This window comes from Pseudophryne corroboree, chromosome 2 (assembly GCF_028390025.1).
Source record: "Pseudophryne corroboree isolate aPseCor3 chromosome 2, aPseCor3.hap2, whole genome shotgun sequence".
In the NCBI taxonomy this organism is placed as follows: domain Eukaryota; kingdom Metazoa; phylum Chordata; class Amphibia; order Anura; family Myobatrachidae; genus Pseudophryne; species Pseudophryne corroboree.
In genome coordinates this window covers 31545112-31617200 of record NC_086445.1, presented here as the reverse complement: position 1 = coordinate 31617200, position 72089 = coordinate 31545112, and the positions used below count along the sequence as shown (strand labels likewise).

Sequence of the window (72089 nt, the reverse complement as noted above, 5' to 3'; positions counted from 1 at the left end):
ACTACATTCACATAATTTTAGCAATGTTTTTTACATCCATTGGGTCAAAGCTGGTCCATAAAGACAGGTGGCTTACGTTCACCGGCTTGGAACCTTGGTACTCATTTGATGGCATGGGAGAAGTTCTATTTTGAAGGGTTGTGACTGAAAACCAAATGGGGTGGAGGTCTGACTATGTAACTACTGTAGGTAGGTCAGAGACTTCTTATTCAAGCTGGAAGACAAGATCAAGAGTGTAACCACTTTTATGTGTGGCACAAGGAATAACTTGTGTGAGGCCCAGAACATTCATTGTGCACATGAGGTTTTGGCCAAGGCGTGAGAGCTTATCATCAACCCATGCATTGAAATCCATATGGAGCAGCCGTCTTTGATGCTCCAGCACTAGGCCAAAAACAATGTGTACAATTTATTTTATAAATACTGTTTGATCTCCAGGGGGGCAGTAAATGAGAGGTATTTTGAAACCTAGTCCTGTAGAAAGCAGATGACTACTCCGACTCCCATGTGGTTCAGTCTTGATTTTGGGATGACAGAGTACTTTGTTGGGACTGTGCTTCCTAGATAACCCCTGCATTTTCATCTATTCAAGTCTCTCTATTACAGGCTCAATCTGATGATTTAATAAGGCCAGCTATTGGAGCAGACTTGTTTCTTAGAGATCTGGCTTTAAAAAAGACAAACCTGATTGGGCACACCAAAGTTGCAACATAGTTGCAACATTAAAGAATGAAAGACAGTCAGCTGGAGTGTTCCATAAACAGAAAACCAATCTGAATCTGTTGCCTAGCGCTGTAGGTGTCATCATCATTGTATATCTCTACACACAGGTATAAAAGGCTGTCAGATGAAAAATTGACAGTGCTTAAGGCTGACAATTTCAAGAGGTCAACTAGACAATGGTCGACAAATATTTTGGGGGGTTTTCACGTTTTCTCAACATTTGCTTGATTTACTATCCACGTGGACATCTATTGGGAATAGTAACCTGTGTGAAGCGGAGCGAGCCACCCCGCCTAAAGCGTGGAGAGTGAAGCGAGTCCACTAGGGTAGACGTTTGTCCTGATGGTGGTCATATAACATGAAATATAAATTTTGCAAAAAAAAATGTCAGCCATTTTTGTCGACCATTGTCATGTCAAACTTTTGATCCTGTCGACCTATTGTACCTGTTGACTTACCCACTGTCGACCTTTCATCTGTTGACCTTTTGTACCTGTATGCGTTTTGTATCTGTCAATCTTCTGCATGTCGGCCATTTGGTGTCAACCTATTGATTGTTGACCATAACATTGTTGATCTATTATACCACAACCAAATTAGATTGGGCATTTGGCCTGTGAAATAATATTAATACAGCCGTTAGTTTCCAAGAGCTCATCAGGAAAGGTAAAGTCCTGTTTCCCACCAAAAGTCCTGTTTCCCTCCAAAATGCCGCCCTCTTTAGATCAAGGGCACACAGCCTGTACAGATAGCAGTTCACAACTCCCTGGATTTATATAGAGCTAGCCGCTTGATAGTATTAGTACTGGGAAACTTGAGTCCAGGTCCTAGTGAGCATATATACATATATATCTCTCAGGGAGCGCATTAGTTTTTATACCATTTATTATACAATAAAATACAAAGAACTCTGCTTTGATTAGTTAAGCATACACTTGCATAAAAACACCAAGGGGTTACTTTGAAACACTACAATGTATATTGTAAAACTATAGCTACAAATAGTATCCTTTCATAGGCACTTAACAGTCCTTGCTTTCCATCTATGGCCAGCTGCTACTTAGATGGAAAAGGATACTTTAACTCCTTTTATTTCCACTGTTGTAACTTAGAATAGTTGTAATCCAAACAATGACAAATCAAAGTCTCTTATATGGATTGCTTGAATAGATGTGATTATATCATATATTAGGAGATCTGTTGTTGTTCCTAAATTCCGTTTTATATATGCAGACTATAGATCAATATTGCACTTGGCTGTGTCAGATTAAGACACCTGAACTTTTGTTCCTTGTTATGGCACAGTTGTTGTAATGTTACTGCCAAACAACAGGTGATTAGTATATTGTAAAGTCTCACCTCCCCACAGTCACACACTCGGGTGTAAGGTTCCGAAAGAAAGCAGTGCCCGGCTGCGGCAGCACGCCGCTGGATAAACCTTTTGCTGGAGTCGCTTAATTGCCGGAACCAATCACCTTTTTCTTTTCCCCCGGCCGGGGTCAGCGATGTGTTGGTGTGATTAGCGGTGCCCGGCTGCAGCTACACGCCGCCTTGCCTCTCCTCATTAGGTGCCGCTCGGCCTTCTCCCTCGCTGGAGTTATTATTCAGTGATTAGGCTGTGGTTTAGGAGGTAAAAACAGTGTCCCAGGTGCATAAGTGTTTCAGAGTCCGGGTGATGGATTCTCCTTAACGTGTTTCTCCGTTATATCCTTTTAATGGTTTCCTCAGAAGGTATCCAACAGTACTTAGCACCCTCCTATTTAAACCAGTCTCCTCCAATGGGTTTCATTCATCAATTAGAAGGGACAGGTGTATTTCTGGTATCTTGTGCATTGTTTAGTGACCAGCTGAATATTCTTTGTACCAATATATCAGAAGAGACAAATCTCTCATAATAGTAATCACCTATACATATAAGTGTTTCTTCTAGCATCATATATCCCTTTATAGAGTTTTAATATTACAAAAAAATATATATAAATTAAAAACATCATTAAAAATACATATATATATACACATAAATAATTATATATAATGGCAACACGTGAGTAGAAATAGTATCATCAGAATAGAGAGATAAGTTAAATATAACAGACTATCAATCCTGTTACAGCGAGCGTAGTACAGTGAATAGCATCGCCGGCTACCATCTCACCAACCCAGGTTCAAACCCCGCTCAGTGATACTTTTTTGTCAGTATGTTATTTTATTACAATATTAATATCCATCAATCTCACTCTCACACATAGCAGGATATACTCCCTAACTAACCATCACGGCTCCTTTTTCCATAGTTTTTACTATATAGCAAGGTTGTAATTATTGGCAATTAATATTATCAGGACACAAGTCCAACGTAGCCTCTATGGTAATCATATAGGACCTTTAGAAGGAGAACAAAATCAAATAAAGCCCAAGTTATTCTCAAAAGCTCTTTTCTAGACATTTATCAGATAGACCACATTCTTTCATGAATATTCAGATCTTATATATTGTTCATTTCTATGGTATCATTAAGCCCCAAAGGTGATAATGCGCCCAGAGAAAAGATCCAAAATGCCTCCCTTTTACAGAGACGGTTGAACCTGTCCCCGCCTCTTGCGGTAGCTGGTATAAACTCAATACCCTGCACCACAAGGCCGCCCATACTTTCCTGATGTTTACATTTAATGTATGTAGACAAACTGTGTGTTCTTATACCTTTCATAATGTTTCGTCTGTGTTCTAAAAACCTTATGTTTAATTTTCGTGTGGTTCGACCTACATATTGGATGCCACATATGCAGGTTATCAAATAGATCACATATGTGGCATTACAATCAATGTGTCCCTTCATTTCAAAATCCGTGCCATATGTGGTGGAATGGAAATGTGTACTCCTATGTTCTATAAATTTACATGTTATACAACCTAAACGACCACATTTAAAGCATCCATTTTTTACAAGAATAGAACTGGGCCAAGTTTTGCTTGTTTTCATAGCTGGAGCTGAACCTATATAATGGCTGGGTGTTAGAGAGCTCTGCAAATTCCTAGCTTTCTTAAAGACTATCTGGGGTTCTATTTCCAATAGAGGTGCTAATGTTTTAGCAGCCCTCAAGATAGCCATATTCTTTTTAAACAGTTGTTTTATCTCCCTGGAGCTAGAATATAAATTTAGTTATAAACCTAAGTTCAGTGTTTTGCATAGATTTAATCAGACTATTAGATTCACTTTTACTAGTCAGTAGCAGGGCCTCTCTATCTATTACTCTCACTTGCTCTTCTGCTTCTTCCAGACTGCTATTGGGTCCCTCACGTCTAATTTATCATCCTTTATTGATTAATTTTTGCAACCACATGTGGTATCGCTCAGGTCATACATCAGGGACTCTGCGCACTTTTTTAATTTATTGTCCACTGTAGTATGGCAAGATAATTACATCTTTATCTCGTGTGACGTAGATTCATTATACACCAATATTCCACACTCAGATGGAGTGAAAGCTGTTGAGTATTTTTTATGTACTGACGGTGATCTGAGCGAGGCCAGGGGGCAGTTTGTTTTAGATGCTATAACTTTTACTTTAATTCACAATTATTTTACTTTTAATTCACAGTTTAATTTACAGATCCTTGGTACTGCCATGGGCACCAAGTTTGCCCCTAGTTTTGCTAACCTGTACATGGGCCTGTTTGAAGACACACTTATATGGTCAAGCACTCCTGGGGCGGGCTTGGTGCTCTATGGCAGATACATAGACGACATGTTTTTTATATGGGAGGGTGATATGAGTTCAGCCAAAAGATATGTGGAGCTTTTGAATCAGAATTCATTTGGTCTAAATCTCAACAGCATAGTTCACAAATCTAGGATCTCCTTTCTGGATATTGCCTTAGAAGTAAAAAATGGTAATATAATTACATCCACATATAAGAAGGAAGTGGATTGTAATAAGTTCCTAAATTACTCAAGCTGTCACTATCTACCATGGCTCAGAAACATACCTAAAAGCCAGTACATGAGACACAGACGAAACTGTTCAGAAATTACAGACTATAACCAACAAGCTCATAACCTTACAACTGCACTTTTAGAACAAGATTATCCAGAAGATATTCTGGAAGAAGTAGAAGAGCAAGTGAGAGTAATAGATAGAGAGGCCCTGCTACTGACTAGTAAAAGTGAATCTAATAGTGTGATTAATTCTAAGCAAAACACTGAACTTAGGTTTATAACTAAATTTAATTCTAGCTCCAGGGAGATAAAACAACTGTTTAAAAAGAATATGGCTATCTTGAGGGCTGATAAAACATTAGCACCTCTTTTGGAAATAGAACCCCAGATAGTCTTTAAGAAAGCTAGGAATTTGCAGAGCTTTCTAACACCCAGCCATTATATAGGTTCAGCTCCAGCTATGAAAACAAGCAAAATTTGGCCCAGTTCTATTCTTTTAAAAAATGAATGCTTTAAATGTGGTCGTTTAGGTTGTATAACATGTAAATTTCTCTGACGTCCTAGTGGATGCTGGGACTCCGTCAGGACCATGGGGGATTAGCGGCTCCGCAGGAGACAGGGCACAAAAGTAAAAGCTTTAGGATCAGGTGGTGTGCACTGGCTTCTCCCCCTATGACCCTCCTCCAAGCCTCAGTTAGATTTTTGTGCCCGGCCGAGAAGGGTGCAATCTAGGTGGCTCTCCTAAAGAGCTGCTTAGAGTAAAAGTTTTGTTAGGTTTTTTTATTTTCAGTGAGTCCTGCTGGCAACAGGCTCACTGCTACGAGGGACTTAGGGGAGAAGAAGTGAACTCACCTGCATGCAGGATGGATTGGCTTCTTAGGCTACTGGACACCATTAGCTCCAGAGGGATCGAACACAGGCCCAGCCATGGAGTCCGGTCCCAGAGCCGCGCCGCCGACCCCCTTGCAGATGCCGAAGAGTGAAGAGGTCCGGAAACCGGCGGCAGAAGACTTTTCAGTCTTCATGAGGTAGCGCACAGCACTGCAGCTGTGCGCCATTGTTGTCAGCACACTTCACACCAGCGGTCACTGAGGGTGCAGGGCGCTGGGGGGGGCGCCCTGGGCAGCAATTAAAGTACCTATACTGGCTAAAAATACATCACATATAGCCCCTGGGGCTATATGGATGTATTTAACCCCTGCCAGGTCTCAGAAAAACGGGATAAGAAGCCCGCCGAAAAGGGGGCGGGGCCTATTCTCCTCAGCACACAGCGCCATTTTCCCTCACAGAAATGCTGGTGGGAAGGCTCCCAGGCTCTCCCCTGCACTGCACTACAGAAACAGGGTTAAAACAGAGAGGGGGGGCACTTATTTGGCGATATGATTATATATATTAAGATGCTATAAGGGAAAAACACTTATATAAAGGTTGTCCCTGTATAATTATAGCGTTTTGGTGTGTGCTGGCAAACTCTCCCTCTGTCTCCCCAAAGGGCTAGTGGGGTCCTGTCCTCTATCAGAGCATTCCCTGTGTGTGTGCTGTGTGTCGGTACGTGTGTGTCGACATGTATGAGGACGATGTTGGTGAGGAGGCGGAGCAATTGCCTGTAATGGTGATGTCACTCTCTAGGGAGTCGACACCGGAATGGATTGCTTATTTAAGGAATTACGTGATAATGTCAACACGCTGCAAGGTCGGTTGACGACATGAGACGGCCGGCAAACAAAATAGTACCTGTCCAGGCGTCTCAAACACTGTCAGGGGCTTTAAAACTCCCATTTACCTCAGTCGGTCGACACAGACACGGACACTGACTTCAGTGTCGACGGTGAAGAAACAAACGTATTTTCCTTTAGGGCCACACGTTACTTGTTAAGGGCAATGAAGGAGGTGTTACATATTTCTGATACTACAAGTACCACAAAAAAGGGTATTATGTGGGGTGTGAAAAAACTACCTGTAGTTTTTCCGGAATCAGATAAATTAAATGAAGTGTGTGATGATGCGTGGGTTTCCCCCGATAGAAAATTATTGGCGGTATACCCTTTCCCGCCAGAAGTTAGGGCGCGTTGGGAAACACCCCTTAGGGTGGATAAGGCGCTCACACGCTTATCAAAACAAGTGGCGGTACCGTCTCCAGATAGGGCCGCCCTCAAGGAGCCAACTGATAGGAGGCTGGAAAATATCCTAAGAAGTATATACACACATACTGGTGTTATACTGCGACCAGCGATCGCCTCAGCCTGGATGTGCAGCGCTGGGGTGGCTTGGTCGGATTCCCTGACTGAAAATATTGATACCCTTGACAGGGACAGTATTTTATTGACTATAGAGCATTTAAAGGATGCATTTCTATATATGCGAGATGCACAGAGGGATATTTGCACTCTGACATCAAGAGTAAGTGCGATGTCCATATCTGCCAGAAGATGTTTATGGACACGACAGTGGTCAGGTGATGCAGATTCCAAACGGCACAAGGAAGTATTGCCGTATAAAGGAGAAAAAGACACTGTCTTTTCAGCCTCAGTCCTTTCGTCCCCATAAGGGCAAGCGGGCAAAAGGCCAGTCATATCTGCCCAGGGATAGAGGAAAGGGAAGAAGACTGCAGCAGGCAGCCCATTCCCAGGAACAGAAGCCCTCCACCGCTTCTGCCAAGTCCTCAGCATGATGCTGGGGCCGTACAAGCGGACTCAGGTGCGGTGGGGGGGTCGTCTCAAGAGTTTCAGCACGCAGTGGGCTCACTCGCAAGTGGACCCCAGGATCCTACAAGTAGTATCCCAGGGGTACAGATTGGAAATTCGAGACGTCTCTCCCTCGCAGTTTCCTGAGGTCTGCTTTACCAACGTCTCCCTCCGACAGGGAGGCAGTATTGGAAACAATTCACAAGCTGTATTCCCAGCAGGTGATAATCAAAGTACCCCTCCTACAACAAGGAAAGGGGTATTATTCCACACTATATTGTGGTACTGAAGCCAGACGGCTCGGTGAGACCTATTCTAAATCTGAAATATTTGAACACTTACATACAAAGGTTCAAATCAAGATGGAGTCACTCAGAGCAGTGATAGCGAACCAGGAAGAAGGGGACTATATGGTGTCCCGGGACATCAGGGATGCTTACCTCCATGTCCCAATTTGCCCTTCTCACCAAGGGTACCTCAGGTTCGTGGTACAGAACTGTCACTATCAGTTCAGACGCTGCCGGTTGGATTGTCCACGGCACCCCGGGTCCTTACCAAGGTAATGGCCGAAATGATGATTCTTCTTCAAAGAAAATGGACGATCTCCTGATAAGGGCAAGGTCCAGAGAACAGTTGGAGGTCGGAGTAGCACTATCTCAAGTAGTTCTACGACAGCACGGGTGGATTCTAAATATTCCAAAACCGCAGCTGTTTCCGACGACACGGCTGCTGTTCCTAGGGATGATTCTGGACACAGTCCAGAAAAGGGTGTTTCTCCCGGAGAAGAAAGCCAGGGAATTTTCCGAGCTAGTCAGGAACCTCCTAAAACCAGGAAAAGTATCAGTGCATCATTGCACAAGGGTCCTGGGAAAAATGGTGGCTTCTTACGAAGCGTTTCCATTGGGCAGATTTCACGCAAGAACTTTTCAGTGGGATCTGCTGGAAAAATGGTCCGGATCGCATCTTCAGATGCATCAGCGGATAACCCTGTCTCCAAGGACAAGGGTGTCTCTTCTGTGGTGGCTGCAGAGTGCTCATCTACTAAAGGGCCGCAGATTCGGCATTCAGGACTGGGTCCTGGTGACCACGGATGACAGCCTGAGAGGCTGGGGAGCAGTCACACAGGGAAAAAATTTCCAGGGAGTGTGATCAAGTCTGGAGACTTCTCTCCACATAAATATACTGGAGCTAAGGGCAGTTTACAATGCTCTAAGCTTAGCAAGACCTCTGCTTCAAGGTCAGCCGGTATTGATCCAGTGGGACAACATCACGGCAGTCGCCCACGTAAACAGACAGGGCGGCACAAGAAGCAGGAGGGCAATGGCAGAAACTGCAAGGATTCTTCGCTGGGCGGAAAATCATGTGATAGCACTGTCAGCAGTGTTTTTTCCGGGAGTGGACAACTGGGAAGCAGATTTCCTCAGCAGGCACGACCTCCACCCGGGAGAGTGGGGACTTCATCGGGAAGTCTTCCACATGATTGTGAACCGTTGGGAAAGACCAAAGGTGGACATGATGGCGTCCCGCCTCAACAAAAAACTGGACAGGTATTGCGCCAGGTCAAGAGACCCTCAGGCAATAGCTGTGGACGTTCTGGTAACACCGTGGGTGTACCAGTCAGTGTATGTGTTCCCTCCTCTGCTTCTCATACCCAAGGTACTGAGAATTATAAGACGTAGAGGAGTAAGAACTATACTCTTGGCTCCGGATTGACCAAGAAGGACTTGGTACCCGGAAATTCAAGAAATGCTCACAGAGGACTCATGGCCTCTGCCGCTAAGAAGGGACTTGCTTCAGCAAGTACCATGTCTGTTCCAAGACTTACCGCGGCTGCGTTTGACGGCATGGCGGTGGAACGCCGGATCCTAAGGGAAAAAGGCATTCCGGAAGAGGTCATTCCTACCCTGGTCAAAGCCAGGAAGGAGGTGACCGCACAACATTATCACTAGAGATGAGCGGGTTCGGTTTCTCTGAAACCGAACCCGCACGAACTTCATGTTTTTTTCACGGGTCCGAGCAGACTCGGATCCTCCCGCCTTGCTCGGTTAACCCGAGCGCGCCCGAACGTCATCATGACGCTGTCGGATTCTCGCGAGACTCGGATTCTATATAAGGAGCCGCGCGTCGCCGCCATTTTCACACGTGCATTGAGATTGATAGGGAGAGGACGTGGCTGGCGTCCTCTCCATTAGAAATTAGATTAGAAGAGAGAGAGAGATTGTGCAGAGTCAGACAGAGTTTACCACAGTGACCAGTGCAGTTGTTGTTAGTTAACTTTTATTTATTTTAATATAATATATCCGTTCTCTGCTATATCCGTTCTCTGCCTGAAAAAAAACGATACACAGCAGCAGCCAGTCACACAGTGTGACTCAGTCTGTGTGCACTCAGCTCAGCCCAGTGTGCTGCACATCAATGTATAAAAGGCAAAGCTTATAATAATTGTGGGGGAGACTGGGGAGCACTGCAGGTTGTTATAGCAGGAGCCCCCAGGAGTACATAATATTATATTAATTTAAAATTAAACAGTGCACACTTTTGCTGCAGGAGTGCCACTGCCAGTGTGACTAGTGGTGACCAGTGCCTGACCACCAGTATAGTAGTATATTGTTGTATGTATTGTATACTATCTCTTTATCAACCAGTCTATATTAGCAGCAGACACAGTACAGTGCGGTAGTTCACGGCTGTGGCTACCTCTGTGTCGGCAGTCGGAACTCGGCAGGCAGTCCGTCCATCCATAATTGTATTACAATATATACCACCTAACCGTGGTATTTTTTTTTCTTTCTTTATACCGTCGTCATAGTGTCATACTAGTTGTTACGAGTATACTACTATCTCTTTATCAACCAGTGTACAGTGCGGTAGTTCACGGCTGTGGCTACCTCTGTGTCGGCAGTCGGCAGGCAGTCCGTCCATCCATAATTGTATTATTATTATAATATATACCACCTAACCGTGGTTTTTTTTTCATTCTTTATACCGTCATAGTGTCATACTAGTTGTTACGAGTATACTACTATCTCTTTATCAACCAGTGTACAGTGCGGTAGTTCACGGCTGTGGCTACCTCTGTGTCGGCAGTCGGCAGGCAGTCCGTCCATCCATAATTGTATTATTATTATAATATATACCACCTAACCGTGGTTTTTTTTTCATTCTTTATACCGTCGTCATAGTGTCATACTAGTTGTTACGAGTATACTACTATCTCTTTATCAACCAGTGTACAGTGCGGTAGTTCACGGCTGTGGCTACCTCTGTGTCGGCAGTCGGCAGGCAGTCCGTCCATCCATAATTGTATTATTATTATAATATATACCACCTAACCGTGGTTTTTTTTTCATTCTTTATACCGTCGTCATAGTGTCATACTAGTTGTTACGAGTATACTACTATCTCTTTATCAACCAGTGTACAGTGCGGTAGTTCACGGCTGTGGCTACCTCTGTGTCGGCAGTCGGCAGGCAGTCCGTCCATCCATAATTGTATTATTATTATAATATATACCACCTAACTGTGGTATTTTTTTTTCTTTCTTTATACCGTCGTCATAGTGTCATACTAGTTGTTACGAGTATACTACTATCTCTTTATCAACCAGTGTACAGTGCGGTAGTTCACGGCTGTGGCTACCTCTGTGTCGGCAGTCGGCAGGCAGTCCGTCCATCCATAATTGTATTATTATTATAATATATACCACCTAACCGTGGTTTTTTTTTCATTCTTTATACCGTCGTCATAGTGTCATACTAGTTGTTACGAGTATACTACTATCTCTTTATCAACCAGTGTACAGTGCGGTAGTTCACGGCTGTGGCTACCTCTGTGTCGGCAGTCGGCAGGCAGTCCGTCCATCCATAATTGTATTATTATTATAATATATACCACCTAACCGTGGTTTTTTTTTCATTCTTTATACCGTCGTCATAGTGTCATACTAGTTGTTACGAGTATACTACTATCTCTTTATCAACCAGTGTACAGTGCGGTAGTTCACGGCTGTGGCTACCTCTGTGTCGGCAGTCGGCAGGCAGTCCGTCCATCCATAATTGTATTATTATTATAATATATACCACCTAACCGTGGTTTTTTTTTCATTCTTTATACCGTCGTCATAGTGTCATACTAGTTGTTACGAGTATACTACTATCTCTTTATCAACCAGTGTACAGTGCGGTAGTTCACGGCTGTGGCTACCTCTGTGTCGGCAGTCGGCAGGCAGTCCGTCCATCCATAATTGTATTATTATTATAATATATACCACCTAACTGTGGTATTTTTTTTTCTTTCTTTATACCGTCGTCATAGTGTCATACTAGTTGTTACGAGTATACTACTATCTCTTTATCAACCAGTGTACAGTGCGGTAGTTCACGGCTGTGGCTACCTCTGTGTCGGCAGTCGGCAGGCAGTCCGTCCATCCATAATTGTATTATTATTATAATATATACCACCTAACCGTGGTTTTTTTTTTCATTCTTTATACCGTCGTCATAGTGTCATACTAGTTGTTACGAGTATACTACTATCTCTTTATCAACCAGTGTACAGTGCGGTAGTTCACGGCTGTGGCTACCTCTGTGTCGGCAGTCGGCAGGCAGTCCGTCCATCCATAATTGTATTATTATTATAATATATACCACCTAACCGTGGTTTTTTTATACCACCTAACCGTGGCAGTCCGTCCATAATTGTATACTAGTATCCAATCCATCCATCTCCATTGTTTACCTGAGGTGCCTTTTAGTTCTGCCTATAAAATATGGAGAACAAAAAAGTTGAGGTTCCAAAATTAGGGAAAGATCAAGATCCACTTCCACCTCGTGCTGAAGCTGCTGCCACTAGTCATGGCCGAGACGATGAAATGCCAGCAACGTCGTCTGCCAAGGCCGATGCCCAATGTCATAGTACAGAGCATGTCAAATCCAAAACACCAAATATCAGAAAAAAAAGGACTCCAAAACCTAAAATAAAATTGTCGGAGGAGAAGCGTAAACTTGCCAATATGCCATTTACCACACGGAGTGGCAAGGAACGGCTGAGGCCCTGGCCTATGTTCATGGCTAGTGGTTCAGCTTCACATGAGGATGGAAGCACTCAGCCTCTCGCTAGAAAACTGAAAAGACTCAAGCTGGCAAAAGCACCGCAAAGAACTGTGCGTTCTTTGAAATCCCAAATCCACAAGGAGAGTCCAATTGTGTCGTTTGCGATGCCTGACCTTCCCAACACTGGACGTGAAGAGCATGCGCCTTCCACTATTTGCATGCCCCCTGCAAGTGCTGGAAGGAGCACCCGCAGTCCAGTTCCTGATAGTCAGATTGAAGATGTCAGTGTTGAAGTACACCAGGATGAGGAGGATATGGGTGTTGCTGGCGCTGGGGAGGAAATTGACCAGGAGGATTCTGATGGTGAGGTGGTTTGTTTAAGTCAGGCACCCGGGGAGACACCTGTTGTCCGTGGGAGGAATATGGCCGTTGACATGCCAGGTGAAAATACCAAAAAAATCAGCTCTTCGGTGTGGAGGTATTTCACCAGAAATGCGGACAACAGGTGTCAAGCCGTGTGTTCCCTTTGTCAAGCTGTAATAAGTAGGGGTAAGGACGTTAACCACCTCGGAACATCCTCCCTTATACGTCACCTGCAGCGCATTCATAATAAGTCAGTGACAAGTTCAAAAACTTTGGGTGACAGCGGAAGCAATCCACTGACCAGTAAATCCCTTCCTCTTGTAACCAAGTTCACGCAAACCACCCCACCAACTCCCTCAGTGTCAATTTCCTCCTTCCCCAGGAATGCCAATAGTCCTGCAGGCCATGTCACTGGCAAGTCTGACGAGTCCTCTCCTGCCTGGGATTCCTCCGATGCATCCTTGAGTGTAACGCCTACTGCTGCTGGCGCTGCTGTTGTTGCCGCTGGGAGTCGATGGTCATCCCAGAGGGGAAGTCGTAAGCCCACTTGTACTACTTCCAGTAAGCAATTGACTGTTCAACAGTCCTTTGCGAGGAAGATGAAATATCACAGCAGTCATCCTACTGCAAAGCGGATAACTGAGTCCTTGACAACTATGTTGGTGTTAGACGTGCGTCCGGTATCCGCCGTTAGTTCACAGGGAACTAGACAATTTATTGAGGCAGTGTGCCCCCGTTACCAAATACCATCTAGGTTCCACTTCTCTAGGCAGGCGATACCGAGAATGTACACGGACGTCAGAAAAAGACTCACCAGTGTCCTAAAAAATGCAGTTGTACCCAATGTCCACTTAACCACGGACATGTGGACAAGTGGAGCAGGCCAGGGTCAGGACTATATGACTGTGACAGCCCACTGGGTAGATGTATGGACTCCCGCCGCAAGAACAGCAGCGGCGGCACCAGTAGCAGCATCTCGCAAACGCCAACTCTTTCCTAGGCAGGCTACGCTTTGTATCACCGCTTTCCAGAATACGCACACAGCTGAAAACCTCTTACGGCAACTGAGGAAGATCATCGCGGAATGGCTTACCCCAATTGGACTCTCCTGTGGATTTGTGGCATCGGACAACGCCAGCAATATTGTGTGTGCATTAAATATGGGCAAATTCCAGCACGTCCCATGTTTTGCACATACCTTGAATTTGGTGGTGCAGAATTTTTTTAAAAACGACAGGGGCGTGCAAGAGATGCTGTCGGTGGCCAGAAAAATTGCGGGACACTTTCGGCGTACAGGCACCACGTACAGAAGACTGGAGCACCACCAAAAACTACTGAACCTGCCCTGCCATCATCTGAAGCAAGAAGTGGTAACGAGGTGGAATTCAACCCTCTATATGCTTCAGAGGTTGGAGGAGCAGCAAAAGGCCATTCAAGCCTATACAATTGAGCACGATATAGGAGATGGAATGCACCTGTCTCAAGTGCAGTGGAGAATGATTTCAACGTTGTGCAAGGTTCTGATGCCCTTTGAACTTGCCACACGTGAAGTCAGTTCAGACACTGCCAGCCTGAGTCAGGTCATTCCCCTCATCAGGCTTTTGCAGAAGAAGCTGGAGGCATTGAAGAAGGAGCTAACACGGAGCGATTCCGCTAGGCATGTGGGACTTGTGGATGCAGCCCTTAATTCGCTTAACAAGGATTCACGGGTGGTCAATCTGTTGAAATCAGAGCACTACATTTTGGCCACCGTGCTCGATCCTAGATTTAAAGCCTACCTTGGATCTCTCTTTCCGGCAGACACAGGTCTGCTGGGGTTGAAAGACCTGCTGGTGACAAAATTGTCAAGTCAAGCGGAACGCGACCTGTCAACATCTCCTCCTTCACATTCTCCCGCAACTGGGGGTGCGAGGAAAAGGCTCAGAATTCCGAGCCCACCCGCTGGCGGTGATGCAGGGCAGTCTGGAGCGACTGCTGATGCTGACATCTGGTCCGGACTGAAGGACCTGACAACGATTACGGACATGTCGTCTACTGTCACTGCATATGATTCTCTCAACATTGATAGAATGGTGGAGGATTATATGAGTGACCGCATCCAAGTAGGCACGTCACACAGTCCGTACTTATACTGGCAGGAAAAAGAGGCAATTTGGAGGCCCTTGCACAAACTGGCTTTATTCTACCTAAGTTGCCCTCCCACAAGTGTGTACTCCGAAAGAGTGTTTAGTGCCGCCGCTCACCTTGTCAGCAATCGGCGTACGAGGTTACATCCAGAAAATGTGGAGAAGATGATGTTCATTAAAATGAATTATAATCAATTCCTCCGCGGAGACATTGACCAGCAGCAATTGCCTCCACAAAGTACACAGGGAGCTGAGATGGTGGATTCCAGTGGGGACGAATTGATAATCTGTGAGGAGGGGGATGTACACGGTGATATATCGGAGGGTGAAGATGAGGTGGACATCTTGCCTCTGTAGAGCCAGTTTGTGCAAGGAGAGATTAATTGCTTCTTTTTTGGGGGGGGTCCAAACCAACCCGTCATATCAGTCACAGTCGTGTGGCAGACCCTGTCACTGAAATGATGGGTTGGTTAAAGTGTGCATGTCCTGTTTTGTTTATACAACATAAGGGTGGGTGGGAGGGCCCAAGGATAATTCCATCTTGCAACTCTTTTTTCTTTTCTTTTTCTTTGCATCATGTGCTGATTGGGGAGGGTTTTTTGGAAGGGACATCCTGCGTGACACTGCAGTGCCACTCCTAGATGGGCCCGGTGTTTGTGTCGGCCACTAGGGTCGCTAATCTTACTCACACAGCTACCTCATTGCGCCTCTTTTTTTCTTTGCGTCATGTGCTGTTTGGGGAGGGTTTTTTGGAAGGGACATCCTGCGTGACACTGCAGTGCCACTCCTAGATGTGCCCGGTGTTTGTGTCGGCCACTAGGGTCGCTAATCTTACTCACACAGTCAGCTACCTCATTGCGCCTCTTTTTTTCTTTGCGTCATGTGCTGTTTGGTGAGGGTTTTTTGGAAGGGCCATCCTGCGTGACACTGCAGTGCCACTCCTAGATGGGCCCGGTGTTTGTGTCGGCCACTAGGGTCGCTAATCTTACTCACACAGCTACCTCATTGCGCCTCTTTTTTTCTTTGCGTCATGTGCTGTTTGGGGAGGGTTTTTTGGAAGGGACATCCTGCGTGACACTGCAGTGCCACTCCTAGATGGGCCCGGTGTTTGTGTCGGCCACTAGGGTCGCTTATCTTTCTCACACAGCTACCTCATTGCGCCTCTTTTTTTCTTTGCGTCATGTGCTGTTTGGGGAGGGTTTTTTGGAAGGGACATCCTGCGTGACACTGCAGTGCCACTCCTAGATGGGCCCGGTGTTTGTGTCGGCCACTAGGGTCGCTTATCTTTCTCACACAGTCAGCTACCTCATTGCGCCTCTTTTTTTCTTTGCGTCATGTGCTGTTTGGGGAGGGTTTTTTGGAAGGGACATCCTGCGTGACACTGCAGTGCCACTCCTAGATGGGCCCGGTGTTTGTGTCGGCCACTAGGGTCGCTTATCTTTCTCACACAGTCAGCTACCTCATTGCGCCTCTTTTTTTCTTTGCGTCATGTGCTGTTTGGGGAGGGTTTTTTGGAAGGGACATCCTGCGTGACACTGCAGTGCCACTCCTAGATGGGCCCGGTGTTTGTGTCGGCCACTAGGGTCGCTTATCTTTCTCACACAGTCAGCTACCTCATTGCGCCTCTTTTTTTCTTTGCGTCATGTGCTGTTTGGGGAGGGTTTTTTGGAAGGGACATCCTGCGTGACACTGCAGTGCCACTCCTAGATGGGCCCGGTGTTTGTGTCGGCCACTAGGGTCGCTAATCTTACTCACACAGCTACCTCATTGCGCCTCTTTTTTTCTTTGCGTCATGTGCTGTTTGGGGAGGGTTTTTTGGAAGGGACATCCTGCGTGACACTGCAGTGCCACTCCTAGATGGGCCCGGTGTTTGTGTCGGCCACTAGGGTCGCTTATCTTACTCACACAGCGACCTCGGTGCAAATTTTAGGACTAAAAATAATATTGTGAGGTGTGATGTGTTCAGAATAGGCTGAAAATGAGTGTAAATTATGTTTTTTGAGGTTAATAATACTTTGGGATCAAAATTACCCCCAAATTCTATGATTTAAGCTGTTTTTTAGGGTTTTTTGAAAAAAACACCCGAATCCAAAACACACCCGAATCCGACAAAAAAAATTCGGTGAGGTTTTGCCAAAACGCGGTCGAACCCAAAACACGGCCGCGGAACCGAACCCAAAACCAAAACACAAAACCCGAAAAATTTCCGGCGCTCATCTCTAATTATCACCACATGTGGCGAAAATAGGTTGCGTGGTGTGAGGCCAGGAAGGCCCCACGAAGAAAATTCAACTCGGTCGATTCCTGCATTTCCTGCAAACAGGAGTGTCTATGGCCCTCAAATTGGGGTCCATTAAGGTTCAAATTTCGGCCCTGTCAATTTTCTTCCAGAAAGAATTGGCTTCAGTTCCTGAAGTCCAGAAGTTTGTCAAGGGAGTACTGCATATACAACCCCCTTTTGTGCCTCCAGTGGCACTGTGGGATCTCAACGTAGTTCTGGGATTCCTCAACTCACATTTTAAACCGCTCAAATCTGTGGATTTGAAATATCTCACATGAAAAGTGACCATGCTGTTGGCCCTGGCCTCGGCCAGGCGAGTGTCAGAATTGCCGGCTTTGTCTCACAAAAGCCATATCTGATTGTCCATTCGGACAGGGCAGAGCTGCGGACTCTTCCCCAGTTTCTCCCTAAGGTGGTGTCAGCGTTTCACCTGAACCAGCTTATTGTGGTACCTGCGGTTACTAGGGACTTGGAGGACTCCAAGTTGCTAGATGTTGTCAGGGCCCTGAAAATATATGTTTCCAGGACTGGAGTCAGGAAAACTGACTTGCTGTTATCCTGTATGCACCCAACAAACTGGGTGCTCTTGCTTCTAAGCAGACGATTGCTAGTTGGATGTGTAGTACAATTCAGCTTGCACATTCTGTGGCAGGCCTGCCACAGCCAAAATCTGTAAAAGCCCACTCCACAAGGAAGGTGGGCTCATCTTGGGCGGCTGCCCGAGGGGTCTCGGCTTTACAACTTTGCCGAGCTGCTACTTGGTCAGGGGCAAACACGTTTGCAAAATTCTAAAAATTGGATACCCTGGCTGAGGAGGACCTGGAGTTCTCTCATTCGGTGCTGCAGAGTCATCCGCACTCTCCCGCCCGTTTGGGAGCTTTGGTATAATCCCCATGGTCCTGACGGAGTCCCAGCATCCACTAGGACGTCAGTGAAAATAAGAATTTACTTACCGATAATTATATTTCTCGTAGTCTGTAGTGGATGCTGGGCGCCCATCCCAAGTGCGGATTGTCTGCAATACTTGTACATAGTTGTTGTTACAAAAATCGGGTTATTATTGTTGTGAGCCATCTTTCAGAGGCTCCTCTGTTATCATGCTGTTAACTGGGTTCAGATCACAGGTTATACGGTGTGATTGGTGTGGCTGGTATGAGTCTTACCCGGGATTCAAAATCCTTCCTTATTGTGTACGCTCGTCCGGGCACAGTATCCTAACTGAGGCTTGGAGGAGGGTCATAGGGGGAGGAGCCAGTGCACACCACCTGATCCTAAAGCTTTTACTTTTGTGCCCTGTCTCCTGCGGAGCCGCTAATCCCCCATGGTCCTGACGGAGTCCCAGCATCCACTACGGACTACGAGAAATAGAATTATCGGTAAGTAAATTCTTATTTTATAGAACATAGGAGTACACATTTCCATTCCACCACATATGGCACGGATTTTGAAATGAAGGGACACATTGATTGTAATGCCACATATGTGATCTATTTGATAACCTGCATATGTGGCATCCAATATGTAGGTCGAACCACACGAAAATTAAACATAAGGTTTTTAGAACACAGACGAAACATTATGAAAGGTATAAGAACACACAGTTTGTCTACATACATTAAATATAAACATCAGGAAAGTATGGGCGGCCTTGTGGTGCAGGGTATTGAGTTTATACCAGCTACCGCAAGAGGCGGGGACAGGTTCAACCGTCTCTGTAAAAGGGAGGCGTTTTGGATCTTTTCTCTGGGCGCATTATCACCTTTGGGGCTTAATGATACCATAGAAATGAACAATATATAAGATCTGAATATTCATGAAAGAATGTGGTCTATCTGATAAATGTCTAGAAAAGAGCTTTTGAGAATAACTTGGGCTTTATTTGATTTTGTTCTCCTTCTAAAGGTCCTATATGATTACAAAAGAGGTTACGTTGGACTTGTGTCCTGATAATATTAATTGCCAATAATTACAACCTTGCTATATAGTAAAAACTATGGAAAAAGGAGCCGTGATGGTTAGTTAGGGAGTATATCCTGCTATGTGTGAGAGTGAGATTGATGGATATTAATATTGTAATAAAATAACATACTGACAAAAAAGTATCACTGAGCGGGGTTAGAACCCGGGTTGGTGAGATGGTAGCCGGTAATGCTATTCAATGGGCTATGCTCGCTGTAACAGGATTGATAGTCTGTTATATTTAACTTATCTCTCTCTATTCTGATGATACTATTTCTACTCACGTGTTGCCATTATATATAATTATTTATGTGTATATATATATATGTATTTTTAATGATGTTTTTAATTTACATATTTTTTTTTGTAATATTAAAACTCTATAAAGGGATATATGATGCTAGAAGAAACACTTATATGTATAGGTGATTACTATTATGAGAGATTTGTCTCTTCTGATATATTGGTACAACGAATATTCAGCTGGTCACTAAGTAATGCACAAGATACTAGAAATACACCTGTCCCCTCTAATTGATGAATGAAACCCATTGGAGGAGACTGGTTTAAATAGGAGGGTGCTAAGTACTGTTGGATACCTTCTGAGGAAACCATTAAAAGGATATAACGGAGAAACACGTTAAGGAGAATCCATCACCCGGACTCTGAAACACCTATGCACCTGGGACACTGTTTTTACCTCCTTAACCACAGCCTAATCACTGAATAATAACTCCAGCGAGGGAGAAGGCCGAGCTGCACCTAATGAGGAGAGGCAAGGCGGCGTGTAGCTGCAGCCGGGCACCGCTATTCACACCAACACATCGCTGACCCCGGCCGGGGAAAAGAAAAAGGTGATTGGTTCCGGCAATTAAGCGACTCCAGCAAAGGGTTTATCCAGCGGCGTGCTGCAGCAGCCGGGCACTGCTTTCTTTCGGAACCTTACACCCGAGTGTGTGACTGTGGGGAGGTGAGACTTTACAATATACTAATCACCTGTTGTTTGGCAGTAACATTACAACAACTGTGCCATAACAAGGAACAAAAGTTCAGGTGTCTTAATCTGACACAGCCAAGTGCAATATTGATCTATAGGGGTATATGCAATTCACGGCGAATCGCGGCAATTTTTCACCGTTTTTTAATTCGACTTAATTCGACAGGTGAATTCCGGAAGGTGGCTTCCGGAATTCACCATATTCAATGAAAAACGGATTCGCCAGAATCGCGGGCGAAAATCGGCCGATTTGGCGGATTTTGCCGCGATTTTAAAAACGGGAAAAAACGGGAAAAACCCGGAAAAAAAAATGGCGTGGGGTCCCCCCTCCAAAGCATAACCAGCCTCGGGCTCTTCGAGCTGGTCCTGGTTCTAAAAATGCAGGGGAAAAATTGGGCAGGGATCCCCCGTATTTTTAAAACCAGCACCGGGCTCTGCGCCTGGTGCTGGTGCCAAAAATACGGGGGACAAAAAGAGTAGGGGTCCCCCGTATTTTTAACACCAGCATCGGGCTCCACTAGCTGGACAGATAATGCCACAGCCGGGGGTCACTTTTATGCCGTGCCCTGCGGCCGTGGCATTAACTACCCAACTAGTCACCCCTGGCCGGGGTACCCTGGGGGAGTGGGGACCCCTACAATCAAGGGGTCCCCCCCCCCCAGCCACCCAAGGGCCAGGGGTGAAGCCCGAGGCTGTCCCCCCCCATCCAATGGGCTGCGGATGGGGAGGCTGATAGCCTTTTGTGATAATACAAAGATAATGTTTTTTCCAGTAGTACTACAAGTCCCAGCAAGCCTCCCCCGCAAGCTGGTACTTGCAGAACCACAAGTACCAGCATGCGGGAGAAAAACGGGCCCGCTGGTACCTGTAGTACTACTGGAAAAAAAATACCCAAATAAAAACAGTACACACACACCTTGATAGTAAAACTTTATTACACACTACCGACACACACATACTTACCTATGTTGACACGCCGACTGCCACGGTCTCCGACGATCCGAGGTACCTGTGAAAAAATTATACTCACCTTCCAGCGTCCAGAGGTACATCCAGGTCCAGAGATAATCCACGTACTTGGCAAAACAAAAAAACGAACACCGATCCATACCGGACTAAGAAAGGGGTCCCATGCTTTCACATCAGACCCCTTTCTCCCGAATGCCGGGACATCACGTGACTCCTGTCACTGAAGTCCCTTCAGCCAATCAGGAAGCGCTACTTCCGTGGCGCTCATCTGATTGGCTGTGCGCTGTCTGTGCTGTGACAGCGCATCGCAAAGCCGCTCCATTACTTTCAATGGTGGGAACTTTGCGGGTAGCGGTGGGGTCACCCGCCGGTCAGCCGCTGACCGGCGGGTGACCTCACCGCTAGCCGCTAAGTTCCCACCATTGAATATAATGGACGGAGCTGTGCGATGCGCTGTCTGCTCAGACGCGCAGAGCCAATCAGATGAGCGCAACGAAGTTGCGCTTCCTGATTGGCTTTAGAGACCTTTCTGTGACAGCTGTCACTGACAGGTCTCTCTGCATTCGGGGATAGGGGTCTCATGTGTCAGCATGGGACCCCTTTCAGTCCGTGTGGTCGGTTGTCCGGTTTGTTTTTTTCTCCAAGTACGTGGATTTATCTCTGGAGCCTGGTTGAGGTGAGTATATTGATCTTTTATTTTCAGGTACCCCTGGATTCTACATGGAGAAGAGGACCGATGTCGGCGTGTGAACATAGGTAAGTATTGTGTGTGTCGACGTATGAAATAAAGTTTTACTTTCACGGTGTGTGTGTCCTGTTTTTATTTGGGTATTTTTTTTCCAGTAGTACTACAGGTACCAGCGGGCCCGTTTTTCTCCCGCATGCTGGTACTTGTGGTTCTCCAAGTACCAGCTTGCGGGGGAGGCTTGCTGGGACTTGTAGTACTGCTGGAAAAAACAATATTCTTTTCATGATCACAAAAGGCTATCAGCCCCCCCATCCGCAGCCCATTGGATGGGGGGGACAGCCTCGGGCTTCACCCCTGGCCCTTGGGTGGCTGGGGGGGGGACCCCTTGATTGAAGGGGTCCCCACTCCCCCAGGGTACCCCGGCCAGGGGTGACTAGTTGGGTAGTTAATGCCACGGCCGCAGGGCACGGCATAAAAGTGACCCCCGGCTGTGGCATTATCTGTCCAGCTAGTGGAGCCCGATGCTGGTGTTAAAAATACGGGGGACCCCTACTCTTTTTGTCCGCCGTATTTTTGGCACCAGCACCAGGCGCAGAGCCCGGTGCTGGTTTTAAAAATACGGGGGATCCCCTGTCAATTTTTTCCCCGCAATTTTTAGAACCAGGACCAGCTCGAAGAGCCCGAGGCTGGTTATGCTTTGGAGGGGGGACCCCACACCATTTTTTTTTAGGATTTTACCGTTCCAGCAATAAAAAAATAAATAAAAAAAAAATATTTTAAAAAATATATAAATAATATTTGTGCCTCCAAAAAAAAAAAAAAAAAGTACCTAATCCCTTCTAATATAAATAGATCTGCTATTCCCCCCAAAAAAACCACAAAAAAAACCATGTTTAAATTTTTTTTATTTGTTTTCACCCTCCAAAGTGTGGCGGATTGAAAATGACGAATTTGCTGTCTAAAAGCACTGCTGTCGAATTTCCAAACTTGAATTGAATATGCTTTGGTCGAATTGCAGCACTTGTATCATTGTAGAAAAGTCGAATTTGCAAAAAGTCGAATTTCAAAAAGTCGAATTTTGAAAGTCCGTTTTTTGGTCGGAAAGCACTGAATTGCATAGGCGAATTTTTTTTTTGGTCGAAAATGACCCGAAATTCGACAATTTCGGGAATTCGACCGCAATTGCATATACCCCATAGGGGTATATGCAATAGCGGGCGAATCGCGTCATTTAATCCGCCCCTGTAAAATTCGCCCGCACTCGCCAGCCGCAGCCCTGTCGCCGGGACCCTGAATTCACCATATGCAATGTAAAACGGATTCGACCCACCCCCAGGCGGATAACGGCCAATCGGCGAGTAGTGGGCGTCCCGAATTCGCCTTCCCGCCGAAAGCAGCCCTTTATTAGGGCTTGTTTGCTGCGTGCTCTGCAGCCATTTTGTGAACCTGCAGAGAGGTGTGAGGAGGTGCAGAGCTAGCAATTTGGTTGTTTGCTGTGGATATCATTTGGACACCCCAGCAGGCTTTATTCCAGGACAGTCAGGAGGATACCTGTTACCCCGGAGGAGAGCCATTTTAGGAGCTTTTACAACATTTGTAGGTAAGTACCACATGTGTGTCTGGTGTTGCATGTATGTGTTTGTGTAGTGGGGGTTGCCATGAGGTGTACATGGGGTGTTTGTGTATGTGTGCATGTGTGCAGGTATGTGTATAGCCCCTTGCTTGTGTTGCTGCTTTTTTTGGGGGAGACTTGTGTTTTGGGGTAGTTTTTCACGTTTTTTTTTTATTCTTTAAATGACTTTTGGGGTCTTCTATTAGCATTGGTGTACCTCCTGAGTGTGCTGGGATGTTTTTTGGCCATTTTGGGGTGATTTGGAGCAAGTTTGGTCGACAGCCTGGTCGACATGTGCTGTGGACTGTTTGGCAAACATGTGTTTTCCCTCCTAATTTTGCTGTGGTGTACCTCCTGAGTGTGCTGGGATGCTTTCTGGCCATTTTGGGGTGATTTGGAGCAAGTTTGGTCGACAGCCTGGTCGACATGTGCTGTGGACTGTTTGGCAAACATGTGTTTTCCCTCCTAATTTTGCTGTGGTGTACCTCCTGAGTGTGCTGGGATGCTTTCTGGCCATTTTGGGGTGATTTGGAGCAAGTTTGGTCGACAGCCTGGTCGACATGTGCTGTGGACTGTTTGGCAAACATGTGTTTTCCCTCCTAATTTTGCTGTGGTGTACCTCCTGAGTGTGCTGGGATGCTTTCTGGCCATTTTGGGGTGATTTGGAGCAAGTTTGGTCGACAGCCTGGTCGACATGTGCTGTGGACTGTTTGGCAAACATGTGTTTTCCCTCCTAATTTTGCTGTGGTGTACCTCCTGAGTGTGCTGGGATGCTTTCTGGCCATTTTGGGGTGATTTGGAGCAAGTTTGGTCGACAGCCTGGTCGACGTGTGCTGTGGACTGTTTGGCAAACATGTGTTTTCCCTCCTAATTTTGCTGTGGTGTACCTCCTGAGTGTGCTGGGATGCTTTCTGGCCATTTTGGGGTGATTTGGAGCAAGTTTGGTCGACAGCCTGGTCGACATGTGCTGTGGACTGTTTGGCAAACATGTGTTTTCCCTCCTAATTTTGCTGTGGTGTACCTCCTGAGTGTGCTGGGATGCTTTCTGGCCATTTTGGGGTGATTTGGAGCAAGTTTGGTCGACAGCCTGGTCGCCATTTTGTGTGGGTCAGCCATTTTGTGTGGGTCAGCCATTTTGTGTGGGTCAGCCATTTATACATGTATGTATGTATGTATGTATGTATGTATGTTTATTTTATTTATATTTTATTTTATAACAGAGATGTCAAAGGACAAGCAGACCCGATCCGCCCCTTCCCCCACCCCCTCGGATCTATCCCTGCATAGCAACGAGGAGTGGGAGCCAACCCAGGAGGCGGATACGACCGACCAGGCATGTAGTGACCAGCCGCGGTCGTCAAGGGCCCATGAGAAGTTCAAGAAAAAGCCTAGTAGAAAGGTACTAACCACACCTGCAGACACAAATAGCATCAAACTTTACCCACTGTAGTTTGCGCAATGCCATGCACACCTACTGGAATATGTGCGCAATGCCAGGGATACTGACACTCACAGGTACATACCGATCTTATTATTTTTTTTTTTTTTTTATTTTTTTTTAATCCCTAAAGGCAAGAAGCCAGCCAGAGGAGCAGTCGGAGGAGGAAGCCTCTGGTGAAGATGCAGGACAGAAAAAGGTGCGTGGACCCAGATACACTGAGGCGGAAAACTGTACCCTAGTGGATTGCGTCGACAGGTCCTACGACGTTTTGTATGGATCAAGGGCACAGTCAACATCAGCTAGGACAAAGCGAAGCATCTGGGAATCCATTGCGAGTCAAGTCACTGCAATATCTGGAAACCGCCGGAGCACCAGAAATTGCTTGAAGCGGTACAGTGATTGCCGCAGACAGACCAAGAAGAAGATGGGTATTCAGCGCCGACATGAGACAGCTACGGGAGGTGGCCCGGCTCTCAATCTGAAGTGGCTACCCTGGGAGAACGTTATTAGAAGGCGCATGAACCCTGCCATGGTCGAAGGAGTTCGCGGAGGTGTGGACTCCAGCCGTCCTGCTGGCTTTCCCCAGGAGGAAGAACCGCCCAGAAGACGGAAGAAGGCGGGAGACCAGCCGTCCAAAAGGAGGTCTGATGGTAAGAATACATTCACATGAGCTGTACTTCCCTTTAAAATTTTTGTATGTGCTAATGTGCTTTTTTTTTTTTTTTTTTTTTTTTCAGACAGGCCTGCCCAGAGGACATCACCTGCGCACAGGACATCGCCAGCGCACGGACCGTCACCTGTGCAGCAGGCATCGGCAGCAGCGCGCGGACCATCAACTGCGCCGCAAGCATTGCGAGCACACAGATCATCACCTGTGCGCCACAGTTCGTCATCGCGCAGTTTGTCACCTGTGCATCAGACGACGTCAGCGCACAGACTATCACCTGTGCGCCAGACACCGTCGGCGACCACACCACAAGATGGGCGCCAAACTACAGCTCCTGCGCGCAGGCCATCACCAGATCATCGTCTCTCCAGGATCTCTGGGACTGTGACTGAAGAGCCTCAAGACACAACCCTTGTGGACCCATCACCCGATCTGTTTGAGTCTACAGCGTTAACAGACAAAACTTTTCTTGGGTTTGAGGACAGCCGTGCAGACGTATCCAGCCAGACCCTTGAAAAGTCTTCCGAAACGAGGACAAGTGGAGCTCCTGGAGCAGCGGCATTACAGGATGGAGAAGGTTTGTATTTATTTTGTGTGTGTGTGTGGGAGGGTGGAGGGGGGTCAGCAGTTGTGTAAAGTTTATTAACTTCCCCAAAAAATTGTTTTGCAAACAGTGGTGCCACGGACCAGCAGCGGACTAGCTTCGGGGATTGGTTCCTACTTCAGGCCGGATCTCCTCCTACAGGAGTCGTCAGAGGATGACGAGGTGGAAGTGCAGGAGGCTCCAGTTGCTACATCCCTGTGTGAGTAAATTGAATTGTGAGCCTTTAAAAAAATGTATGATGAATTGTCTAATTTTCTTTTCAGCTGCCCAAATCCAAGTGGTGGCAGACATCCAGGAAGGGCAGAATCCCTCAACTGTTCAGAGGGTTCACACCCTGGCATCGGAGATTGGGACCCGCCAGGATACGTACACAAATGTCGTGGGAAGCAGACTGGACAACATTGAGAGGACAATGGAGAAGATGTCAAACAGTCTGCTTGAACTGCAGAAGACTCTTTCCGACAGCACGGCCACAATACTACAGGTCAGAATGCAAGATCATAGGGAGAATATGAACGTACTTCACATTCTGGCCGAATCCATGACCCGGCTCGTGGACAACAGCTCATGTCTGGCAGAAAGCAATAAAAACATGTCGGAGAGTCATCGACACTCCTCATCCAGCCAACAGGTCATCGCCACCACACTGCAGATGATCTATGATAAGCTCCCAGGACCAGCTCATCAACACGCTGGTGATCCACCATATCCGCCGTCGCAAGCCACAAGGACGCCTCGTACCCTTCCTCAAGTCCCATCCCAGTACAGACAGTCACAGATGTACCAGGGATATACAGGGATGTACCCCACCCCCCAGATGCCTCCACCACCGGCCACACAATCTTCAGCCGCATGGGCACAGAGGCCCAGTCAACATACTCCCCAGCCTCCCAGGACATCCACGCCCTATCAGGGGGAAGAAGATAATCCGGACAGACTTCCACCATAAACCCGGTAGTATTGTTTTATTTACTTACAGTATAAATGTTTTTCATGTATCCCTTTCTTCCCCTCCCATTAGTTTTTTTTTTTCTTACTATTGTTTTCTGTGTTGGGCTTCCCCACCCGTGACCGGGTACTACCAAGGAGCTTTGTGTAGGCATACATGCGCGGGCATGTATGCGGGCGCGTGTGGTAACGGATGAAAGCTCCTTGTGGCTACATGTATGATGGGCCAAAGAGTTATTCTGATACCACTTTTTTCTTCCAAAAATCCTTTTTGTAATGGTGTACAGTAGGCTTTCATTGTGTGAATTTACTATTCACTAGGCTGTGTTTTTGACTTATTCATAGGATTGGTGGGGAAAAATGAAGTGGACGGCATAAGTTCGTGTTGTGCGTACCAAGGTGAGTAGAACCATGTTTCAATGTATCTATTCAAGAAACTTTGAACCGCATGCCTTTGTAGAACCACACAGTCCAGCAATGGGTCATGCTGGGCTGTGTTGTTCCACAAATGTTAGCGTTTCAAAGTGCTGACCACTGACGCCACTATTTCACTTTGAACCGCATGCCTTTGTAGAACCACACAGTCCAGCAATGGGTCATGCTGGGCTGTGTTGTTCCACAAATGTTAGCGTTTCAAAGTGCTGACCACTGACGCCACTATTTCACTTTGAACCGCATGCCTTTGTAGAACCACACAGTCCAGCAATGGGTTATGCTGGGCTGTGTTGTTCCACAAATGTTAGCGTTTCAAAGTGCTGACCACTGACGCCACTATTTCACTTTGAACCGCATGCCTTTGTAGAACCACACAGTCCAGCAATGGGTCATGCTGGGCTGTGTTGTTCCACAAATGTTAGCGTTTCAAAGTGCTGACCACTGACGCCACTATTTCACTTTGAACCGCATGCCTTTGTAGAACCACACAGTCCAGCAATGGGTCATGCTGGGCTGTGTTGTTCCACAAATGTTAGCGTTTCAAAGTGCTGACCACTGACGCCACTATTTCACTTTGAACCGCATGCCTTTGTAGAACCACACAGTCCAGCAATGGGTCATGCTGGGCTGTGTTGTTCAACAAAATTTTAATTGAAAAGAAATGAACATGAATTTGGTGTGTCTTTACTTTAATATACTTTTTTTCTTTTCCCCACAGATATCTATATACACAAGAAAAGAATGTAAAGAAGAACAAACTACTTTTTTGTTTTAATTAACTTTCAAACTTTATTTAAAAAATAACATTTTTCTTCAATAAACTTTTAAAAATAGAAGTTTCCTGTGGTTTTTATTAAAATATGTAATGCAGTTGAATTGTACGTAAGTAGATTGCCCAGGGAACATCAGGGGAACTGTGTCTCTTCACATCCACGCCACTTAGGAAGGATACACCGGAAGACCTGTGGAAGAGAACAGTATGAGCTTCCAGATATGGGTGATAGTGTCACCCTGGGACTGGAAAAAAGAGGTACATACAACAGTCCACACAACACAAGCGGGTTACAGCGGCCCAAATGCAACCCTCCTGCACTTGCATCACTACACATCCAAACATTCCCTGATTAGCATTGGTGTATCAGGAGTGAATGTTTGGATGTGCAGTCTTGCAAATGCCGGAGGGCTGCACTTTGGACATGTCGGGGTGATTTTGGACAAGGGAGTTTTGGGCAATACATCTCACCTGAGGGGGGTTGTCTGCTACATGGCGGAGGGTCAGGTCCACATCACCAGTAGGTCGCCCATGGAACATCAGTTGAAATGTCGTGTCTCTTCACATCCACGCCACTTGGGAAGATACACCGCAGGACCTGTGGAAGAGAACAGTATGAGCTTCCAGATATGGGTGATAGTGTCACCCTGGGACTGGAAAGAAGAGGTACATACAGTCCACACAACACAAGCGGGTTACAGCGGCCCAAATGCAACCCTCCTGCACTTGCATCACTACACATCCAAACATTCCCTGATTAGCATTGCTGTTTCAGGGAATGTTTGGATGTGCAGTCTTGCAAATGCCGGAGGGCTGCACTTTGGACATGTCGGGGTGATTTTGGACAAGGGAGTTTTGGGCAATACATCTCACCTGAGGGGGGGTTGTCTGCTACATGGCGGAGGGTCAGGTCCACATCACCAGTAGGTCGCCCATGGAACATCAGTTGAAATGTCGTGTCTCTTCACATCCACGCCACTTGGGAAGATACATCGCAGGACCTGTGGAAGAGAACAGTATGAGCTTCCAGATATGGGTGATAGTGTCACCCAGGGACTGGAAAAAAGAGGTACATACAACAGTCCACACAACACAAGCGGGTTACAGCGGCCCAAATGCAACCCTCCGGCACTTGCATCACTACACATCCAAACATTCCCTGATTAGCATTGCTGTTTCAGGGAATGTTTGGATGTGCAGTCTTGCAAATGCCGGAGGGCTGCACTTTGGACATGTCGGGGTGATTTTGGACAAGGGAGTTTTGGGCAATACATCTCACCTGAGGGGGGGTTGTCTGCTACATGGCGGAGGGTCAGGTCCACATCACCAGTAGGGTCACCCATGGTAGAGTTGGATAAAAGGATCAAATATTTGCGGTAACCCAACAACAGGATAAAACGGGGTAACGAACTGTACAAACATGGCCTGGGGATATACATCAACAGGATGTAAAACTCTGAAATACATAAATGAAGAGGTTTTTTTAAAAATATTCCAATGTCAGTTTACACGATAATACAAATGTTGTCAGTATACTCACAGGCAACTGCAAAATAATTTTGGATCAATGTCCGCCGGGAATCCTCTCCTTCGTCCATACCCACCGGTAGAGCAGAAGACCGGTTCCCGCGTCGGAAAGCACTGCGACGAAGAGTCACCGGCAAACGGTTTGCGACACATATGTTGTGTAAAATACAACATGCATTTACCATGCCGCAAACCTTCGCCGGTGAGTACAAAAGAGCACCGCCGGAAGTGTCTAAACATCGAAACCGGCTTTTAAGTACACCGAAGGCACGTTCAATTATTTGCCTCGATGCAATGTGTGTCTCTTGGTAATGTTTTTCTGCTCTACCGACAGGATTAGACAATGGGGTCAAGAGCCACGGTTTGTTTGGATAACCCGCATCGCCTATAGAAAATATAAAAAAAATGTTAGGTACTTGTAAAAAATAATAAAAAAATAAAATAATAAAAATCAAAAAAATTGAAATACATACCTAACAGCCAGCCACCAGGCATGTTTCCTGTTTCGAACTTGTCAAACAGCGATGACTGGCTTAGGATGAAGGAGTCGTGAGATGATCCAGGAAATCCCACAAAAATGTTCAAAAATCTCATGTTTACATCACAGACCGCCTGCACGTTCAGGGAATGGAACTGTTTTCGGTTCCGAAAACATTCCTCTGAATTCCGTGGCGGTCTGATCTGCACGTGGGTACAGTCAATCGAGCCCAGCACATTGGGAAATTTGTATTTGTTGAAAAAGCCTAATTTGATCTCACGACATTCGCTGTCCGTCTCTGGAAATGTGATGTACTGGATCGTCAATTTGCGGAAAGCCCTAATGACCTGGGTTATACAGCGCGACAGTGTCGACTGTGAAAAACCGCATGTTTGAGACAGTGTAGGCTGGAATGTGCCTGACGCCAAAAAATGTAACGTCCCCAGCAGTTTCTGAAAACCGCTGATTGCACGATTTGTCCGTGCCCGAGGTTCCAAGTCGGCCTCCAACAGAGCGTACAGCGAATATATGTCGCGAGTCGATAAGCGATAATTTTGTATCACCTCGAACTCGCTGAGATCCTCCAGTTCACGCCTAGTGCGATACTGGCGTGGATGTGGAAATGAAACCCGCAATACTGGCTCACCCAATGCAGACATTTGCTGACCTGGATCCTGATGTTCATCAGCACTTTCTTCCTCCATCATGCTTGCAGCCAGCATGAACATCACAATCTGGTCAGAAAAAGGCTCCATCATTGTAGTCAGTACAAAAATAGGAATGTGTTTTAAAACGCAGGAATTTTCCTAAAAAAACGATTCCACAGAGCTGACTGTAAAATGTCTCCTTCTCCCTGTAGTCTCAAACCTGGGAGTGAGGAGATAGGAGGGGCTTTGCAGAAGTGTATCCTGGGTAAAACTGTGGAATCATGGGTAAATTTCCCTCAGGAGATTGAAGAAAAAAATATTCCTTTAAAATATCAATTAAATAATACTTGTGAAGCAAAAAAAGACAAACCAAGTAGATAATCCTTTCAAATATAAATAGATATGCTACTAGCAATCCTCAAATATCAAAAAAAATCATGTACTAAAAATTTTTTTTTAGATCCCGCCAGTCAACTGAGGCGGACTGAAATAGTCGAATTTGCGGTCGAAAAGCACTGCAGGCGAATTTCCAAACTTGAATTGAATATGCTTTGGGCGAATTGCAGCATCTGTACCATTGCAGAAAAGTCGAATGCGAAAAAAGTCGAATAGCCAAAAGTCGAATTTTGAATGTCCGTTTTCTTGCGATAAAGTACTGTACTGCATAGGCGAATTTATTTTTGGGGCGAAAAAGTTCCGGAATTCGACTATTTCTGAAATTCGACCGCAATTGCATATACCCCAGTTATAGTCTGCATATATAAAATGGAATTTAGGAACAACAACAGATCTCCTAATATATGATATAATCACATCTATTCAAGCAATCTATATAAGAGACTTTGATTTGTCATTGTTTGGACTACAACTATTCTAAGTTACCACAGTGGAAATAAAAGGAGTTAAAGTATCCTTTTCCATCTAAGTAGCAGCTGGCCATAGATGGAAAGCAAGGACTGTTAAGTGCCTCGGAAAGGATACTATTTGTAGCTATAGTTTTACAATATACATTGTAGTGTTTCAAAGTAACCCCTTGGTGTTTTTATGCAAGTGTATGCTTAACTAATCAAAGCAGAGTTCTTTGTATTTTATTGTATAATAAATGGTATAAAAACTAATGCGCTCCCTGAGAGATATATGTATATATATATATATATATATATGCTCAACAGAACTATAGTATAATTTCATTTTAGTATAACTTCAGAATACTATGTGGGAGCAGCATATAGGTTTATAACCTTTTAGTGTGATCAGTTTTGTGTAATAAATCCCTTTTTGAGTGAAATTACACCAGATTAATTAGTTTTATTGCGCATGAAATTATATGCACAGACGGACCTATATAAATATTATAATTGTTTAATCTTTTGACATACCATTTGTCCGTCTGTGCATATAGTACCTGTAAAAAGGGAAATATATACAGGTCCTAGTGAGTACTTACTGTACAGAAGAAATCCACAGCTAATTATACAATTGAGAAGGGTGCTGACTCTGTCATACTCATTGATACTCATTGATTCCGTGTTACGTCACCTGTGCAGTGTAGTAGTAGATTTTGTTAGCTTTAGACTTATAGTGCACTACACATCAGCGTTTCTATAATGGGTGCAATGTGTGCGGTGCACACACTGCACCCATTTTAATACTTACCATTCCAGAGTCCAGCGCTGGGCGCTGCGGTTGCGGCGGAAATTGCCACCAAAATGGCTGTCGTGTATGCGCAGTAACCAAATTGGTCTCCGGATCATGGTGGGCGCCATGTTTCCGTAGGCCTGCGCATGCGCAGTAGACTCCGGCACAATGCCCAATGCCAGAGTCTACAGCACCGTTCAGAGGAGGGGGCCCACCCGGAGGTGCACACAGGCCCCCTCCTCTGTAGAAACGACACTGGCACTACACCCCAAAGTTAGAACTGGCTTACTGTTGTTTGAACACTAGGCCTGTTGTAGGTAGTGTCTGTGTAGTCTAGTATACTGTCAAAGTCGAAAAATATCCTGATGCATATGCCTTGTACTAACCCCTCATGCACATGCCCGCTGCGCGTGCACACGCTCTACCGTGCGTGCACATATACGCAATTTACGTAAGATTGCTCCGGCGATCACACGCGTGGTATGCGCATTTACGGTAGAGTTTGTGAGCGTCTAGCGTGCGACTCGATCATAGCATATTTAACCCATATAGTGTGTTTTGTAGTTAATATTCCCCTAGACAATGTCAGCAAGTATGTTTAGTTTAAACGGTTCTTGGACAGAGAGATTCCTCTTTACATGATAGGAAGGGTCAGACAAAGGTTGAAAGGTGGTGTCTAGTATCCAGCTGTAGGGTATTTTAAGAGTAACATTCCAATGCTAGTTAGGAAAGGATCGCTCGCTCCTGCGTATAGTTATGTGCAAAATTAGTTTATGAACATTAACTGTATTTGCTGTAAATTACAAATGCGGCGGGAATCCTGAGGATACCTCCCACCAGAGCAGTTGGAGAAAGACACAGCCCACCTGTTCAAATCCACCTATGACCTTTGCTATAATGTGGAGACACATTCCTGTGTCCAATGAACAATGAGATTATAGGGACCATTGTATTGTGAATGCATGTTGTGTATATAAAGACCACCATTGCCTGGCCAGACTCTCACTCTCTCTGAATGCTGAGGGCTGGATCCAGGATGCGCGTGCGAATCATCCCCACGTATGTATATTTCTCTGTAGCCATTTTGTTACCCATTTTGTTCGCCATTTGTTCTCATTGTGTTCTCATTCTGTTCGCTCTTGTTTGCGATTGTTCGCTATTGTTCATGTATATTCTGTTATTCTGTTTAGATTTCCATGTTAGTTTGTAGTGTATAACTTGTATTGTGTTTTCCTTTTTCTCTAAACCATCCACGGCGGTGTTAGAGCTGCTGTGGTTTTTAAATCCAAACCAGGTCTTGTGTTTTCACTGTTTATTGCAAAGGGCTTTTCTTAGTGACTCAATTGCTCAAACACCATACACATTGTTTAAAAGGTTCTAATAGTGACAACATTACAGTACTTGGTTATTAAGGTTTAGAGTATAAGTATCTTCTCACTGTGTTTTATTAGCAAGGTTTAAAGGTTATCCACTGTGTGTGCGCCCACTGTGTGTAACCTGTACACTCAGCGCAGCGCGTGTACGCCAAGTGCGTACCACATACGGGACTCTGTACGCAAATAGCATACAAAGTGCGTAGCACGTGGTCTAGTGGCCATAATGGCTCCACGGTATTAGTATATAGCTTCATGTTTAAAGGTAATAATTGACATTATCAATTGAGGGCTCGTCCGGTCCTCCTCATATCCACAGCCTAGCAGGACAAGGCAGACTTTTATCTATCAGCAAAGGGCGGGAAGGTAGTATCCCTGTTAGCCATTTCGTGGTCGGGGATACAGTAGTGCTGATTAGATAAGCGTCTGCTCCGCTTGGTTTGTAGGGGTGCTGGTGGGATCCGGATCCGAAAGGTAAGAACGTAAAGCTATTGTCTTTTAAATCTGTTAAATTTCTGTTTGGTTTCAACTGCGCACGCAACACATGCACGCATTTGTATTTTATCTGTGTATTTTTGCATATCTACCTTTCTGTTTGCCATTAGCATTGATCACGTGCTGGGTAATTTGTTGCTATTTCGTGAAAAGTAAAAAGTAATATTTAAGGGAGTAATTGTAAAGCACACACGCAGCCTGACCCAGTTATAAAGGTTTATACAGGAGATACTGTGTGGTGCTTGGTAAGCGATTATAGTTACATATCGTTTGCATTTATAGAAGCATGTTATTTGTGTTACTTCGGATGTATACGGCCTTTGTATACGTGTCTCGGACAACGAGGCCTACACACGTGGCGTGTTTACGCAACGTGCGTACGGATACGCCCACTAAATACAAATTACACGATAACATTGTTTTAGTTTAAGTGATACGGAAGCCACGCAATAATAGCACAAATTTGTTCAGTTTCCAAAATTTTAGTTTAAAAGATCCTTCTCTTATTGCATCACCTCTGGGATTAGCCTGTTTCACCTGAATGAAAGTAATTTTCTGTACAGAAAAATCAAAGTGTATATGAGTGAGCAGGAGTGAGTGTGAAAAATAAAGTTTTTTTGTGAACCCATAATTCTGGATCCCGTCGGAGACCACATCAGGTGAGTGGACACTTGGTGGCGTGGGAGTGGCTTTCTCACGTTAACATTGTATAAGGTATAAAGGAGCAAGGTAGTATTACAGCAGACCAGAAGGTCGGCGCAGTCAGAAATCCGTTAAAGGCACCTAATGAAGTTCTGAAAACCCTGACTTGCGTAGCACCCATATAGGCCCGTTTTGAGAATATGCTCCGGCTGAGGTTTCGCAGCCTAAACAACCGATTCCGCTGGTTGTAAGGCGGATAAGTAATAGTTACTTATACGCAGTGCGACTGTACCGCACGCTACTGTGTACATTAGTTAGTTCACCTTGATACCCACTAAATTTGCTGCGGGATCATAGACGCTAATTGTACAGGTAAACGTGATTTGTGTAGGTTTTTTTATTTTAAGGGAGTTTCGCTGTTCACTCAGGAAATCTCCAACAACTGATATTTACTGGGAGGGGTAGCATATTCCCACACGCTCTCAGTAAATAGAGGTTATAAAAGATCCCGAGGTTGGGTACTACCGGCACTGGAAACAGGATACGGACACAGAGCTGGTGTATAGGCCAATAGGGGCGTGAGTGGGTGAAAGCGCTCAGAGAACTTTCACCGTCGCCTTACCACTGAGTAAGTTGGTTTTTGTAAGGGTTCGCTGAGAAGGCAATACCTGCAAAGAATGGGGGCCACTTGCTCAAGTAGGGGACGATCAACAAGGGTTCACGTTGATATTTGTCGGCCCAAAGGGTCGGCGAGGTACATAATGTGTGAGAAATATGGATCACACGCAGAGGTTTTGTGCAATGAGTGGGAACGTATGACTGTGAATGATGGGGAACAGTTCCCTAGGGTAGGCAGTTTTAATCCTGAGGTTTTGCAATATTTAAGGAGAAGGATATGTCTGATTAAATCCGGAAAGCAACGGATTAGACATTATGATTATTTACAGTTATGGCAACAGGAAGGTGAAATACAAAGGGGATTAGCTCAAGCAGCTGGTTCCAACCCTAGCAGGAAACTAGTAGCAACAGCACCACCACCACCACCATACATAACAGGAGAGAAAATGGCTACAGAGAATGGCATACTGGTATATGATAAAAGTGCACTTAATAAATGTATTAATGTTAAGAGTAAAGTAGATAAGTGTATTGATGCTAATGCTAACCCGTGCAAGTTATATCCCATCCTAAACTTCTCTCAGGACTGCGACCAGGAAGATGAGCCCACAACGATATCAGCACTCTCTTTAGCAGCCACCATACAAGAGACTACAGTAGGCACAGCCCAACCAGTAAGAGGAGTAGCGAAGGCCCCTAGTGGAGGGATAGGTGAGGTCGTGTCCACGGGTAAGTACGGAACTGTACATTATGCGGAAACAATTACACCTCACATTGTAGAAGAAACACAGAGTGATGTAATTGAACTTAATCCTGTCAGGGTGATCGCAGTCCCAAATGGAAAGACTGATGCTCAGGGAGTCACTCCCATCAGGAACATTGCGATGCACTGCCCCTGGTCCCGGACAGAATTAAGGACAATTATGTCTGAATTTCCTGATCCCAGGAAAGATCTAGCCGCATGCCAAAGGTTCATTAAAGAACTAGGTAATGCCGCCGAACCCACTAACAAAGATTGGCGGACAGTACTGCAGGCATGCTTGCCCTCTACCATTGACCCTTTGAAATTCATTACTGATTGTAAGTTAGATGAAGAGAAACCTCTCACTGATGCTTACAATCAGGAAAATGTTAAACAGATCAACCTGCAGTTAGGAGTATATTTCCCAACTGTTGTCAAGTGGAACAAAATTTTCTCCATTAGACAAAAAGAAGGGGAAACTGCTTCTGACTATTTCCATAGGGCATTAGAGGAAATGGCTAGGTACACTGGAGTTGTAGACATTGAAGAAAATGTGCACCATAGAGAGGTAGCGGTGTCCGTATTAATGGACGGTTTAAAGGAAGTGTTGGGAACTAGGACACAAACCACTCAACCTAACTGGAGAGGTATGTCGGTGGCTGCTTTGAGAGAGACCGCTGTCGGGCATGATCGGAACATCATTAGACACAGGGAGTCACAGGGCAATAAGCTGATGGCAGTAAGTATACAGGCCCTTACAACAAGGCCACCTCAGCCTAAGCCCCAGACCCCTGACGGTAAGTCGTATGTGGTAAAATGTTATAACTGTCAGAAGGAAGGACATTATGCATGGAGTTGCAGATTTAGAGACCCACATAAGGTATATCAACCCCCTAGACAACAACATGACCCACGTAATTGGGATCAGGGACCGCAGAGGAGGAGTTATGAGCCACATGCAGGGGAAACAAAAAGGTACCCACCAAAGAGAGACTGGCAGGTCTCTGAAAATTCTCTGTTACCCCCCTCACATATTGTAGCTGCCAACGCGCTGCGGGAGGGCCACAACTTACAATAGGGGTCAGGCCACACCTGTAGTCTGCAGCCAGTGAAATTAATTGCGAGCCTTGGAAGTGAACCCGAGGTCACAATTGATGTAGCTGGTAGATCACTACCTTTCCTTGTAGATACGGGGGCGGCCAAGTCAGTGTTAAATTCAACAGTGGGTATGAAAACCACTGGTAAAACAATTCCAGCCATGGGAGTAACAGGAGTAGTACAACACTACCCTTTAAGCAGACCAGCAGAGATTACGATAGGGCCTTTGCAGACAAAGCACTCCTTTTTGCTAGCTGCATCGGCTCCGACTAATCTACTTGGGAGAGATTTACTGTGCAAGATGGGGTGTGTCATATATTGTACTCCTGGAGGTGTGTTCTTAGATATACCCGAGAATCACGCTCAGGAAGTGCAGGATATGTTAGACTCCCCTCAAAGGTTAATGTCACACACTGCTGTTACAGACAGGTGTCCATCCAAGGTAGAGGAAATGATCTCCCAGATACCGGAGTCACTTTGAACCAAGGATGGACAAGACACTGGATTGATGGCAAATGTAGCTCCTGTAGTAGTTCAAGTAAAAGATGGTAGGATAGCTCCAAAAATCCCACAGTATCCTCTGAAGCCAGAGGTGGAGTTAGGAGTTTACCCAGTAATAGAGTGCTTGCTACAACAGGGCATTCTGGTTAGGACGTCCAGCACTGCCAATAGTCCCATCTTCCCTGTGAAAAAGAGTGGGGGGAGGGGTTACAGGCTAGTGCAGGATTTAAGGGGGATCAACAAAATAGTTGAGAGCCAATTCCCCGTAGTGCCAAATCCAGCTGTCATTCTTATGCAAATCCCTCCCACTGCAAAATTTTTCACTGTGATTGACCTCTGCTCCGCTTTCTTTTCGGTTCCTCTGTACCCTGATAGCCAATATTTGTTTGCATTTACATACAGAGGAGTACAGTACACCTGGACTCGTTTACCACAAGGTTTCATTGACAGCCCAAGTATTTTCTCACAGGCTTTGCATGATTGTTTACAATCCTTTCAACCTGAGAGCGGATCAGTATTAATACAGTATGTAGATGACTTACTGCTGTGTTCTGATTCACTCGAATCGTCCTTGAGAGACACGAAATAGCTTCTGTTTCATCTTTCTAATACGGGACACAAGGTTTCAAAGGATAAGTTGCAGTTATGCCAGACCAAGGTAAAATATTTGGGACATTGCTTGACACAAGGACTGAGACACCTCACCGCTGATAGAATACAGGCGATTCGCGACATGACTGCCACAAACCCAGCAACAGATCCGCACTTTCCTAGGAATGTGTGGGTACTGCCGCAACTGGATCCCAGGGTTTTCCATACTGGCCTTACTTTTACAAGAGATGGTCTCATCAAACAAACCAGATCAGATTTCGCACACAGATGAGTCCGAACTGGCATTTGAGAGACTCAAACAGTGCCTATCGCAGGCACCAGCATTAGGTATGCCAGATTATGGGAAACCCTTTGAACTGTACGGAACGGAAAGTGCTGGGTGTGCGGCAGGTGTTTTAACCCAGAAACATGGTGATGCCAGCAGGCCGGTAGCCTACTACAGCGCACAGCTAGACACCGTAGCACGATCTCTCCCCACATGCTTGCGAAGTGTTGCAGCAATAGCATTGCTAGTGAGTAAAAGCGAAGATGTAGTGTTGGGACACAACCTGACCATCCATACACCTCATGCAGTGTCAGCCTTACTGAATTCTGCCCAAACCAGACACGTCTCATCTGCACGGTTTACAAGGTGGGAATTAGCGCTAATGGCCCCTGTAAACATCACCATAAAGAGATGCAGTGCACTAAATCCTGCAACGTATCTCCCAGGTGTGCCTGGACAGGCACAAAGGGTGGGGGATGAGAGTGATGGTGAAGGAGGATTTAGTATAGACACTGACACACATGCTTGTATGGAATATTTGACCCAAAATTTCACTGCAAGGCCCGACATCAGTGACAACCCACTGGAAGGTGTAGATTTTACTTTTTACACTGACGGTAGTTGCCACAGACAGACGGACTCGGGAGACTTGTGTACTGGATACGCAGTCGTAGATGACAAAGGTACCATAGAAGCGGAACCCCTGGGCCCACCTCACTAAGCACAAGTTGCTGAGCTGGTCGCCCTAACTAAAGCGTGTGAATTGGCTAAGGGTAAGTCAGCCAATATCTACACGGATTCTAGGTATGCCTTTGGAGTAGTACATGATTTCGGGGCCCTATGGCGCCTCAGAAATTTCATGACGGCAGCTGGCACACCCGTGGCGCATGCGACCCACATCAAAAGACTTCTAGCAGCGATACAGGAACCTGACAGAGTGGCTGTTATCAAGTGTAAAGCCCACACATACAGCCAAGACCCAGTGTCACTTGGTAACAGCCGGGCAGACGAAGCTGCAAAATCAGCAGCCAGTACCCCCATACAGACAGACATCACACAACTGATGGTATTCAATACCGTCAACACACAGAAATTGAGTGAAATGCAAAATTTGTGTTCCCCACAGGAAAAGGCAGTCTGGAGGTCAAAAGGATATGGCCAGGAGTCCTCAGGACTCTGGACAGATGGACAGGGTAAGCAAGTGGCACCCAGAGCATACCTTCCAAGTTTAGCTGAGGCGGCACATGGTCTGACTCATCTAGGCAAAGAAGGTATGTGCAAGTTGGTAAGAGCCTACTGGTGCGCACCAGGATTTTCTTCCCATGCAGGTAAGAGAGCAATAACATGCCTCACCTGCTTGAGGAAGAATATTGGAAAGGCAATACCAACTGAACCATCCCATATCCCGCCAACGGACGGCTCTTTTCAGGTAATACACATTGATTTCATACAATTGCCACCTTGTAGAAATTAAAAGTATGTATTGGTTTGTCTTGATGTGTTTTCAAATTGGGCTTAAGCATTCCCCGCTGCCACAAATACTGCTGTGTTTACTGCAAAGAAAATTGTGCAGGAATTTGTGTGCAGGTATGATATCCCTAGGATAATTGAAAGTGATAGGGGTACCCATTTTACAGGTGAAGTCTTTCAGGTAATGTGCAAATTAATGGGAATTAATAGTAAGCTGCATACTCCGTACCGCCCACAGGCGAGTGCGAAAGTGGAAAGAGTAAACAGCACTATTAAGAACAAGTTGAGCAAAGTAATGGCTGAAACTGGATTGTTGTGGCCAGAAGCTTTGCCACTTGTACTGTACAGCATCAGAACCACTCCCAGGTCCCCTCTTAACCTGTCACCCTTTGAGATTCTTTTTGGTCGACAACCCCATGTAATGATTGACCCCCAGGATGTTTTGAAATGTAACAATGAAGTCACTGTAAAGTATTTGGTTAAGATGAGCAAGCAGTTGAGGAATCAAAACAGCAATCTAAGCTAGTGATTCCTGATCTGCCAGACAGTAATTGTCATGACATTGAACCTGGGGATTATGTAATGATTCGCAATTTTCTATGCTCAGGTTGCCTGATTGACTGGTGGGAAGGACCGTACCAAGTCTTACTGACCAGCACGACAGCATTGAAGGTTGCCGAAAGAGAGACTTGGGTCCACTCGTCCCACTGTAAGAAGGTCGCTGACCCAGAGAAAGCCTGTGACAAAGAGCAGAGTGTGGAGGAAACCATATCACTGGAGTGTCTGTTCCGGGAAGGTTGAGAGGCAGGACTGTTGTCACGGCACCTGAGCACAGAGAACTACAGGATCAGAGGCGGTTGTTGCACCAAGTTTTCTTTCCCTCCTAATTATTTTCTTTACCCCATTACAACTCTTTCTTTCTCCTCCTGCAAGATGGACTTGCCCCAAGAGACTGCATTCCGTGTTTTCCTGTTGACCCTGTTGTTGACCAGAGCAGTCTGTTTCGGTGAGAGTACCAGAGAGGTCGAGAGAGGAACTGGAATGGGTTCTGATGACCAGGATGGATTTGTAGAATTCCGAGAGCAACACAATCACCGAGCAAAGGCGAGTATCAGAAAACGATCTGGTAGCCATGACACTAAGAGACATTGTGAAGGATTGTTAGCTGAAGAGAATTGTATCTGTAGGAATCTGTGAAAACATAGTTGAGGACGGGTGTATCCAGAGATGTCAGTCCAGCCTTAATATCAACATGGACCGTCATCCATTGAGTGACTATCACTCATTAGTGGGTAAGGTTTTAAACCAAACGGAATGCTGGGTGTGCTGACAAGTACCTCAAGGTCATAGAAAGTCAGGATTAGTGCCATACGCTTTAACGATAGATGAGGTACTTGAATTAAGGGGTGGGAGACCGGTGGACAAGAAATTTAATATTTCTAAGCCTCCTAGTTTGAAGCTCCACCAATATCATGTGGATAGCTCCTTAATATGTTTTAACATTTCCAATCCCCGAAAGCCGGGAAATTTGGAAGTGACATGGAACAACCAAACCATGACATTCTCACACAGAGCCGATAGAATGCCCATAGACTCAGAGCTTATACGCCAAATAGCCAACGGTGGAAGATATTTTCAGTATAGGTACACTCTAGGAAGTAGGACCATGCGAGTTGGAGAAGTATCACCAGGACACTGTGCGCATATCATACAGCCTGATACGTGTACTAGACAAATGAGAGAGTTAGGGATAGGATTTTTCACCTGGAAGGTTTGTAATATGGTGATGTCATATTCTGTCCCATATGTCCTCCCCAATGATGCATATTTCATATGTGGGAGGAAGGCGTATAAGTGGCTTGCCCCAAACTCAGAGGGATTGTGTTTCATTGGAAGAGTGTTGCCAGAAGTAATGACCGTTACCCATGAAAAGATGAAAGACGTTCACCGCAATGCTCAAGCTCCTTACACTCACACTCATTACGAACACATTGTTAAGAGACACCTTATAGATAGGACAGAGCACGCAGCCTCTGATTTGATCCACGAATCCACCGGGATTCAACTCCTACTCGCGCTAGATATCACCCGTACCGCCAGAGGAGTTATAAATTTTAGGTATATAACTGCGCTAGCGAACCTGATAGACATTATCACTGAGATGTATGATGACACCTTCAGGTATACTGGGAGAGAATTGCAAGCTTACAAAACGGAACTGATCCAGCACAGGATGGTTCTAAATTACATCACAGTGGTGACAGGCGGGTATTGTGTCACCCTAGCAACTCAGTATGGTGTGAAGTGCTGTACATATATCACAAACAGCACGGATGACCCAACCGAGGTCATAGATCAAAAGATGGACGATATCTTGCAATTGAAGTGGGAGTTCCGAAAGAGGCACAACCTTAACCTTACTTCTGTGAGTTATGAACTGACCGGCTGGGTATCATGGTTGAACCCACGCAACTGGTTCTCAGGTTTAGGAGAATGGGCCTAAAATGTTATCGTTAATGTAGGGAAATTCCTCTTGTGTATCCTAGGAGTTGTCATAATGAATGGTTTGATATTCAGATGTGTTCGGATTTTAATGAATTGCAAGCGCAGTACCAAATTGATGAGTTTAAGGAGCGAGGGCATTGTTACAACAACTGGTTTAATTTATGACCCATCAATCGAGACAATGTTGTGATTTGATGTGATTCCACGGTGCGTTTCTTTCACCCGTTTCTCCTTTGTTTTCCTCCAAGGTAAAAAGACATCCACCCGGAAGAAGATTTTGATGCACATTCCTACAAGACCATTGATTAACTTTTTCACAGACATTTGATGAACTTTTAGAGACTTTAACTTTCTATGGACACTTGAAAAACTTTGCTTACCACTTACAGCAAAGATACAGCAATCCGGACAAGACATCAACAAGACTTCAACAGACATCCAAGTATACAATCACATACGTTATCATAAGAATGCATTTATAACGCATGTTTCTTATCTTCATCTCTACGATCTCCAGGTAGTGACACACATAGTCGACAGGTAATATAAGTACATATATTAGCACTCACATATAGTTCCTCCCAGGCATGTGCCCCTTTCTCCTGGTACTATATGTTTGTATAAACTCTCACAATACGGTCATGTCTATAATAATGAGTTCATGCTTGAGGGCAGATGTCTTAATCACCAGAATTCCTTTTCTCCCCATTGACCACCCCCATAGCTCAACATCTACGCAGATGACTCTGGTCACTGCTATAGTGAGGTTGGTGGCTTTGGTCAATGTGATCCAATTCTTCACATGTAAGATCCTGAAGGTGAGATTAACCTTGATGAAAGCATTATTCAGCCATAGTGGTAACCTGCGAACCATTGTCCAGTAGACACAGCGGGAAGCGATCACAATACCGCTGGACGGGAGCCGGGCGGTCAAAATACAGACGCCGTAATCCTGTTTTGTGGGCACAATCCCAACGTCAGATTACAGACGAAGGGGAATCCCTGCGTCACAATACAGACACCGGGAATCCAGATCGTCCTCTCAGCGGGAAGCGCTCGCCTCCTGCCACGGAGGGGGGGGGGGGGTGTTGGGTTTAGCATTAGAAGGGGGGTCACGGTCAGGATGTAGGGATGGAAAGGTTAGGGTTAGGTACCAGGGAGGGGGGTTAGGGTAAGGCACCAAGCGGGGAGGGTTAGGTTTAGGCAGCGGGGAAGGGAGGGTTAGGGTTAGGCACCCACAAGGAAGGGTTAGGGGCAGGGGAGGGTTAGTATCTTAACTAAGGGGCTGTCGGGATTTTGATGGCTTGGATGCCGTTATTCTGACCGTCGGCATCCCATCCATCTGTATTACATACTGAACCCTGGTTTTTGCCCACTGAGTATTCTACAATATTGAAACAGTCCCCAACTAAGGGGGTCATTCCGAGTTGATTGCACGCTGCAACATTTTGCAGCCCGTGCGATCAGATAGTTGCTGCCTATGGGGGAGTGTATTTCAGTGACGTGCGGTGGGGTGAGGCAGGTGAGGCAGTGCCTCACCTGTTTATCCTTTCCACACATCTCTAATAAACCTCACCAGATTTCCAGGAGTTTATAATGCTGCACCTGTGTATAATGCCCAGATGTACCCTTTGGCTCATATATTGCATGTAAATCTGGCTCTGGGGTTAGCCAGTGCCTCCTGAGCCATTTAGCTCACCGCACATCCCTGGTGTATTTTAGATTAGCAAGTGTGCGATCGCATGTGCAGGGGAGATGGGCAAAAAGTTTTGTGCAGTTTCTGAGTAGCTCTTAACTTACTCAGCCGTTGCCATCACTTCAGCCTGTCCGGTCCCGGAATTAACATCAGACACCCGCCCTGCAAACGCTTGGACACGCCTGTGTTTTCCTCACCACTCCCAGAAAATGGTCAGTTGACACCCAGGTACGCCTTCCTGATGTCTATCTTCTTGCGTTCGCTGCTGCGAAGGCTTTTTTTATGTTGAACTCATCACTGCCTGACGATGGCCGTCACCGGGCATTGATACCCCTGCGCATTACCGCCCGCGTGCATGCGCAGTTCGGATCCGTTCATACAGCTGCTAAAAAAAGCAGCGTGCGAACGGGTTGGAATGACCCCCTAAGTCAGCAGATTTGACTGGGAGGAACTTGCCCTAGGTAGAACGGATGGTTGAAATGCTGTAAAAAATGACAACTTTGATGATGACAAGGAGTCGCCGTCAACAGACACTTTCTGGAGGACATCATCAAGTCAGCAGATTTGAACCACCCTTCCTCTTCCATCCCTGTGGTTTGTCTCTCAACTGCAAAGGATCCTGACAGCTCCTGTGACAACGGGGTTGGACACTTGTACGGGCCATGCAATTACACTTAACTCTCTCAGGCTCTGGGCAAGTCCGTTAGACGCCTCATCTCTTCCTTGACAGCTGCCAAGGACCTCGCTAACCCATGAAACACAGTTTTCCAAGTGTTGTGGATTGAAGTCTAAGGGCCTTATTCAGACCTGGGGGTTTATTTACTAATATTCGTGTTTGAGTCGGTTTGTGGAGTGTTTAAACTCCTTTGTTATCGGGTGCATTTTCATGCATCTTTTTGAAATGAGATACGCTAATTTACGAAGCTGTCGTCTTATTTGTTTTCGTGTTTTCCGATGTCGTTGGCATTCGTATTTTTTTGGGTCATTTACGGCCGACATTCACGTTTGCGTTCATGTTTTTGTTGTTTGTACTGTTTTTTTTTTCTATGTTAAACACGGCAGGGTTTTTTTCCCAACCACGGCTGCATTTTCACTTTTAGTTTCGGTTGTCATCCCCGTTCGTGATTGGTTGTGTTTCAGATGTAGGAGTGTCTGTGCGCAACCATATAAATACGCGCCAAACCGTCCGAACCTCGTGGGTTTAGTTAGTGGTGAGGAGAGAGGTTGTGCTGTGGAGGTTGGTGAGTAGTGTTTGTTTGGAGGAGTATTTTTTGCGAGTTCTGAGTGTTGTATTGTGTTTGAAAGTAGTCTTGTCATTTTTGTAGTCTTGTTTTTTTTGGTTTTGTCTCAATTTTTGTCCAAGTTTTTTTTCTTTATAGTCCCTTGTCAGTGTTTGTGTGTGTGTGTGTGTGTGTGTGTGTGTGTGTGTGTGTGTATGTGTGTGTGAGTGAGATGTGTAGTGGTAGTGGAGTAGTGTGTTGTTGTTTTTTTTCTGTGTTAATTGTTTAGACACAATTATGTGTGACTCAGAGGTGGCTGAGGTGAGTGAGGTGGAGGGTGTGAGTGAGGGGGAGGAGGTTGGTCAGGTGGAGGAGGTGAGTGAAAGTAAGGTAAGTGAGGTGGAGGAGGTGGGTGAGGTTGCTGCAGCAGCCTCAAGTGACAGTGATAGTGACAGTCAGACAGCTCCGCAGCCACTCACCACTACTAAGACTGGGCGGAATGTCAAGTTTAGTTATGCAGAAAATGTGGCATTGGTGCGGGAGCTGATGAAGTATCAGCGGCAGTTATTTGGTCCTGAGTCCGCCAAGGTGCCAACACGGAAGAAGACGGTGTTGTGGGCGAAAGTAGTTGCTGCTGTCAATAGTGAGGGGGTGGTCAAACGGACGGAGGACACGTGCCGCAAACGGTACTATGACATAAAGCGACGTGTCAAGTCCAAAATGGCCAAGGAGGTGAAGTCAGCTCGCAAAACCGGTGGTGGGCCGCCCTTTATTGACAGATATCTGGACTATGAGGAGCCCATGCGGACTTTAATCCCTCCATAAGTAGTGTCTGCAACCCATGTCCGGGATTCCGATCGGCCCAGGAAGGATGGTGAGCATGTGTATTTGCCTTAACATTCTATGACATTACTTCTGGCTTACTGTATGTTTTTAATGTGTGTCATGTGACGTTGCATATTACTCCCATCTTCAAGTGTGCATCAGCAAATACATTGTTTTTGGTAATGTTTCATACAAAAGCCAATGTAACATATTACTTGCTTGTATGTCATGTGGTTTTTGGACAGTACCTTTTCCATGTATAGTTTGGACTTGGTGTGTCATTGAATTGTCCAGCAATAATGTTTTCCTTTTGCACATTGTACAGTTTGAAAGTTGGACTATGTTTTTTATTTCAGTTATCCATGTGCAATGTTTCCAAAACAGTGGTTGACATGTTAGAGGCTGGATTAGTGCAAAGTGACTTTGAAGCCAGTTACATGTGTAATTTCATTAGTACTCAATGTAATATTGTTTAAGACAAACCCATTATTTGTTGGTTCAGTTTGAGTCTGTATTTGTACCCTGACACAACACTGCAGACTTAGTTACCTTACTTTTTTTTTTTTTTTTTTTGGGGGGGGGGGGGGGGTTGTTTTTGGTGGGCTCATATTGTGCTAATGTGTGTTTGGAGTGCCACATCACAGAGCAATTTCTATATTGCATCTGTAATTTTTTTCCTTTTATTAAAAAATGAAGATGTGTGTGTTTTGGCTTAATAGTGTATGTATTTGTAATTGTGTCCTATGTCTGTGTCCTGTACATGATTCCCTGTTTTGCACTTTCCATAGTGCATATGGCTATTGGACAATGTTTTTTATTTGGTGTTGTGGTTTTTTGTTTAAGGTCCTTATTTTTAGAGTAATAAAAAAAACAACCATTTTTTAAAGATGTAATGTTTATAAGCATAATGGGTGGATGTATCAACAACAGCATGAATACATGAGTTATGTTATCTGTTTCATGATTTACAGTGTTGAAAAAAAGCAGTACTGGTTGTCCTACAGTCACTTCCATCACATCTGATGATGATGACGCTGCGGAAGCAGGTAAAGTGTCCATTGTAGTATAGGTTATGTTTGTAAAGGAATGGCCATAACAAAATGTCACTTTCAATACTAGGTCCATCAAAAGAAGTCTTGAGCAGCAGAAGGCGGACTTCTGTAACACACCACAAAATAAGACATGTGGCAGCAAAGAAAGCAAGGTCTGATGTCCAGTCCCAACCACAGCAGGCTACCCCGCCACGAAGATTATCGCCAGTTTCTACGGGCCCACCACTCCAAATTTTGGACACACCTCCAAGATGCCAACCACACTCCCCTCATCTTTATTGTGAGTAACAAACTGTTAAAAAATAAATAAATGTCAGATCGTAATAATCCATTTACTTAAACTCCTTAAGTTAAAAACCATCAAAATCTGCTATACTTACCAAAGTCAGTAAAACATGAAATGGAAACCTAGCAAAATGGCCTTGTCCACATCCAGTAAAGATATGTATGTCCACTTCAGCCATACAGTAGCACATTGTGTGGAAGATGCTGCAACAGAAACTCATGTGTAAGCTTGGCAAATAGTAAGGTTGTTTTAATAATTTTCACATGTGTGTTTGTCCTAACATTGCCAACTGCATACAAAAACATTACTATGTTTTGGTTGGAGACACTATAAGGCAACACATTATGGATTTTACAATGTGTTTTTATGGTGGAGTATGTCTGATCTACCATACAACTCATGTGTTTGCTTTCAGAATGAAGTAACCAGACACATTTGCCACAAACAGGCATACATTATGTATGTATTTAACTTATGAGTGATGATGTTGCTAGGCAGGATATCTGAAAGCACCAGTCAATTACATGTGTTCCATGTTTAGTGCTTTGTACTAATTTATCAAACATATGGATAACTAACGGATAAATGTTTTTAATTTCAGCTTCTAGTCCTGGTACCAGCATCCCTCCGCAACAACAGCAACACAGTGACATGGATGAGACAATCATGTTAGAAATGCAGCCAGTAATCAAAGGAATCAGCCCCCCAGCACCAGTGAGTACTCCACCACAGCAAAGCACACCACTACCACAACACAGCCCAACAACACCAGTAACACAAGGCCCTGATCAAGTGTTCTGGAACATTTGGGCTAGACAGCAGGCCACTAATGAAGATTGCCTGCGTAGGCAGACCCAAATTATTTCAAGCATACCATCTCACCTCAGAAGAATCAGCAGAAATATCAGTAGACAAAATGAAACAAACACGAGAATTGCCAATACCATGGAAATCATGCGTGCAGACATTACACATGTCATGGGCTACTTACAGCGCATAATGGAAGAACAGCACAGACAACAGCAAAGCTATATCAACATTTTAGAAAGCAATCAAATGATCAATGAATCTATGTCCAGAATTGTAGACAAAATGCTGCAACACGTGAACTCAATGCCACCCTCACTCACTTCAATGAAACACTCAGATCCCAGCACCAACAGCAACCAAGCAGCAGTTCTGGTACGACTACTCCAAATATAATGCCAGTGTCATCACCACCAAGGCGCTCCACCAGAGCATGCCAACACGACAGTGGTAAAGGCAAAGGCCAGGACAGGCAGCCACCCAAAAAAAACATAAAATAAAAACTACACTGATTTCTTTAAAGAGAAGAAAAAAAAAACACTTAGTGTGTGATTAACAGAATCGATATAACACTTAGCTCCTTGACAATTTGTACAACATCATTAATTATAAGTGGTACAAACAACAACAGGAATTTTGTACGCACATTTATTTTTTAACATCTTTGTATTTTTTGGGAGGAGGAAAATGTTGTTTGAGCTGCACATAGATGTTAGCATGCATTAACAAGACCACTTGATTTTTTTCTAATCATTACTCTTTCTAGATTCCAATCATTCTCAAATCCTGCAGACAGACTAATTGGTAGCCAGGCAGAATGAGTTAAGCATGCAGAAAGCAGACCACTTGATTTTTTTTCTAATCATTACTCTTTCTATATTCCGATCGTTCTCATATCCTGCAGACAGACTAATTGGCAGCCAGGAAGAATGTGTTAAGCATGCAGAAAGCAGACCACTTGATTTTTTTCTAATCATTACTCTTTCTAGATTCCAATCATTGTCATATCCTGCAGACAGACTGATTGGCAGCCAGGCAGAATGTGTTAAGCATGCAGAAAGCAGACCACTTGATTTTTTTCTAATCATTACTCTTTCTAGATTCCAATCATTCTCATATCCTGCAGGCAGACTAATTGGCAGCCAGGCAGATTCATCCATGACCAATACAACTTACAATGTGAATTGTAACTGTTTTACATTTCTTCTCTAGACGACTTTACAAGAAAAACACAATTGAGTTGGCTAAAAGTGTCCTAATATGTTGGGGTAATATTTTGATAATTCAGTACCAAAATGACTGACATTGGTGGTCATTCCGAGTTGTTCGCTCTGTAAATTTCTTCGCATCGCAGCGATTTTCCGCTTAGTGCGCATGCGCAATGTCCGCACTGCGACTGCGCCAAGTAAATTTGCTATGCAGTTAGGAATTTTACTCACGGTTTTTTCTTCGTTCTGGTGATCGTAATGTGATTGACAGGAAGTGGGTGTTTCTGGGCGGAAACTGGTCGTTTTATGGGCGTGTGGGAAAAAACGCTACAGTTTCTGGGAAAAACGCAGGAGTGGCTGAAGAAACGGAGGAGTGTCTGGGCGAACGCTGGGTGTGTTTGTGATGTCAAACCAGGAACGACAAGCACTGAACTGATCGCAGATGCCGAGTAAGTCTGGAGCTACTCAGAAACTGCACAGAGATGTCTTTTCGCAATATTGCGAATCTTTCGTTCGCAATTTTAAGAAGCTAAGATTCACTCCCAGTAGGCGGCGGTTTAGCGTGTGTAAAGCTGCTAAAAGCAGCTTGCGAGCGAACAACTTGGAATGAGGGCCATTATTGTTGTGCCATGTTTGTGTGTGTTAAAAATGAGTAATCAGATTAAAAAACATGGGCCCTCATTCCGAGTCGTTCGCTCGGTAATTTTCATCGCATCGCAGTGAAATTCCGCTTAGTACGCATGCGCAATAATCGCACTGCGACTGCGCCAAGTAATTTTACAATGAAGATAGTATTTTTACTCACGGCTTTTTCCTCGCTCCGGCGATCGTAGTGTGATTGACAGGAAATGGGTGTTACTGGGCGGAAACACGGCGTTTTCGGGGCGTGTGGATAAAAACGCTACCGTTTCCGGAAAAAACGCAGGAGTGGCCGGAGAAACGGGGGAGTGTCTGGGCGAACGCAGGGTGTGTTTATGACGTCAAACCAGGAACGACAAGCACTGAACTGATCGCAGATGCCGAGTAAGTCTGAAGCTACTCTGAAACTGCTAAGTAGTTTGTAATCGCAATATTGCGAATACATCGGTCGCAATTTTAAGAAGCTAAGATACACTCCCAGTAGGCGTAGGCTTAGCCTGAGCAACTCTGCTAAATTCGCCTTGCGAGCGATCAACTCGGAATGAGGGCCATGATGCAGAACCAACAACATTTGAAATATTTGAAAGTTTAACACAAATGTGTGTAATAATGGATATATGTTGAAAAATGTGTATTGACTTACAAATCTCCAAGTTTTGTCCAGCAAACATAAGGCAATAAATTATTTTGGATGAGAGAAGTTTGTGTCCCTTTTATAGGCATGCTAATTCAGGTGTGAATGATTTGTAAGTGCCAACACATGTAAACACGCCTGAAAAAAGTAGGTCTATTTTTTTTCTGTGTTTTTTTACGATTCGCAAAAAAAATAGGACCGCAATTGAGCACTCAGACACTAACACCCAAATGCGAATGAATAGTAAGTTCCTGTATTGTATGAAATAACAGCCGCGTTTGACCGATGGTCTATTCATTCGTATTTCTGGACTTTGCCGTTCAAACCATTTACGAATAGTCCAAACACTGCCGAGATTTGTGCTTAGTGAATTCCCGTGTTGGGACTTAGAAAAAAACCCACAAATCGGGCAAACTCGGATTATTAGTAAATACTGGCCCTGGTCGTAGATCAAAATCTCTGACATGCGGGGGAAACGCCCAGCACAGGGCTAGTCTGCCCTGCACAGGGGCTGGCTGGCAACTTTCAGCCTGGGGGGCAGACTCAAGCATGTGGCCAAGCTTTTCACAGGGAATGCAATGCAACAGTGGCGCTGGAACCCTTAAATTGCACTGGCCCAGGGTGCAGATGGCACCCTGCCCCCCTGGCCCTGCATGCCAGGCATAAATGTAGGGGGGTTCCAGTTGCCCAGAAACCCCCTCCTCTTGGCAAGTGGCAAATTATGACAATGGCAATGATATCATGCAGAGCTGCTGCACATGCCCAGTGGTAGCAACTTTTCCCTGTGTGTGTGTGTGGTTCTCAGCCCTCATTCAGTGCACTGGACCAAAGAGTAGCTACCAGAAAGAAGAGACAGGAACCTTACCATGAGGTGGGAGAATGTGTGCTTAGAAAGTGCAGTACTGGTTCTATAACGTTTGTGCATTTATTTATTATAGTTTGTTTAACCTTTTCCTGACCACTTACAGATGAAGCCGCACTCATTGGGCGTGGGTACATCGCAGGCGGGGGCAAGCGGCACGCCTAGTTGTGCCTGCGACTCGGCCCGCCGCCGAGCATACATAGACGCTACGACACACGCGCTCCCCATTCGCTCCCGACGGTTCGACTCACCGGGCGCGACTAGACAAGATGGAGCCACGAATAGCGTGGCTCCATCTGTATCTTATTTATATTATTTAAATATGTTTGATACAGTCTGTACTATAGATCACCTATACTGTATTCCATGTTCCGCAGAGTGGGACATTTGCAGATTGCATTTGGAATCCCCCTCTAGAAATCCTGCCTTTGCCACTGCCAGGCCACTGCCAGGTCTTCGCATCTCACTGTGTGCGCACGTGCAGTGCCGCTGATGCGTGTGCATGCACAGAACAGGGCTTCAGTCTGCATTCGCTGCCGCTGCAGCAACCAGGTCTGAATTAGGCCCTTAGCCCTCTGCTTTGACACTACGTAGGGGTCAAAGTTTTCCCAGGCGATAGCATCCTCCTGTGCATGGTAAAATGTCAGAGCCTTGTTGGTAGAAACCTTGGGGGTAATTCAGACTGGATGACTGCAGTGGCAGCGATCGCAGTCTGAATTTCTTTGTCGAGTGTGCTCACGCAGCGGGCACACTGTACGTGCGCACCCCGGAAGCCCAGTGAGATGCTAAAAGCATCTCAGGGCTGCGATCATGATTGACAGGCAGAGGCAGTCGCAGGACGGGAGGGGGCGTGCCAACAGCATTAAGATGCCGTTGGCGTGGCACAGTCCGGACAATGCAGGCGTGTTCGGACCGTTGTGGGGTGGTCCGCGGTGGCTGTGTGACATCACCCTGGATGCGGAGGGTAGCTCCCGGCCAGCGCGCAGGAGCTGCGCAGGCAGGGAGCTACTCACCGGGTCCAAAAGCATTGCCGCCGTGCAATGCTTTTGCACCCGTGCGGGGTCAGAGCCAGACATGCTGGGTGGACTAGCCCTGTGCTGAGCGTCCCCCGCAGGTCTGTGAAACTGATCATAGATGTGCTAAATTTAGCACATCTACGATCAGATCTGGAGTTGTTCGCTCGCTAGCTGCTTTTAGCAGCATTGCACACGCTAGGCCGCCGCCCTCTGGGAGTGTATCTTAGCTTAGCAGAACAGCGAACGAAAGATTAGCAGAACTGCTACAAAATCATTCTTAGCAGTTTCTGAGTAGCTCCAGACCTACTCCTAGATTGCGATCACCTTGGTCCATTTAGTTCCTGTTTTGACGTCACAAACAGGCCCTGCGTTCGGCCAGACACTCCCCCGTTTCTCCAGCCACTCCTGCGTTTTTACCTGGAACGCCTGCATTTTTTAGCACACTCCCAGAAAACAGCCACTTTCCGCCCAGAAACACCCACTTCCTGTCAATCACATTACCATCACTCGAGCGAGGAAAAAACGTAGTTCGAGCTTGAGTTAAATTACTAAGCGCATGCGCGCTGCGTACCATGCGCATGCACATTTTCTACCTAACCGCTGCGTTGCGAAAATCGTCAACGAGCGATCAACTCGAAATGACCACCCTTGTCCGGTAAGTTCTGGCATGGAGGAATTGTAGTACATTCCTTTCTCTCCTGATGGCCGCACCTGATTACACCCTGGTAGCAGCTTCCTCACAGAGCTGACATTGGGCTTTCTTATGTTTCATTAGTTTGACATTTTCAGCATTATGGAATGAATGACCTTCTGTTATGATATTAGCTGGAACTGACCATGAAAACAAATCAGCTTATTTTAACTCCTTAGTGTACAGAGGTGATTAACCTTTTCATGACCAGAATATTTTCCATCAGTGTCCCATGTATGAATTACACAGGGATGACTTATTTCATTATATAGGGCCTTATTCAGAGTTGGACGCAGCAGCTGCATTCGCATGCAGCGGCCGCGTCCATCGCTTCTGCACACGCACACTGGCCATAGTGCGTGTGCGTGACCAGTCACCATGCAATCGAATACCAGAAGGTTGCGATCACATAGTGATTGACAGCTGCAGACGTTGGGTGGGCGGGGGGGGGGGGGGGTGACGCCGTGGCATTTAGTGGGCGTGGTCCAGACAATGCAGGTGTGTCCGGACAGGTTTTCGGGGCAGCTGCATGACATTATGCGCAGCCACTCCGAGACACAAGATAGCAAGCGAAAACATGTAAGATGGAGAGTGTTACATCTATAGCTAACAGAATTAAATATTTAACAACAAAAAAAAGGTGACAATACTGCGTACGGTACACCTGAATACTCCCCCCCAAAAAATAAATAAATAAATATATAAACACACCCAATGAATACAGGATAATACATAATTATGCAGTTTTTATATACAATCTACAAGTCATTATTGGACGTCCAGTAGCCTTATGCTGCCGCTACATTTGGGATTGTCCTAAGGCGCTCACAAAGCACCAATCTCTTTATGCATCTTCCGAACACTTCATCTCTTACCCCATATATTAAGGGACTAATGCACCGTGGGAGACAAATGAAAAAGAAAAAGTTGATGAAAGGTAACATGTAAAGATATTTGCGGAGATATGCTTCTGTCAGGGGGTAAGAGAAAGCGGTCAGGCACAGGAGGAGCTGAAGAACATGGAGTATGACAGTTCTCCCAGCCTTGGAAGCAGAAGCCTTCCCTGAGTCTAGCTTCACAGCCACCAGCATGATCTTGATGTAGGTGAAGACGATGATCAGCCCCACCAGGGAAAACGTTAAGGCATAAGTCAGGGACCACAAGGTGCTTTGGGCTTGGCTTCTTATAAATACGGATTTTGCGCACAGACAATAAACAGAAAAAAAGTCTTGTTCCACTGAAAAGCACAAAATAATGAAATCGGTGAAATTAGGTGTCAGTCCAATCATCCAAATCACCGCAATGGCCCAAAACGACTTCTGTCTGGTGCAAATCAATGCGTGCCGTAGCGGGAAACAGATGGCAATGTACCGCTCCAGGCACATGACCGCGAGGTTGACCGGAGTCACCGCTAAACCCAAGGAGGACATTATGACCAGTATGTAGCAAACCGGAACAGGGGAATAAATTAAATACGCTGACACGAAGAAGACTGAGATGACTACAATAAGATACACTGCGTCATTAATGAGCATGTGGATGAAGAGGATGTAGCGAGGTTCATCCTGCATGTGAGAAGACGTGAAGTAGACACTTAGGATTATCACCATGAAGACGATGAAGATGCAGAAACAGATGAGCAGGAGAGATAAGAGGACCAAGTAGAGTGGGTCTGAGTGCAGGAAGGCAGCCTTGGTCGCCGTGGTGATCACCGTAGAATTCACCATAACGGAACGCGCTGCAGCTGCAGTTTAGTACTTGAGACTAAAATAAAGAAACAATTTTTAATAGACACAAAATGATTAGGGTTACATCTAACTGTCAAATCTAACTCTTTCTGCACATGTTACATCTGCCCCACCTGCACTGCACATTGTTTTGCCCATTAGAGAACAATTTTGCTGCTGCGATCAGGTCCGAATTAGTCCACACTGCATAGTTGCCTACCCGCCCTCATTCTGCAGGAGACTCCCTGAAATAGCAGCGATCTCCCTGACTCCCTGAATAGCCCATCAATCTCCCTGATTTCACCTTACCCCTATTAAATAGCTGTTCCATTCTTGGGGGGGGGGGGGGGAAAGAAATCAGAGATACATACATTCAAATGAGCTCATCATCAGCGCCATTTCCCTGCATTGGGTATAAAGCACAATGGTCTCTATGGCTACTAGAGAACTTCACCTATTTTACACGGGTCCGAGGCAGCCTCGGATCTTCCCGCCTTGCTCGATTAACCTGAACGCGGCTGAACGTCATCATCCCGCTGTCGGATTCTCGCGAGATTCGTATTCCATATAAAGAGCCACGCCGCCATTTTCACTCGTGCATTGGAGATTGAACGGAGAGGATGTGGCTGCTTTCTCTCCCTGAAAAGCTCCGTATCTGTGCTCAGTGTGCTGAAAATATCTGTGCTCAGTGTGCTGCAAATATCTGTGCTCAGTGTGCTGAAAATACCTGTGCTCAGTGTGCTGCAAATATCTGTACTCAGTGTGCTGCAAATATCTACGTTCTCTGCCTGAAAAGCTCCATATCTGTGCTCAGTGTCAGGGCCGGCTCCAGGCATGTTCCAATAGAGCAGCCGCGCAGGGCGCCACTCTTAATGGGCGCCGCATGCTTGCGCCGCCATATTGGAACCTGGCTGGAGCAAGGACCTACAGCAACACATAAGCGCGATCAGCGTCCATCCCGGCCCGCCTCCTAGCAGCAGTGGGCGGCTGTAGTGTGCCTGTGCCGACGAGGGAGGGGGAGTGCTGTGGGCGGGCCCCGGACTAAAGCTAAACTACTTTGTGCGCGCAATGCGGCGCCTGCATCTGACGTCAGACGCCGGCCCCGCACAGCGCGCATATCGCGCACTGCATAGATTAAAAAGAGTCCGCCCGCGGCCCGGCCTCAGCACTCTCCCTCTTCACAGCAGGTACTATGGGGGCATAGCACTCCCCACTCCCTCCTCACAGCAGGTACTGTGGGGGCATTAATGTAGCTGGCACTGTGAGGGCATTAATGTAGCTGGCACTGTGTGGGCATTAATGTAGCTGGCACTGTGTGGGCATTAATGTAGCTGGCACTGTGTGGGCATATCTGGCACTGTGGGGCATTTATGCATCTGGAACTGTGGGGGGCATTAATGTATCTGGCACTGTGGGGCATTAATGTATCTGGCACTGTGGGGGAATATCTGGCACTGCGGGGGACATTAATGTATCTGGCACTGTGGGGGACATTAATGTATCTGGCACTGTTGGGGCATATCTGGCACTGTGGGGCATTCATGCATCTGGAACTGTGGGGGGCATTAATGTATCTGGCACTGTGGGGGCATATCTGGAACTGTGGGGGGCATTTATGCATCTGGAACTGTGGGGGGCATTAATGTATCTGGCACTGTGGGGGCCATTAATGTATCTGGCACTGTGGGGGCAAATCTGGCACTGTGGGGGCATTTATGTATCTGGCACTGTGGGGGCATTAATGTATCTGGCACTGTGAGGGGCATATCTGGCACTGTGAGGGGCATTTATGTATCTGGCACTGTGAGGGGCATTTATGTATCTGGCACTGTGATGGGCATTTATGTATCTGGCACTGTGAGGGGCATTAATGTATCTGGCACTGTGAGGGGCATTTATGTATCTGGCACTTTGAGGGGCATTAATGAATCTGGCACTGTGAGGGGCATTAATGTATCTGGCACTGTGAGGGTCATTTATGTATCTGGCACTGTGAGGGGCATTTATGTATCTGCACTGTGTGGGCATTAATGTATCTGGCACTGTGAGGGGCATTAATGTATCTGGAACTGTGGGGGGCATTAATGTAGCTGGCACTGTGGGGGCATTAATGTAGCTGGCACTGTGTGGGCATATCTGGCACTGTGGGGCATTTATGCATCTGGAACTGTGGGGGGCATTAATGTATCTGGCACTGTGGGGCATTAATGTATCTGGCACTGTGGGGGAATATCTGGCACTGTGGGGGACATTAATGTATCTGGCACTGTGGGGGGCATTAATGTATCTGGCACTGTGGGGGCATATCTGGCACTGTGGGGCATTTATGCATCTGGAACTGTGGGGGGCATTAATGTATCTGGCACTGTGGGGGCATATCTGGAACTGTGGGGGGCATTTATGCATCTGGAACTGTGGGGGGCATTAATGTATCTGGCACTGTGGGGGGCATTAATGTATCTGGCACTGTGGGGGCAAATCTGGCACTGTGGGGGCATTTATGTATCTGGCACTGTGGGGGCATTAATGTATCTGGCACTGTGAGGGGCATATCTGGCACTGTGAGGAGCATTTATGTATCTGGCACTGTGAGGGGCATTTATGTATCTGGCACTGTGGGGGCATTAATGTATCTGACACTGTGAGGGGCATTTATGTATCTGGCACTGTGAGGGGCATTTATGTATCTAGCACTTTGAGGGGCATTAATGAATCTGGCACTGTGAGGGGCATTAATGTATCTGGCACTGTGAGGGTCATTTATGTATCTGGCACTGTGAGGGGCATTTATGTATCTGCACTGTGTGGGCATTAATGTATCTGGCACTGTGAGGGGCATTAATGTATCTGGAACTGTGGGGGGCATTAATGTAGCTGGCACTGTGGGGGCATTAATGTAGCTGGCACTGTGTGGGCATATCTGGCACTGTGGGGCATTTATGCATCTGGAACTGTGGGGGGCATTAATGTATCTGGCACTGTGGGGCATTAATGTATCTGGCACTGTGGGGGAATATCTGGCACTGTGGGGGACATTAATGTATCTGGCACTGTGGGGGGCATTAATGTATCTGGCACTGTGGGGGCATATCTGGCACTGTGGGGCATTTATGCATCTGGAACTGTGGGGGGCATTAATGTATCTGGCACTGTGGGGGCATATCTGGAACTGTGGGGGGCATTTATGCATCTGGAACTGTGGGGGGCATTAATGTATCTGGCACTGTGGGGGGCATTAATGTATCTGGCACTGTGGGGGCAAATCTGGCACTGTGGGGGCATTTATGTATCTGGCACTGTGGGGGCATTAATGTATCTGGCACTGTGAGGGGCATATCTGGCACTGTGAGGAGCATTTATGTATCTGGCACTGTGAGGGGCATTTATGTATCTGGCACTGTGGGGGCATTAATGTATCTGACACTGTGAGGGGCATTTATGTATCTGGCACTGTGAGGGGCATTTATGTATCTAGCACTTTGAGGGGCATTAATGTATCTGGCACTGTGAGGGGCATTAATGTATCTGGCACTGTGGGGGGCATTTATGTATCTGGCACTGTGAGGGGCATTTATGTAGCTGGCACTGCTGTGGGGCATGTCATGTGTAGCTGGCACTGCTGTGGGGCATGTCATGTGTAGCTGGCACTGCTGTGGGGCATGTCACGTGTACCTCGCACTGCTGCGGGGCATGTCATGTGTAGCTGGCACTGCTGTGGGGCATGTCATGTGTAGCTGGCATGCTGGGGGGCATGTCATGTGTAGCTGTCACTGCTGGGGGGCATGTCATGTGTAGCTGGCACTGCTGCGGGGCATGTCATGTGTAGCTGGCACTGCTGTGGGGAATGTCATGTGTAGCTGGCACTGCTGTGGGGCATGTCATGTGTAGCTGGCATGCTGGGGGGCATGTCATGTGTAGCTGGCACTGCTGTGGGGCATGTCATGTGTAGCTGGCACTGCTGTGGGGCATGTCATGTGTAGCTGGCATGCTGGGCGGCATGTCATGTGTAGCTGGCACTGCTGTGGGGCATGTCATGTGTAGCTGGCTTGCTGGGGGGCATGTCATGTGTAGCTGGCACTGCTGGGGGACATGTCATGTGTAGCTGGCACTGCTGTTGGGCATGTCATGTGTAGCTGGCATGCTGGAGGGCATGTCATGTGTAGCTGGCACTGCTGGGGGACATGTCATGTGTAGCTGGCACTGCTGGTGGGCATGTTATGTGTAGCTGGCACTGCTGGGGAGCATGTCATGTGTAGCTGGCACTGCACTACTGTAGACATTGTGTGTAAGGAACACTACTGTGGCTGTTATGTGTAAGGCTGCTAATTGTGTGCGTAGAGGGGATGTGAAAATATATTTTTTTATAGTTTGAGAATATGAAGTTGCGAGGCCATGCCCACTTTTCCAGGAGGCCAAGCTCACTTTTCTGGGAGGGGGCACTTTGAAATTTTCTCGCTCAGGGTGCTAGTAGGCCTGCAGCCGGCCCTGCTCAGTGTGCTGCAAATATCTACGTTCTCTGCCTAAAAAGCTCCATATCTGTGCTCAGTGTGCTGCAAATATCTGTGCTCAGTGTGCTGCATTGTGGGGACCACCAGTATATATATAATTATAGTAGTACAGTACAGTAGGCCATTGCTGTATCTTGCAGCTCCATGTCACTTCAAGTATCCTGATCAGTGCTGCATTGTTGTGAGCAGTATATAGTAGTACAGTGCAGCATTTTGGTAGAGTAGTACAGTACAGTAGTCCATTGCTGTATCTTGCAGCTCCGTGTCACTTCAAGTATCCATATCTGTGCTGCATTGTTGTGAGCAGTATATATAGTAGTACAGTGCAGCATTTTGGTGACCAACAGTATATAGTTGTACAGTACAGTAGTCCATTGCTGTATCTTGCAGCTCCGTGTCACTTCAAGTATCCATATCTGTGCTGCATTGTTGTGAGCAGTATATATAGTAGTACAGTGCAGCATTTTGGTGACCAACAGTATATAGTTGTGCAGTACAGTAGTACAGTGCTCAGTGTCAGTGCTGCATTGTGGTGACCAGTATACTACAGTAGAATAGTCCAGTGCTGTTCTCCCTGCTCAGTGTCAGTTCTAGTATCCTCATCAGTGCTCAGTATCACTACTCATTGTCTTGTGCTGCATTGTGGTGACCAGTATACTACAGTACAATAGTCCAGTGCTGTTCTCACTGCCCAGTGTCAGTTCTAGTATCCTCATCAGTGCTCAGTATCACTGCTCATTGTCTTGTGCTGCATTGTGGTGACCAGTATACTGCAGTACAATAGTCCAGTGCTGCATCTCGCTGCCCAGTGTCAGTTCTAGTATCCTCATCAGTGCTCAGTATCACTGCTCATTGTCTTGTGCTGCATTGTGGTGACCAGTATACTACAGTACAATAGTCCAGTGCTGTTCTCCCTGCTCAGTGTCAGTTCTAGTATCCTCATCAGTGCTCAGTATCACTACTCATTGTCTTGTGCTGCATTGTGGTGACCAGTATACTACAGTACAATAGTCCAGTGCTGTTCTCACTGCCCAGTGTCAGTTCTAGTATCCTCATCAGTGCTCAGTATCACTGCTCATTGTCTTGTGCTGCATTGTGGTGACCAGTATACTACAGTACAATAGTCCAATGCTGTTCTCCCTGCTCAGTGTCAGTTCTCCATAGTGTCATCAGTGCTCAGTAAAATCAGTGCTCAGTAAAATCAGTGCTCAGTATAATCAGTGCTCAGTATAATCAGTGATTGATCAGTATAATCAGTGCTCAGTATAATCAGTGATTGATCAGTATAATCAGTGCTCAGTATAATCAGTGATTGATCAGTATAATCAGTGCTCAGTATAATCAGTGCGCTGTTAGACGTGTGCCCGTTTTCTAGTGGCCACTTACAGTATAAGGAAGGTCTTGCAAATCATAATAGACAAACAATTCCTGAAAAATATCAGTGTCTTTCCTTAAACAAGTAGATCTTACTAACTTTGGGCCTCATTTACATTTCATGACACGCCTCTCACATGTAGCCGTGCTCATCTGCGCTTATAGGTGTTACTTTTACAATCTCCTTGAAATGCTTTTTCAAAAGTAGGCAAGTATGCCACACAGTAATGGGCCCTACACACCTGCCGATTACCGGGCGAGATACCCGATGGGCGATACGGCCAACGGACGCCCTGGCGGCAGGGGGGGTGATGGGGGAGTGAAGTTTCTTCACTCCCCCCGTCACCTGGTCCCAAAGCCCTGCATGCTAATTTGTACGAGATTGTCCGTATTGGCATGCATGTATAAACAAGCCGGTACCAACGATGAACGAGCGCGTGGCTGTGCATCGTTCATCGTTGGTGCATACACACTGAAAGACATGAACGATATATCGTTCATTAATGAACGAGATTGTTTATATCTTTCAGTGTAATCGCTAAGTGTGTAGGGCCCATAAGTTGTTATTCAGGCCTGGCGGCCACACAGAGGAGTTCTACACCTCTGGACTTTGCATTAGTCAGTGATAGAGTGCTGGGGAAGTCACTATGGGGGTCATTCCGAGTTGATCGCTCGCTAGCTACTTTTTGCAGCCGTGCAAACGCATAGTCGCCGCCCACAGGGGAGTGTATTTTCACTTTGCAAGTGTGCGAACGCCTTTACAGCGGATCTCTGCAAAAACATTTTGTGCAGTTTCTGAGTAACCCAGAACTTACTCAGCCCTTGCGATCACTTCAGTCTTTTTGGTGCCGGAATTGATATCAGACACCCGCCCTGCAAACGCTTGGACACACCTGCGTTTTTTCCAACCACTCCCAGAAAACGGTCAGTTGCCACCCACAAACGCCTTGCGATCAGCTGTGCGAATGGATTCTTCGTTAAATCCATCGCCCAGCAACGATCCGCTTTGTATCCGTACGACGTGCCTGCGCATTTCGGTGCATACACATGCGCAGTAGTGACCTGATCGCTGCGCTGCGGAAAACGTCAGCTACCGATCAACTCGGAATGACTGCTGATGTTGCCATTATACAAATTAACGAGCATTTTACATTCCTCTGGTATCTATTGCAACTATCAAGGTTCTACCCCAATAGGACATAGCAGCAGGGCCGGAGCTTCCATTAGGCAGCTTTAGGCAGCCGCCTAGGGGCGCCGGATCCTGAGGGGGGCGGCTGGCTACAGCTGCCTGAAAAAGGTAGCATGGTCCTACCTCACAGTAGTCGCAATATCCCCCCCCCGGCACTCATATCTTACAGTAGTCGCGACTGGCAAGCTCCCATATTGCAGCCTCCAGCTCCGCCTCCACCTGGCACAGGCAGTAACTTGGACAGCTCCTGGAGTCCTGGCTGGGGGTGACATGCGGCGCTGCTCTTCATTCCAGACTCTTTCGCAGATTACTCAGACCCAACTCTGCATCGCAGCCTGCAGGTAAGGTGGCTGCACAGTGCACTCTCTGCATTTGATAAGGAAAGAGGGGGAGACAGTGGCGTAACTAGAAATTTTTCTCCCCCAAGCCAAAAAATTCTTCGGCGCCCCCTCCTTCATGCTACATAATTGGGAGCAAGAAAGGGATAAATATGCGCGCGCCTTCGTCGCGCGCGGCAAAATAAGGGGTGTGGTTTCGTTGGAATGGGCGTGGTTTTGCATAAAGGGGCGTGGTATTGCAGGAAAAGACCACCTTATACCCCAGTTCTGCAACCTGCACGCCCATACGTTGGCCACCACAGGAAAGAAAAATAATCCTGATTCATGCCCCTTACATTATTTGTCATTTTTCCTCATTATAGTAATGCCCAGTATACATTATGCCACATACTGCAATGCCCTTAGACATTATTCCACACACAATAATGCACGACACAATATGCACACACTGTAATGCCCCCGACACATTATGCCACACACCGTAATGCCGTGACACATTATGCCACACACCGTAATGCCTGTGACACATTATGACAGGAATCGCAATGCCCGTTATACATTATGCTACACACTGCAATGCCCCTGATACATTATAGCACATACAATGTCTGTGACACATTATGACACACACCGCAATGTCCGTGATACATTATACCACAATGCCCGTGATATAGTATACCATACACCGTAATGCCTGTGACACATACCACAATGCCCTGCCCGTTACACCCTATGCCACACACCGCAATGCCCGTTATGTATTATGCCACACTGCAATGACCCTGAGACATTATACCACATACCACAATGCCCGTGATATAGTATACCACACACCGTAATGCCTGACACATTATGACACACACTGCAATGTCCGTGATACATTATGCCACACACTGCAATGACCCTGAGACATTATACCACATATCACAATGCCCGCGATATAGTATACCATACACCGTAATGCCTGTGACACATTATGACACACACCGCAATGTCCGTGATACATTATGCCACACACCGTAATGCCCATTACACATTAAGTCCTACAGTAAGGCTTCTAATTACTTTTCAATTACCTGCTCGTTCTCAGGGGTTTCATGCACTGGGTGTCATGCTAGTTGCCAGGGGTTTCATGCTCTTGGTTCCATGCACGGTGCCAGGGGTTTTCATGCTCAGGGTGTCATGCTCGTTGCCAGGGGTTTCTTGCACTGGGTGTCATGCTCGTTGCCAGGTGTTTCATGCACTGTGTGTCATGCTCGTTGCCAGGTGTTTCATGCACTGTGTGTCATGCTCGTTGCTAGGGCTGTGCTCCCAGTGCCACATATGTCCCCAGTGCCAGATATTCCCCCACGGTGCCAGGTACTCACATGCCCCAGTGCCAAATATAGCCCCCCCCCCCCCCCATGTGCCAGGTACACATATACACCCCCAGTGCCACATATGCCCCCAGTGCCAGATATTCCCCCCCAGTGCCACATATGCCCCCAGTGTCAGATATGCCCCCAGTGCCATATATTCCCCCCCAGTGCCAAATATGCCCCCAGTGACAGATATGCCCCCCCCAGTGCCATATATGCCCCCAGTGCCAGATACCCCCCCCCAGTGCCATATATGCCCCCGGTGCCAGATATTCCCCCCCCTCCAGTGCCATATAAGCCCCTAGTGCCAGATATTCCCCCCCAGTGCCATATATGCCCCCAGTGCCAGATAATGCCCCAGTGCCAGATATCCCCCCCTGCCAGATATTCCCCCCCAGTGCCATATATGCCCCCAGTGCCAGATAATGCCCCAGTGCCAGATATCCCCCCCCTGCCAGTTATTCCCCCCCAGTGTCATATATGCCCCCAGTGCCAGATAATGCCCCAGTGCCAGGTATCCCCCCCTGCCAGTTATTCCCCCCCAGTGTCATATATGCCCCCAGTGCCAGATAATGCCCCAGTGCCAGATATCCCCCCCTGCCAGATATTCCCCCTCAGTGCCATATATACCCCCAGTGCTAGATAATGCCCCAGTGCCAGATACCCCCCCCCTGCCAGCTATTCCCCCCCAGTGCCAGATAATGCCCCAGTGCCAGATACCCCCCCCCCCCTGCCAGTTATTCCCCCCAGTGCCAGACATCCACCCCCCCCGCCAGATATTCCCCCCCCAGTGCCAGATAATGCCCCAGTGCCAGATATCCCCCCCAGTGCCATATATGCCCCCAGTGCCAGACAATGCCCCAGTGCCAGATATCCCTCCCCTGCCAGTTATTCCCCCCAGTGCCAGATATCATCCCCCCCCCCCCGCCGCCGCCGCCGCCGCCGCTTTTTGGAGGGACACGGAGGGTACAGCCTCTCCTGTGTCCCTCCTGCTGCATCATCTCCGGCGGCCGCGGGTCTAATAGGGGGAAGTGCCGTCCGTGAGCCAATTAGAGCTCACGGACGGCACTTCTCCCTATCAGACCCGCGGCCGCCGGAGATGATGCAGCAGGAGGGACACAGGAGAGACTGTGCCCTCCGTGTCCCTCCAACAAGTGGCGGAGGGAAGGAGAAAGCAGACTGACATGCGGACGCTCGTCCGCATGTCAGTCTGCTGTAAATCAGTGGCGCCCCCGCAGCCCTCGCCCCCAAGCCACCGCGAGGACTGCGGGGGCAGTAGTTACGCCACTGGGGGGAGAGCAGCACTCTGGGGAGGAGGGGGAGGGGGCGGAGATAAGCAGCAGGCACGCACACTGTCTGGGGGGGATGAGCAGCAGCACACACACAGATGGTGAGGGAGATAGAACAGCAGACATTTAACAGAGTGGTGGGGGGGAGGGGGTAAGAGCAGCAGGCACCCACACATTAGAGATGAGCGCCTGAAATTTTTCGGGTTTTGTGTTTTGGTTTTGGGTTCGGTTCCGCGGCCGTGTTTTGGGTTCGAACGCGTTTTGGCAAAACCTCACCGAATTTTTTTTGTCGGATTCGGGTGTGTTTTGGATTCGGGTGTTTTTTTCAAAAAACACTAAAAAACAGCTTAAATCATAGAATTTGGGGGTCATTTTGATCCCAAAGTATTATTAACCTCAAAAAACATAATTTACACTCATTTTCAGTCTATTCTGAATACCTCACACCTCACAATATTATTTTTAGTCCTAAAATTTGCACCGAGGTCGCTGTGTGAGTAAGATAAGCGACCCTAGTGGCCGACACAAACACCGGGCCCATCTAGGAGTGTCACTGCAGTGTCACGCAGGATGTCCCTTCCAAAAAAACCTCCCCAAACAGCACATGACGCAAAGAAAAAAAGAGGCGCAATGAGGTAGCTGTGTGAGTAAGATTAGCGACCCTAGTGGCCGACACAAACACCGGGCCCATCTAGGAGTGGCACTGCAGTGTCACGCAGGATGGCCCTTCCAAAAAACCCTCCCCAAACAGCACATGACGCAAAGAAAAAAAGAGGCGCAATGAGGTAGCTGTGTGAGTATGATTAGCGACCCTAGTGGCCGACACAAACACCGGGCCCATCTAGGAGTGGCACTGCAGTGTCACGCAGGATGTCCCTTCCAAAAAACCCTCCCCAAACAGCACATGACGCAAAGAAAAAAAGAGGCGCAATGAGGTAGCTGTGTGAGTAAGATTAGCGACCCTAGTGGCCGACACAAACACCGGGCCCATCTAGGAGTGGCACTGCAGTGTCATGCAGGATGTCCCTTCCAAAAAACCCTCCCCAAACAGCACATGACGCAAAGAAAAAAAGAGGCGCAATGAGGTAGCTGACTGTGTGAGTAAGATTAGCGACCCTAGTGGCCGACACAAACACCGGGCCCATCTAGGAGTGGCACTGCAGTGTCACGCAGGATGTCCCTTCCAAAAAACCCTCCCCAATCAGCACATGATGCAAAGAAAAAGAAAAGAAAAAAGAGGTGCAAGATGGAATTGTCCTTGGGCCCTCCCACCCACCCTTATGTTGTATAAACAAAACAGGACATGCACACTTTAACCAACCCATCATTTCAGTGACAGGGTCTGCCACACGACTGTGACTGATATGACGGGTTGGTTTGGACCCCCCCCAAAAAAGAAGCAATTAATCTCTCCTTGCACAAACTGGCTCTACAGAGGCAAGATGTCCACCTCATCTTCACCCTCCGATATATCACCGAGTACATCCCCCTCCTCACAGATTATCAATTCGTCCCCACTGGAATCCACCATCTCAGCTCCCTGTGTACTTTGTGGAGGCAATTGCTGCTGGTCAATGTCTCCGCGGAGGAATTGATTATAATTCATTTTAATGAACATCATCTTCTCCACATTTTCTGGATGTAACCTCGTACGCCAATTGCTGACAAGGTGAGCGGCGGCACTAAACACTCTTTCGGAGTACACACTTGTGGGAGGGCAACTTAGGTAGAATAAAGCCAGTTTGTGCAAGGGCCTCCAAATTGCCTCTTTTTCCTGCCAGTATAAGTACGGACTGTGTGACGTGCCTACTTGGATGCGGTCACTCATATAATCCTCCACCATTCTATCAATGTTGAGAGAATCATATGCAGTGACAGTAGACGACATGTCCGTAATCGTTGTCAGGTCCTTCAGTCCGGACCAGATGTCAGCATCAGCAGTCGCTCCAGACTGCCCTGCATCACCGCCAGCGGGTGGGCTCGGAATTCTGAGCCTTTTCCTCGCACCCCCAGTTGCGGGAGAATGTGAAGGAGGAGATGTTGACAGGTCGCGTTCCGCTTGACTTGACAATTTTGTCACCAGCAGGTCTTTCAACCCCAGCAGACCTGTGTCTGCCGGAAAGAGAGATCCAAGGTAGGCTTTAAATCTAGGATCGAGCACGGTGGCCAAAATGTAGTGCTCTGATTTCAACAGATTGACCACCCGTGAATCCTTGTTAAGCGAATTAAGGGCTGCATCCACAAGTCCCACATGCCTAGCGGAATCGCTCCCTTTTAGCTCCTTCTTCAATGCCTCCAGCTTCTTCTGCAAAAGCCTGATGAGGGGAATGACCTGACTCAGGCTGGCAGTGTCTGAACTGACTTCACGTGTGGCAAGTTCAAAGGGCATCAGAACCTTGCACAACGTTGAAATCATTCTCCACTGCACTTGAGACAGGTGCATTCCACCTACTATATCGTGCTCAATTGTATAGGCTTGAATGGCCTTTTGCTGCTCCTCCAACCTCTGAAGCATATAGAGGGTTGAATTCCACCTCGTTACCACTTCTTGCTTCAGATGATGGCAGGGCAGGTTCAGTAGTTTTTGGTGGTGCTCCAGTCTTCTGTACGTGGTGCCTGTACGCCGAAAGTGTCCCGCAATTTTTCTGGCCACCGACAGCATCTCTTGCACGCCCCTGTCGTTTTTTAAAAAATTCTGCACCACCAAATTCAAGGTATGTGCAAAACATGGGACGTGCTGGAATTTGCCCATATTTAATGCACACACAATATTGCTGGCGTTGTCCGATGCCACAAATCCACAGGAGAGTCCAATTGGGGTAAGCCATTCCGCGATGATCTTCCTCAGTTGCCGTAAGAGGTTTTCAGCTGTGTGCGTATTCTGGAAAGCGGTGATACAAAGCGTAGCCTGCCTAGGAAAGAGTTGGCGTTTGCGAGATGCTGCTACTGGTGCCGCCGCTGCTGTTCTTGCGGCGGGAGTCCATACATCTACCCAGTGGGCTGTCACAGTCATATAGTCCTGACCCTGCCCTGCTCCACTTGTCCACATGTCCGTGGTTAAGTGGACATTGGGTACAACTGCATTTTTTAGGACACTGGTGAGTCTTTTTCTGACGTCCGTGTACATTCTCGGTATCGCCTGCCTAGAGAAGTGGAACCTAGATGGTATTTGGTAACGGGGGCACACTGCCTCAATAAATTGTCTAGTTCCCTGTGAACTAACGGCGGATACCGGACGCACGTCTAACACCAACATAGTTGTCAAGGACTCAGTTATCCGCTTTGCAGTAGGATGACTGCTGTGATATTTCATCTTCCTCGCAAAGGACTGTTGAACAGTCAATTGCTTACTGGAAGTAGTACAAGTGGGCTTACGACTTCCCCTCTGGGATGACCATCGACTCCCAGCGGCAACAACAGCAGCGCCAGCAGCAGTAGGCGTTACACGCAAGGATGCATCGGAGGAATCCCAGGCAGGAGAGGACTCGTCAGAATTGCCAGTGACATGGCCTGCAGGACTATTGGCATTCCTGGGGAAGGAGGAAATTGACACTGAGGGAGTTGGTGGGGTGGTTTGCGTGAGCTTGGTTACAAGAGGAAGGGATTTACTGGTCAGTGGACTGCTTCCGCTGTCACCCAAAGTTTTTGAACTTGTCACTGACTTATTATGAATGCGCTGCAGGTGACGTATAAGGGAGGATGTTCCGAGGTGGTTAACGTCCTTACCCCTACTTATTACAGCTTGACAAAGGGAACACACGGCTTGACACCTGTTGTCCGCATTTCTGGTGAAATACCTCCACACCGAAGAGCTGATTTTTTTTGTATTTTCACCTGGCATGTCAACGGCCATATTCCTCCCACGGACAACAGGTGTCTCCCCGGGTGCCTGACTTAAACAAACCACCTCACCATCAGAATCCTCCTGGTCAATTTCCTCCCCAGCGCCAGCAACACCCATATCCTCCTCATCCTGGTGTACTTCAACACTGACATCTTCAATCTGACTATCAGGAACTGGACTGCGGGTGCTCCTTCCAGCACTTGCAGGGGGCGTGCAAATGGTGGAAGGCGCATGCTCTTCACGTCCAGTGTTGGGAAGGTCAGGCATCGCAACCGACACAATTGGACTCTCCTTGTGGATTTGGGATTTCGAAGAATGCACAGTTCTTTGCTGTGCTGCTTTTGCCAGCTTGAGTCTTTTCATTTTTCTAGCGAGAGGCTGAGTGCTTCCATCCTCATGTGAAGCTGAACCACTAGCCATGAACATAGGCCAGGGCCTCAGCCGTTCCTTGCCACTCCGTGTGGTAAATGGCATATTGGCAAGTTTACGCTTCTCCTCCGACAATTTTATTTTAGGTTTTGGAGTCCTTTTTTTACTGATATTTGGTGTTTTGGATTTGACATGCTCTGTACTATGACATTGGGCATCGGCCTTGGCAGACGACGTTGCTGGCATTTCATCGTCTCGGCCATGACTAGTGGCAGCAGCTTCAGCACGAGGTGGAAGTGGATCTTGATCTTTCCCTAATTTTGGAACCTCAACATTTTTGTTCTCCATATTTTAATAGGCACAACTAAAAGGCACCTCAGGTAAACAATGGAGATGGATGGATTGGATACTAGTATACAATTATGGACGGGCTGCCGAGTGCCGACACACAGGTAGCCACAGCCGTGAACTACCGCACTGTACTGTGTCTGCTGCTAATATATAGACTGGTTGATAAAGAGATAGTATACTCGTAACTAGTATGTATGTATAAAGAAAGAAAAAAAAACCACGGTTAGGTGGTATATACAATTATGGACGGGCTGCCGAGTGCCGACACAGAGGTAGCCACAGCCGTGAACTACCGCACTGTACTGTGTCTGCTGCTAATATATAGACTGGTTGATAAAGAGATAGTATACTCGTAACTAGTATGTATGTATAAAGAAAGAAAAAAAAAACCACGGTTAGGTGGTATATACAATTATGGACGGGCTGCCGAGTGCCGACACAGAGGTAGCCACAGCCGTGAACTACCGCACTGTACTGTGTCTGCTGCTAATATATAGACTGGTTGATAAAGAGATAGTATACTCGTAACTAGTATGTATGTATAAAGAAAGAAAAAAAAACCACGGTTAGGTGGTATATACAATTATGGACGGGCTGCCGAGTGCCGACACAGAGGTAGCCACAGCCGTGAACTACCGCACTGTACTGTGTCTGCTGCTAATATAGACTGGTTGATAAAGAGATAGTATACTCGTAACTAGTATGTATGTATAAAGAAAGAAAAAAAAACCACGGTTAGGTGGTATATACAATTATGGACGGGCTGCCGAGTGCCGACACAGAGGTAGCCACAGCCGTGAACTACCGCACTGTACTGTGTCTGCTGCTAATATATAGACTGGTTGATAAAGAGATAGTATACTCGTAACTAGTATGTATGTATAAAGAAAGAAAAAAAAACCACGGTTAGGTGGTATATACAATTATGGACGGGCTGCCGAGTGCCGACACAGAGGTAGCCACAGCCGTGAACTACCGCACTGTACTGTGTCTGCTGCTAATATATAGACTGGTTGATAAAGAGATAGTATACTCGTAACTAGTATGTATGTATAAAGAAAGAAAAAAAAAACACGGTTAGGTGGTATATACAATTATGGACGGGCTGCCGAGTGCCGACACAGAGGTAGCCACAGCCGTGAACTACCGCACTGTACTGTGTCTGCTGCTAATATATAGACTGGTTGATAAAGAGATAGTATACTCGTAACTAGTATGTATGTATAAAGAAAGAAAAAAAAACCACGGTTAGGTAGTATATACAATTATGGACGGGCTGCCGAGTGCCGACACAGAGGTAGCCACAGCCGTGAACTACCGCACTGTACTGTGTCTGCTGCTAATATATAGACTGGTTGATAAAGAGATAGTATACTCGTAACTAGTATGTATGTATAAAGAAAGAAAAAAAAACCACGGTTAGGTGGTATATACAATTATGGACGGGCTGCCGAGTGCCGACACAGAGGTAGCCACAGCCGTGAACTACCGCACTGTACTGTGTCTGCTGCTAATATAGACTGGTTGATAAAGAGATAGTATACTACTAATATTATATATACTGGTGGTCAGGTCACTGGTCACTAGTCACACTGGCAGTGGCACTCCTGCAGCAAAAGTGTGCACTGTTTAATTTTAATATAATATTATGTACTCCTGGCTCCTGCTATAACCTATAACTGGCACTGCAGTAGTGCTCCCCAGTCTCCCCCACAATTATAAGCTGTGTGAGCTGAGCAGTCAGACAGATATATAATATATATAGATGATGCAGCACACTGGCCTGAGCCTGAGCAGTGCACACAGATATGGTATGTGACTGACTGAGTCACTGTGTGTATCGCTTTTTTCAGGCAGAGAACGGATATATTAAATAAACTGCACTGTGTGTCTGGTGGTCACTCACTATATAATATATTATGTACTCCTGGCTCCTGC

The 72089-nt window shown here is 46.4% G+C and overlaps 2 protein-coding genes and 1 long non-coding RNA gene across 3 annotated transcripts; 1 reads left to right on the top strand and 2 right to left on the bottom strand.

Moving 5' to 3' along the window:
- The first annotated feature begins 26176 nt into the window (after positions 1 to 26176).
- LOC135050475 (uncharacterized) lies at positions 26177 to 27051 on the top strand. The gene is made up of 2 exons (XM_063956965.1): positions 26177 to 26301; positions 26366 to 27051. The coding sequence occupies exon 2, from the start codon at positions 26515 to 26517 to the stop codon at positions 27049 to 27051; it is 537 nt and encodes a 178-aa protein (XP_063813035.1). The 5' UTR covers positions 26177 to 26301; positions 26366 to 26514.
- A 2445-nt stretch (positions 27052 to 29496) lies between these two features.
- LOC135050474 (uncharacterized) lies at positions 29497 to 30762 on the bottom strand. Its single transcript, XR_010241618.1, has 3 exons — positions 30258 to 30762; positions 29798 to 30169; positions 29497 to 29713 (listed from the first exon to the last, which is right to left on the bottom strand). It is a non-coding gene; the product is annotated as an uncharacterized LOC135050474 (long non-coding RNA).
- A 23830-nt stretch (positions 30763 to 54592) lies between these two features.
- LOC134989721 (odorant receptor 131-2-like) lies at positions 54593 to 55531 on the bottom strand. The gene has a single exon (XM_063950625.1). The coding sequence runs from the start codon at positions 55529 to 55531 to the stop codon at positions 54593 to 54595; it is 939 nt and encodes a 312-aa protein (XP_063806695.1).
- Positions 55532 to 72089: the final 16558 nt, after the last annotated feature.

Coding starts and splice junctions, on each gene's coding strand:
- LOC135050475 (XM_063956965.1), top strand. CDS start 26,515: ATGGAGAAGATGTCAAACAGTCTGCTTGAACTGCAGAAGACTCTTTCC.
- LOC134989721 (XM_063950625.1), bottom strand. CDS start 55,531: ATGGTGAATTCTACGGTGATCACCACGGCGACCAAGGCTGCCTTCCTG.